Consider the following 71,566-nt stretch of genomic DNA (forward strand, 5'->3'; position numbering starts at 1 on the left):
TTTGCCACAGCTAAGGGCTTATTCCTCTTCGGACTTGTCCTCACAATATGAAACATATCAGGAAAGTAACCTGGTACAGCAGCAAGAATGGGACCAGGAGTCAGACAATGCTGGCTGTCTCCCCTAACATCCCACCCCTTGGGTTCCTGCCCTCATCTCTCTGGGTCTCTGCCTCCCTGTTGTTAAAATCCTCCCATTATTATGAATGAAAGGGTTAGATTAGGTCACCTCTAACATTCCCTTCAGCTTGTTTCTAGGAGAAGGAAACGACACAAAAAGATGTTTGGCAAAAGGCGTTTGGCCTCTTGACAGTTTTATCTCCATTTTTAATGGACTTGTTGTAATCAATATACTTTGATTCATCAAAGCCTGAGTTGTTTGGTATGATGTTGTCACAGCATAAAAGACAAAAGGACAGAGATGTGAGTAATTTGAATGTGTGTAGGCAAAGGGAGCCCTCTTTCCTTAGGGCCTAGAGAAGATGGGCTAACTTTATTACCCTAGATTTTAAAATAACAATAATTAGTACTTGAGACAGTTCTTTTATCTAAGGTGCTCAAAGGGCTTTGTGGTCGTTAACCCATTAATTCACCTGCCTCAAGCCATCAGGGGTCAGCAGGAATCTCCTTAGAAGACAAGTATGCCAGGAACTCTAACCTCACAATAGTGAGGGATGCCCATGACTAAAGCCAAAGGGGTTGACCTTCTCTGCGTCTCCTCCAAAGGTCACCAAAATGGGCATCTTGGAAGAATTCAAGGGGAAATCCTCTCCTGCTGGTCTAACAGCATCTTCACCATTCACACGTGTCTTTGGGTGAATCCTCCCAGATGTCATATTTCAGCATCTGGAAAATCCCTTTACCCTTAATGTAAACTTTATAGAAAAGCTTTTACAACTTCAAACAGACCGTGATTGTGCCCAAAGTGAGTAAAGGGGAGGACACTTCTCCTTAAAATAGTCTCTGTCAAAGGGGAAAAAGAAAAAAAAAAAACAAAACACGGCTTTTTAAAGTTAAAGCATGGGTTGGAAAAGCACACTACTGAAAAGTAACTTCATGTGGCCTGGAATTCTATCATTAGAATCCTTCCATTAATCAGTTCACCCATCACCTAGGAAGTGCTCCCTGCAGGGCCAGGTGCTATGAAGACACAAAATGTGGAGCCTAACCCCCAAGCAGCTATAAATCTAACCAAAGGGATGAATTACAAATAAAAGAAATTAATAAATGTATTGTTTTTATTGGAAAAGACCCTGACGTTGGGAAAGATTGAGGGCTGGAAAAGGGGATGATAGAGGATGAGATGGTTGGATGGCATCACCGACTCAACGGACATGAGTTTGAACAAACTCCAGGAGACGGTGAGGGACAGGGAAGCCTGGCAGGCTGCAGTCCATGGGATTGCAGAGTCACATGTGATTTAGTAACTGAACAACAACACCGACAATTGTTTTCATTATTATTTATTATTTTTTAACTTTTTATTTTGTATCAGGGTATAGCTGATTAACAATGTGATGATAGTTTCAGGTGGAATGCAAACGGACCCAAGCCCTACATGGCCCAGATCACAAGGAAACTTGAAACCACACTAGATATGTATCCATTCTCACTAAACTCCCCTTCCATCCAGGCTGCCACATAGCACTGAGCAGAGTTCCCTCTGCTATACAGTAGGACTTTGTTGGTTATCCATTTTAAATATAGCAGTGTGCACATGTCGATCCAAACTCCCTGATTATCCCTTCCCTTCATCCTTCTCCCCTGGTAACCACAAGTTCCTTCACTAAGTCTGTGAGTCTGTTTCTGTTTTATTATTATTTATTATTTAAATTCATTTTATTTCTTATAGTTATTCATAAATTGATTAATACAAATAAAATGGGCAGAAAATATTATTTCCATAACTTTGGACAGTACAGACTGTGAAGTTCCCTGAGGGAGTGGTCAGTGAGAGCCAGAGTGATGAGGGCAGGAAGAAACACTCACAGAGGAGACAAGATGAACTCGATCTCCGAGGCAGAGAAAGTACTTGGATAAGAAGCAGATCAGTGGGAATTGAGCACAGAGGATAAATGGGAATAGAATAAAAGGCAGTTCAGGACAGGGACAACCTCCAAGAAAAGGTGAGCAGGTGGGAGGGAGAAAACTGACCTGAATGAAAAGCAAGGCCTGGAGAGGAGAAAGAAATACAGTTGGATGGTGGAAGCAGGGGCCGGGTCACGGGGAGACTTGAAACCACCCTGAAAAGTACTGATTAGGGTCTTCAGAAGTCCTCTGTTGGAAGTCCCCTGGTGGTTCATCAGTTAATAAATACGTCATGCTTCCACTGCAACGGTGCAGATTCAATTCCTGGTCAAGGAACTAAGATACCACATGCCAAAAAATAAAGAAGTAAATAATATTTTAGAAGCAAATATCCATATATTCAATAACCCATAATAAACCATAATGGAAAAGAACATGAAAAATAATATATATATATATACACAGTCAAGTGGTTCACACATGAAATAACACAACGTTGTAAATCAACTATATTTTCAATTTTTTTTAATTAATTATAGATAAGTAGTAGGAACCTACTGTACAGTACAGGGAACTCTACTCAATATTCTATAATGGCCTACACAGGAATAGAATCCAAAGAAAGAGAAGATGTAGGTATATGTATAATTGATTCACTTTGCTATACACATAAAACCAACATTGTAAATCAACTATACCCCAATAAAAATTTTTTGATTGAATTAAATTAAAATTTTAAAAATGAAACTAAAACCTCCAAACACTTTTTAAAAATGCAAATATCCAGGAAAAGAATCAAAGAGTAAGTAAATTTGAAGGGGGGATTATGGGTGGCCTGTGGTCAGATAGCCTGGACCCTGTCCTGCACGCTGTATTATACATCACCACAAGAGAAAAAGAATATTGTTATACCAATATGAGCTAGAACTGTTAATCGCACATTCTTCTGTCTTGGGCCCTGGGAAAGCCTCAATGGGATAAGACCCAATAAGAGTGCATTCTGATAAGGGTGAGGGGAGCAAGGAGAGAGGGAAGTTATACCAAAGGCTTGGCAATCCTGGAAAAGCTGGTCCAGGTAGAGCCCCCACCTTATCGGCAGCCAAAGCTTGAGGAGGGACCTCCAAAGGAGAGGAAAGTGGCAGAGTAGAAAAGTCAAATTTCCCTGAAGTCACAGAGATGGCAACCAGTGGGCCTTTTAATGTGCATGATCCTTCTAATCGTTTATGGCTCAGCCAACCTTTGATTCCTTTGGAAAGGATGCTCCTTTGGATCTTAAGATCAAAATCAAGATGTGGGAAAGACTCTGGAGATGGCTTTGTAGGGAGTGGTGGTGGTTTAGTCACTAAGTCATGTCCAACTCTTGCAACCTCATGAACTGTATCCTGCCAGTCTCCTCTGTCCATGGAATTTTCCAGGCAAGAACACTGGAGTGGGTTGCCATTTCCTTTTCCAGGGGATCTTCCTGACCCAGGGATAGAACCTGAGTCTCCTGCACTGCAGGCAGATTCTTTACCACTGAGCCACTTGAGAAGCTCTTTGTAGGGAGTAGGTCAGAAGAAGAATGACATGTCCTCATGTGGCCAAGGGAAGGCCTTTTGCAGTCCCCCATCACATTGGCACCTGTGGGGAGGAGGCAGTCTTTCCTAAAGCCACACCCCCTTCAGGACCTCCCTAAGGTCAAGGTGCCTCTGGTTAGCAGTAAAAGGAAACAGTTGTTCTCACCAAAGAAATCTCTATAGACAGGCTGCTGGGAAACTTGAATAGGTGTGTCTTTCTGACCTTCCGGTTCTTTTTATAGGCGCTGTAGGAACCCCAGTGGGTGCCTCCATCCTTCCGCCCATTTAGGGAGAGATTAAAGACGCTGAGGTTGTCTCTTTCTTACTCATTGGCAGTTACAACCTCGCAGCCACTACAGCCTCAGCCTCCAGCGTGGACACAGAGGAGGTAAGTGGGAATGAAGGAACCATGCCCTCAGCTGTCAGCCTGGGTCACTCAAGCCAGCTGGCTTGGGAATAGCCAGAGGGGAGTCTAACTAGGGGTATTCAGCTGCTAGGTACTTGCTTCCAAGTGAATATGTATGATTTTTTTCCTAGACAACCCTACTCAAGACAGTTTGGTGCTACACTCTCCAAAAAATTAAATGAGGGCAGAGACCACTTTGTAAAATTCTTTGACAAATGAACAGTGGGTATTTAAGCATAATGTGTTGGATTGACTTTATTAAAAGAAAGAACAGTCATTAAAATGACTGGGAAGAGCCTGGCTCCTTTGAGCAGCACCTCATGTCTTGAATGATCAAATTGATCAAATTGACATTCATGTCTTGAATGATCAAATTGACATTAACATTGACAACCTTTTTCTGGAGCCTGCTATAACTGGAGTCCAGCAATCATGCACATATTGTCACACGGCCCATCTTTATGAAAAAAATTCTGCCTTAGGCTTCAAAAAGCCTTGGTGGAAATTATGACATGAAATTCATGAATGATCCAGAGTCCTGAAGTGAAGATGGTTCTCCTTTCCTAGAAGGATGGAGCTAGGATAGCTTTGAGGGGTGGATAGTTCTGAGCTATTTCATTCAATGTGTCCAGGCATCTTCATCTGGGAATCAGAGATATTATAGTGTCCTGTCCAGGACTATCCAACAGACGTTCTTGTGGGTGAAGGTAAAGCCGTGTTGGTTTCATCTTGGGTTTTTTTTTTTTTTGCAGGGGAACAGAAGATCGTTCTAGTGAGGTACCAACACGTCACCATGTATGAGGACTGCAAGGAGTCCACTGGGGACTACTACTTCCTCTGTGACACTGAGGGAGCATGGGGCATTGTTCTGGAGTCCCTGGCCGCAGTTGGCATAGTGGTTACAGTCATGATGCTCCTGGCGTTTCTCTTCCTCATGAGAAGGGTCCAAGACTGTGCTCACTGGAATGTCCTCCCCACCCAGTTCCTCTTCCTCCTGGGCGTGCTGGGGCTCTTTGGCCTTGCTTTTGCCTTCATCATCCAGCTCAATCAGCAGACTGCGCCCATCCGCTACTTTCTCTTTGGGGTCCTCTTTGCTCTCTGCTTCTCGTGCCTCTTGGCTCACGCCTCCAACCTGGTGAAGCTGGTCCGGGGTCGAGTCTCCTTCTCTTGGACGACAATTCTGTGCATTGCTATTGGGGTCAGTCTGTTGCAGACCATCATCGCCATTGAGTACGTGACTCTCATCATGACCAGGGGTGGCATGTTTGTGCACATGACGCCCTATCAGCTCAACGTGGACTTCGTGGTCCTCCTGGCCTACGTCCTCTTCCTGATGGCCCTCACATTCTTTGTCTCCAAGACCACCTTCTGTGGCCCTTGTGAGAACTGGAAGCAGCACGGCAGGTTCATCTTTGTCACCGTGCTTGTCTCCATCATCATCTGGGTGGTGTGGATCTCCATGCTCATGAGGGGCAACACACAGCTCCAGCGGCAGCCCCAGTGGGACGACCCCGTCATCTGCATCGCCCTGGTCACCAACGCTTGGGTTTTCCTGCTGCTGTACATTGTCCCAGAGCTGTGCATTCTCTACCGATCGTGTCAGCAGGACTGCACCCTGCCAGGCAATGCCTGCCCACTCCCGACTTACGAACGCAGCTTCAGAGCCGAGAACCAGGAGCTCTCAAGAGGTACTCTCTGGGGAACTCGGGGAGGCGCTCCTGTGAGCAAAGCATGAGGAAAAACAGGGCCAGAGGATAAAGCAGGAAGGAACAAAAAGGGAATGGTCAGGATCTAGTGTTAGTTGCTCAGCCCTGTCTGACTCTTTGCGACCCCATGGACTGTAGCCCACCGGGCTCCTCTGTCAATGGGATTCTCCAGGCAAGAATACTGGAGTGGGTTGCCATTTCCTCCTCCACAGGATCTTGCCAACCCAGGGACTGAACCCAGGTCTTCTGCATTGCAGGCAGACTCTTTATTGACTGGACCACCAGGGAAGACCTAGGGAGGTGACTAAATATCTCAAGCATAGAGAGGCAGACAGAGTCAAGGTTAAACTTTTCTGAAAAATCAGTTCATCCAGAATACAGAGATCCATGAGGAGAGGCCAAGACAGCAATGACTCAGAGGTCCTAAATAAAGAGGGTGTAGCTCTGAGTATTCTTACTGGATAAAGAAAGGCGCCCACTATAAAATGAGTTTACCAGCCCCAAATTAGGCTTTGGTTGTGCCCTTGCATGACATAGCTTGCTAAGTCCAGATGTTTTGGCCATCAAGTGCAAAAGTCACCCCTGGCAGCAGTGACTGACAGTTTTAAAATTTAAGTCACAAAACTAACTTCCCCAAACATCACAGTAGACTGATTCGTATGACTCATCATCTCATTAGAGTCACAAAGCCCGATAACTTCTGGATGTCTACTTTGCAAACCATTCACTTCTTGAGAGCCTTCAAGGTTTACAAAAAATGACACGAAGCGCCATTAAGTGAGAATTCTGAGCAGAGGCTAAGATGTGTAATCATTAATAAAAATAAAGAACTTACTTATGTGACATTTTCATAATAATTTCTGGGTCAGATTTGAATCCTTATGTAAGACCAAGTCACCTGACTACACATTGTTAAAGAATAAAATGTATTATCCGTGATAACAAGGTGACTTGGACTCAAATAACCTGGGGGAATAAATGGCTAATATCAGTGATCTGGAAATACATCAAAACTCATTAATTCCTTCCTGAAACATCTGGCCCATTATTCATAACCCAATATCACAGTTTTACATCCATTTCTGTGTCTTAATAGGCATCTGATTTCTCACAATGTATTTCTAATGTGCAAAGATTATGTTATTTTACATATTGCATAGCACACATTATGTTCACCAGGCCCAAAAAAATTAATAGAAGCTTTCCTGTTAAGTCATACACTTTTTGAGCTGTAATCTATGGCTAATTACACATTCAAATTAATTCATGTTCAGATAGCTGCATCCATTAATTCTGTTCAGTTCAGTTGACCATGAATCGGAAATTGAGACTACACATCCTTCCTATATGAGTTTCTCATTGCTTTTGATGATGTGAGGTTCATGGCAGAATTGCAGAGTCAATCTTTCTTGAAATGGCTTCTCATAGTTCTCACCAAAAAATAGGATAAAACTTCTGTGTCTGCTTTGTTTGCTGTCATATGTCTCTAGGAAACAAAATCAGAGAGAGAGTTCTTAGTGTTTCATAACACCCAAAACACACTGGGACTTGTAACAATCAATTTTCCATACCACCCCGCAAAGATTAAGCAGGTATTTAAAGTGTTCTAAGAAATGTCCTATGGAAAAACAAGAGCTTTCAAAAGCACAATGTTTCCTTATAACTATCTTTATTACTAGAGCATTGGTAGAAAATCCATTTCTGCCAGAGATAGTCATTGTCATTGTAATTTGATATTTTGTGGGAAGAAAAATCAGTGGTGTAGAAAAAACATGTAGATTGCTCTCCAAAACTGGGCAGAACAACCAGAAGCTTAAGCTTAGAGAAGGGAATCAGGATGGAGGTGACCTGGAAAAAAGTCCAGATGTCAAAAAGTAGAAGAATGATTCAAACTCAGGAAAATGTACAAAATGACACCTCGCTTTGAAAAAACATGCAAAGAGATGCAAAATAGATAAGAACCAGAGCAGTACAACGTAATAACAATAATGTAAAAAATTCCAAGTGCTGCTGTAGGTCAAGAGCTGCAGTGGGAAAGCAAGTCACAGCTGTGTTTGTTTTTGTCTGCTCAAGGAACAATCGCAGTGCTGTGTAGACAGATGTGTGGTCAGCAAAAACAGTCAGGCCTCTGTTCGCAGCATCGGTCAGTCCCTGACAAGAATACCCATTCCAGCTCAGGGATCCGCTGAGGATAAGTGTGGGGATCTGGAGAGGTTTGGTGAAAAACCTCAAAGATGATGAAGGGGTTATAACATTAGACCTACATGGGAAGGTTGAGAAGATGAAAGTGAGATGGAAGTTCTTAACCTTTAGATGCCTTTCTCACCGACATTCAGGTTCTCTCTAAATTCTGTACCAAAACACATTTTGTTCCAGTCTGTGAGGTATGCATTTGTCATGTGACTCTTCTGATTTATAGCTGTGATTGCAGTCACATAATTATTTGATTTACCACTGGATTCTGAGACCAGAGTTAATCAGTTAAAAGAAGAATAAGACAAGAGGGGATTAGAAAGGAATTTCACACATATATGATAACTTCTCCCCAAGAGGCTGTTGTCCTGTTTTCTGTCTCCAGCTAAAGACGAAGGGTAGGAATAGACTCAAATGGAAGCGTGAAGCATTCAGATTAAATGCAAAGAGTTGGTACACTGAAATAAATCAGCAAAGGGGATTAAGGATTTCATTTCCCTGAAGTCTTTCAAAAGATTAGTCTTTAAAGATTCTCTCTAAAGTGATGTATGGACTTAGTTCAAAGATATAAAAACATCTAGATGAAGAATAAAAATCCAATCAGGCATATTACTACAAAACACCAAGCAAATGGGTATAAATAGTCTGTGCCCTGTGATATTAACATGTTTCTGAAAAACTGCATATCAACTGAATTTTTAAAATCAATTGCTCTTTTAACTGAGAATTTTTAGTGTGATATCATTTGCAAAGATCCTAAACCTAGAATATCAGGGATTCCTGGTGGTCCAGTGGTTAAGACTCCACGCTTCCACTGCAGGGAGTCGGGGTTCAATCCCTGGTCAGGGAACTAAGATCCCACATGCCTCAGGATGTGGCAAAAAAAAAAAGCAATAAAAATGTAGAATATCAGCCATGAACCTTTTTTAATGAAAGGAAAGCTCCTGTTCTAGTAGTGCCTACTTTATCTGTGTTAGATTACTTAGAATATTGTTTATCAAGTTTGCTAAAACCAAGATCCATGTGCATTTTAAAGAATCACATTATTGTGGGCATTTTTTCTATCCCTTGTTTGAATATCTACAGACAAATCTAGTATGATTTTTTGGAAGGTATTAAGACAGAAATGAGGCTATGCAATGTAAAAAATGAGTCAATGAATAGCAAATGATGGAAAACAGGAGAAAAACATTCTTGCCAACACAAGCCCTTCAGATTGTTTTCCTTAGTGCAAATACCAACTTTTGCTCAGCATAGAAAGTGATGATGAGGCTTCAGACCCTTCAGTTACTAAGCACAGAGGTACTTCTCCTGCATACACAATTGTGATCTGTACGCAACCTTCCTCCGAAACTTTAACAACGCTCTTTTTTAAATCACAAATTTAAAAAAAAAAAAAAGTAGCCTCAGTGGAGAATTTATTTTTAAAGGAAGGAAGGAGTCTCTTTGCACGCCACTGAGCCCCACCCTCCTCAGGTGCTGTTTCCAGGTGAACCTCTGACACTAACCCAGACCTTCCCCCCTTTGGCTTTCAGCCCGAGACAGTGATGGCGCTGAGGAGGATGTAGCATTAACTGCGTATGGTAGCCCCCACTCAGCTGCAGGTAAATGTGCTCATCTGCATTCTCCAGGGAGGGACGGAGGAAGCCCACCTTCCTCAGGCGAGCTGTCAGGCTTCCTCTCCAATGGCTTTCCTGACCCAAGAGAGGATAGATAGGGCAGGGTCATTCCTCCAGACATGCGGAGCCTGAGCCATCCAGACTGAATCCATACCAGGGCAGTGCAATGAAGCTAAACCATGCCTTTTGCTTCTTCCCAAGCCATTCCCAACCCCCACTGCCACTGACAATAAATTCTGATGCAGGTGAATGTCCCTGAAAGAAAAGGCAACTTGAGCGTTCATGTTCAGAGTGAAGAGGAGCAAGCTCACCGCTTTTTGCCTTGGGGACAAGGGGGAGGGAGTTTAGAAAAATGCATGAGTGTAGGAACTGTTTTTAGCATCAGTTGTCTAAATGCATCTCCTGGACCATGCTGGCTGCCTCTCTGAGTCACTGTCTGGGCCGCCCCAAGAACTGGGCTGGGTCTGTCAGCATCATCTGGACGCCCAGATGGGTGCACCCATTTTATGCCTGCAAAAACAGGGACACTGCTGAGTAGAACCAGAGGTAACTTACATTGGTGCCATGATGGCTTGAAGACAAAGCCAAACAGCCAAAAATATCACTTTGGGACACATTTGTATTATAGGGTCAGAAATCACTAAGATCCAAGAGAGAAAGCCATGCCCAGACTGCTCGTTCAATGAACTGTACTAGGCAGCTGTAACTAGGTTAATCCCTTTGGTCTGTTATCTGACGTTGCCTTTTCCTGGAATGATACACAGGCCAGGACATGGCTATATCATTTGCTGTAATTAAGCTCCAGAGGGTATTTACACGATGAGAAAATCTTCACTATCCCCGCCAAGTAATTCTTGGGACACTTTCAACTTCCAGTAATTTTGCAAACAGATTCTTATTAATGGCTAAGAGCAAAAATGATGTGGGTAGACTCAACATTTTTTTTCCTTTCTGTTTAATTAACAAAGGATTAAATGATGGTGAAATGATAATATTTCGGGCATAGTTTTGCAGAGTATCATCCCCTGTGTTGGCTGAGAAAGCTATTAATGGCATTTCTTCCATTGCAGATTGTTGATGCCACACAGAAACATCTCATTCCACAAGCTAAAGGAAGCCCCCAGCAAGATGCAGAATTATAAAGTCCACAGAAAACATGAGTCATGAAAACCCAGAAGATCATCCTAGTGTCGCCCCGATGGGCAAGTGGGAAGCCTACCTGCCAACAAAGCATCCTTCCTTCCCTGCCTCCTGGTCCTCTCCATCCATCTGGGGCCCTTCATCAGGACACTGCCCTTCAAGCACAATTACAATCTTTCTGGCCACCCTACCGTGACTATGTGTCTCTTTCTTCATTCATGTAACTGAAAGATTCTCTTGCCCAGCAATGCTAGGACAAATTGGTGCTTCTTACTAATGAGACCAAAAGAGCTCAGTTTGATGAACTTCAGTTCAGTTCAGTCACTCAGTCGTGTCTGACTCTTTGCGACCCCATGAATCACAGCACGCCAGACCTCCCTGTCCATCACCAACTCCCGGAGTTCACTCAAACTCATGTCCATCGAGTAGGTGATGCCATCCAGCCATCTCATTCTCTGTCATCCCCATCTCCTCCCACCCCCAATCCTTCCTAGCATCAGACTCTTTTCCAGTGAGTCAGCTCTTCGCATGAGGTGGCCAAAGTATTGGAGTTTCAGCTTTAGCATCAGTCCTTCCAATGAACGCCCAGGATTGATCTCCTTTAGAATGGTCATGCTAATGTGACAAACTACAGATGGCAGTAGTAACTTACTATTGGATTACTCCTCTAGCCATTTTTTTAAAAGGGGCCCCTCAATATGATTGACCCAGAATTTGCAATAAATGTCATAGCAGAACCCTCAGGATCTCCACAATTGTACATTTCATGGGCTTGAAATCCGGCAGGTTTCTCCCACAGCATAAGAACTCCCATGACAGCAAGTATGGCATAGACATGACTGAGGTCAGTGACCTGCTTTGATGAACCAGTAACAGCCAGGTAAGAGCCACCCGAGTTGATGCTCATAAAGGATTTCAGCATTGTCACCCGTCCTCCTAGTTTTTATCCCAAAAATGATGACAACAGTATCTTCAACATAATTTTGTTCTGTTTAGTTTCAAAGGTGAGAGGTGTCTGAGTCAGCTGACAAATTTCAGTAAACCCATTAAAGACATATAGGATGGCTAATGCTGTTTCCCAAGATGTTGCCCCTAAAATTAGTAAAGGTAAAATTGAACCTCTTTGTACCAAATTGCCTCTGAGTCTTATCCTCATTTTATTTTATCAAAATTTGGACCAAGTGTTAGTTAGATGTGGGGGGTTGTAAGGCTGCAAAGTATCTCCTTCAGGCTGTCTGAGGAATGGAATTATAAGGTTACACCTTTCAGGAAAGAGAGAAAACCCTCTCTCAGAACCCTCCGCAGTCACTCAGCCAGCTTCATAGAGATGGAATACTGTCAGGTATTGAGAGAACCCTGTTTTCTCCTGCCCCAGTCCCACAACCTCTCCTCTCCTAACACTTTTCCTGTTTCCTTTTGTGGTATTTTTACTTATCTATCCACCTACTACCAGCTGATTCATTTTCTCCCTGTATGGCATAATTCAGATTCCCGAGAGAGACTCTGATTGGTCCAGCTGATCGCCAGTGTCTCTGATTGGGTGCTCTTTTGCATTGGCCCACCTGTTAATTTATAATCACCCTGTGGATTGGCTGCCCTTGGGCCCGGTACTCACCACTGGTCCCTTCAGCTGTGTTTGGCCTGGTCATGTGGTACAGACTTGGCTGCATATGTCTGCTCCCTCAGTGAGACACCATGGGCAGGGAATTATGCTCTGGGCAGCTAGGGAACAATAACGTGCACCATGAGTGGCCAACTCCAGAAAGATGAATCCAGGAAAATATAATTTTATGAAAATTATAGAATATCTTTATGAAAATATCAATTCTTTTGAGTTTATGTAGAAATTAACATAACGCTAAACACCCCAATCATCTTCTGAGCTGGGATCCATGAGGAACCACTTAAAAGAGCAGATAAAAGTATTTATGATCAGCCTGTGTTCTTAGTCGCTCAGCCGTGTCTGACTCTTTGTGGCCCCATGGACCGTAGCCCGCCAGGCTCCTCTGTCCATGGGATTTCCCAGGCAAGAATACTGGAGGGGGTTGCCATTTCCTCCTCCAGGGGAGCTTCCTGGATCGGGGATTGAACCCACATGTCTTGTGTCTCCTTCATTGGCAGGCGGATTCTTTACCACTAGCACCACCTGGGAAGCCCATGATTAGCATGTTGCAGTCAATCAATTCAACAAGTAGTATTTGAAGATCTAAACACACTTACTGAGACTTCCCTGGTGGCCAGTGATTAGGAATCCGCCTTGCAATGCAGGGGATGGGAGAAAGTTTCCATCCTTTGTCGGGGAACGAAGATCCCCACATGCCAAGGAGCAGCTAAGCCAGAGAGCTGCAGCTACTGAGCTACGCACTCCAGAGCCCAGGCATCACAACTAGACAGTCTGTGAGTCACAGTGAAAGGTCCTGCACGACACAGCAAGCATCCTATGTGCTGCAACTGAGACCTGTCGCGTCAAATAAATAAAATATGTGTGTGTGTGTGCTAAGTCGTGTCCGACTCTTTTCGACTCCATGGACTATGGTCCACCAGGCTTCTCTGTCCGCGGGATTTCCCAAGCAAGAATACTGGAGTGGGTTTTCATTTCCTCCTCCAGGGGCTATTCCTGACCCAGGAACCAAACCCACATCTCCTGCGTCTCCTGCATTACAGGGGGATTCTTTATCTGCTGAGCCATCGAGGAAGCCCATAAACAAAATAAATAAACTCACTTACTGAATGTGAAAGCTATCTATTCTCTTAAATATTTTAGATCATCTTCTGATTTTATTAACCAAAAGAAACTGTATCAATGAAAACAATCATTATAAAACCCCTTCCTGGTGGAGCGTGGCTGATATGCTCAGCGGAGCATGGAGCTAATGAAATACCTTCCCAGGTAAAATTGATATCTTTCATCTTGATGATTTTTTTTCCTCATCCAGAGCATCAGAAATTTGTTTCCCTCCACATTAAATTTCATGAACTCCTCATAAGCTTAAAAGGTCTTGTTGTTTAGTCACTCAATTGTGTCCAACTCTGCAACCCCATGGACTGGAGCATGGCAGGCCTCCCTGTCCCTCACCATCTCCCAGAGTTTTCCCAAATTCATCTTCATTGCATTGGTGATGTCGTTCAGCCATCTCATCCTCTGATGCCTTCTCCTTCTGCCCTCAATCTTTCCCAGCATCAGGACTTTTCCAATGAGTTGTCTGTTCGCATCAGATGACCAAAATCCTGGCACTTCATCTTCAACATCAGTCCTCCTAGTGAATATTCAAGGTTCATCTCCCTTAAGATTGACTGGCTTGATCTCCTTGCTGACCAAGGGACTTTCAGGAGTCTTCTCCAGCACCACAGTTCAAAGGCATCAATTCTTTGGTATTCTGCCTTCTTTATGGTCCAGCTCTCACAACTGTATGTGACCACTGGGAAGACTATAGTCCTGACTATACAGACTTTCGTTGGCAGAGTAGTGTCTCTGCACTTCAATACACTGTCTAGTTTCGTCATTGCTTTCCTGCCGAGAAGTAATCATCTTCTGATTTCAAGGCTGCAGTCACCATCTGCAGTGATTTTGGAGCCCAAGAAGAAGAAATCTGTCACTATTTCCACCTTTTCCCCTTCCATTTGCCAAGCAGTAATGGGGCCGGATGCCATGATCTTAGTGTTTTTTTTTTAATATTTAGTCTTAAGCTGGCTCTTTAAAAAGGTCTTATGCCTTATTTTAGCCTGTGGTCAGGTCTGGAATAAGATCCCACATGCTGCAGAGCGACTAAGCCTGCGAGCTGCAACTACTGAGCCCGCATACTCTGGAGCCCAAGCACCACAACATTGATGAAGTTTCCTCATTCGCTATAGCCATTATTCTTTCTTCTTTTAAACAAATGCTCCCTTTTCTTGGGATTATATCTACTTCATATTGGCCAGATTCATGACTTCCCAGCCTTCTTTTCCTCCTTCCACAATCAGTTTCAAAACTACCTTTTCCCAGAAACTCTCTGAAGACATGGGGACAACAGGACTGTCTCACATGAAGCCTGGCTTAACTTGTGGCAGAATGAAAGTCTCTTTTTTCCTTCAAACTCAGATGGTAAACAAGATCGTTCTGTAGCCTCTTATCAGAATAAGCCTAATCATCTATTTCAAAAGCGCACGATTCATGAGAAATAAACTAGAAAATCTTTTTCTGCTTCCTTGATACAAAAGCCTCTGTACTGTGCATATGAAGGAATGCTTCTCAATTAACATCGAATGGGAGTGAATATCCTTAACTTCTAAGAAGTCATGCCTGACATCTGAATAAAGAAAGACTTTCTCTTGGAGTTGTTTAAAATGTTCTAGTCAGACATGACCTAGTGACTGAACAGCAACAAACTGGCTCAGACCAGTTTCAAACTGCTGGCCTCCAGTGGGAGATCTTGTTTGCCTATCTATCTTCAAAGATAGATTAGTTATAATTAAGTTTGCATTTTATTATAGTATATGTGCTGCCGAAGCGAGCACTTGAGTTTGCATTTTAACATATATCAGAACTTACGTTTTCAAAGAACTTCCAAGGCATAAACACGCACCTTTACTTAAAACATTGTTAGGGCCTTTCAGGGACTGTCTTCAAGACTATCTCAGGAGGCTTCCCTGGTGGTTCAGAGTTAAAGAACCCATCTGCCAATGCAGGAGATACAGGTTTGATCCCTGATCCTGGAAGATCCCACAAGCCTCGGAGCAACTAAGCCCGTGAGACACACTATTGAGCCTGTGCTCTAGATCCTGGGAGCCACAACTCCTGAGCTCACCTGCTGCAACTGCTGAAGCCCTCACACTCCAGAGCCCGTGTTCCACAACAAGATAAGCTATTGCAGTGATAAACCTGTGCACCACAATCAGAGAGCAACCCCCACTAACCACAACTAGAGAAAGCCCTCCCAGCAACGAAGACTCAGCACAGCCAAAATTAAATAAATGAAATTAAACTTTTAAAAAGTAACCTACAAAAAAAGAATATCTCGGGAAAATCAGAAGGATTGGGTTGCTAGGATGGTCAAACCATCAGATCAGAGAGGTGAGTTCAGGGGTGAATTTTCTTTAATGAAATCCAGTCAATTTTATTCAAATTCTCCGGAATTGGAAGCTCCAATACTTTGACCACCTGATACGAAGAGCCAGCTCATTAGAAAAGACCTTGATGGAGGGGATCCGGAGAAGGCAATGGCAAGCCACTCCAGTACTCTTGCCTAGAAAATCCCATGGATGGAGGAGCCTGGTAGGCTGCAGCCCGTGGGGTTGCTAAGGGTCAGACACGACTGAGCGACTTCACTTTCACTTTTCACTTTCCACTTTTACACATTGGAGAAGGAAATGGCAACCCACTCCAGTGTTCCTGCCTGGAGAATCCCAGGGACAGGGGAGCCTGGTGGGCTTCCGTCTATGGGGTCACACAGAGTCGGACACAACTGAAGTGACTTAGCAGCAGCAGCAGCAGCAGCAGTAGCAGGAGGGGATCAATAATGTCATGGCACCCTTTGGGGTGATGGAAGAAAACAGAGACCAATGAATGAGACATGTTCGTGGCTGAAAAGACTGAAGTGGAGAACCCCTGAAATTATTATCTCTGGTCCCTTTGAGCCGCGTAAGGTCTTCCATGGATGCATCCCAATTCTGTGTTAAGATTTCAGAAGTCAGTGTTTCCTAGAGTGAACTCAAAGCATTTCTTTTTTTAAAACTTTTTATTTTCTATTGGAGTATAGCAGATTAACAGGCAATGTTGTGATAGTTTCAGATGAATAGGAAAGGCACTCAGTCGTACATATATATGTATCCATTCTCTCCCAAACTCCCTCCCATCCAGGCTGCTACATAGCATTGAGCAGAATTCCCTTGCTATACAGTCGGTCTTTGTTTGTTATCCATTTTAAATATAATTACTCTGCTGCTCCAGAGTAATTGTGCATTCATATTGGCATTTTGCATGCCTGTAAACCTTGCCTAGTGGCTCTGATGGTAAAGAATCTGCCTGCAATGCAGGAGGCCCGGGTTCAATCCCTGGGTCAAGAAGATCCCCTGGAGAAGGGCATGGCAGCCCACTCTAGTATTCTTGCCTGGAGAATCCCATGGACAGAGGAGCCTGGTGGGCTATTGTCCATAGGGTCACAAAGAGTCAGACACGACTGAAGTGATTTAGGACGCAAAATGTATCTAAATATTCTTGCCTAAAACCATGCTTGTCTGCCAAGTAGTCAAACAGCATCTGACCATCCCTGGCTGACTGCATTTGCCCTGTAGTTTCTAGATCTTCTAACATCCAGTTGGTTCAGTTTCTACCTGAAGCTGTTTCAGTTGTGAAACAATAGTGGTTCTTTTTTTCTCCCAATGTATGAGGAATACCCTCAGAATAAAGTATTTTTATACTTCCATAGCAAAGCCTACCACGTTGGTATCACTAAGAAGATCCTATTTACCTTGTGACAATTCTTTTTCATTATTTAATCTCCTTTACAGAGAGAAATTCAAGCAATAGAAAGACTAGATGCTGATCCAAAAAGTTCATGATGCTAGTAGTCAAGTCATCCCCGCCATCTTGCCAAGGGAAAGGATACACTTTTAATACTGATCTCATCCATCGCTCAAATAACTATAAGTACACTTTGGAAATACTATTGTCTATCTTTCTAGATTTTTCTAAAGCTAGTGGAGCTATTAGAATTTGAACCATGTTTGCTGCTGCTGCTGCTGCTAAGTCGCTTCAGTCATGTCCGACTCTGTGCAATCCCATAGACAGCAGCCCACCAGGCTCCTCTGTCCCTGGGATTCTCCAGGCAAGAACACTGGAGTGGGTTGCCACCATGTTTACGATGTGGTTAAATCAAGTCTGGTTTGGAAAAGAATCCTCTGGGCAGATTTTTTTTTAAGGTAAAAATTAAGAGTAGGATATTGACTTTTCTATGTTCTTGGAGAAAGTCTTTCACATCTATTTTTTTTTTATTTTATTGGAGGCAAATTACCTTACATTAATATATTGGTTGGTTTTGCCATACATTGACATGAATCCGCCCCGGGTGTACATGTGTTCCCTTTCTTGAACCCCCCTCCCACCTCCCTCTTCCCCATATCCTCCCTCCAGGTCATCCCCGTGCACCAGCCCCGAGCATCCTGTATCATGCGTCGAACCTGGACTGGTGATTCATTTCACATATGATAATATACATGCTACAATGCCATTCTCCCCAATCATCCCACCTTCACCCTCTCCCACAGAGTCCCAAAGACTGTTCTATATGCCTATGTCTCTTTTGCAGTCTCGTATACATCTAAATGTTTGACATTTGATCTGAGATTTATTCACACTTTCACACTTACGTTCTTTCATTGGAGATTAGACATAATTTTTCATTTCAACAGGATTTTAACATGATTATATTTACAAATTCTGGAGACACAAGTTCTGTGTCATCACAGAATTTAAGACAAATGAAACTGATAGGATCTATCAGTAGACAGATCTCTAATTGTCCACAAACTGTAAGATAAAGGAGTCTATGCTGTAAACACAGAGGAGGATATTCATTTAAAAAGGTTTAAAATACAGGCAAAGAAAAGAGACAAATGGTGGCATTGCGTATATATTTCAATTTATAGAACTGACATTTCTGAACTCTAACATGTTCTTTCTATGATATAAATGCACTAAGATATCCTTATTAAAATTAAAGGGAGAAATTAAAATTTATTTTTAATGTGAAATTTATCTCTTAATTATTGTTTTTTTTTTAAGAGTTAAAGATTTGGGGAAAAATGTTAAGGCTGTGTATATATCTTCCACCAGTGTATACAGAGGGGGCTGCTTTTTAAAATATATACTACAGAGGGAAAGTGGACTTTACATGTATTTAGGAGAAACTTGTATAGACTTCATCTGCAATTCATTTTTAAATTCCTTAACATCTAATTCAGTGGCATCATTCCCAGGGCAATTTGTTCCTGGAAAAATTGAGTTTTTCAAGTTTTGTTCTGAATATATAGCTGATTCATACGGAAGGAATGTTTTCTGTGGTTCTGTTCTTATTAAGGGTTTATTTTAAAAGCCCATGAAAATCAACAGAAAAGAAATGAAAAAAATACCTGTGGCAGGAGAAGATCTTATTAATAGAACATAAAGGTCTTTGGGATGGCTCGTCCATTGGGCTAACAACAATATGCTTTTAAATAGAATTTACATTTCAGCATTTTACAATCTACAGAAGGTTTTCACATCCACTGCTGCTGCTGCTGCTGCTGCATCACTTCAGTCGTGTCCGACTCTGTGTGACCCCATAGACGGAAGCCCACCAGGCTCCCCTGTCCCTGGGATTCTCCAGGCAAGAACACTGGAGTGGGCTGCCATTTCCTTCTCCAATGTGTGAAAGTGAAAAGTGAAAGTGAAGTCTCTCAGTCGTGTCTGACCCCTAGCGACCCCAGAGACTGCAGCCTACCAGGCTTCTCTATCCATGGGATTTTCTAGGCAAGAGTACTGGAGTGGCTTGCCATTGCCTTCTCCGTCACATCCACTACCTATCTCATTTGATCTACTGGATGGGTTAGGCAATTTATTTGTGTAACTAAGACACTAAGAATCTCATCTAAAACTGAACTTTTAGATGAGCCACTACATTCTGCTGTTTTTTACAATATAATCTGAACTAAAAATTAAATAGACACATACTCGCAAAGAATCCTTATTTATGAACAGAGATGTCACTGAAAATTTTTCAAAAAAACCTGTGTTTTGGGTTTTAGCTATAGTTGTTATTGCCAGGTCTTCCTGTTGATAATGCATTTTTCTGAATGCCAAAACAACTGGTAGAAAAGGCTATTTAAGAAATAAGAAAGTCAGTCAGTTTTATGGAAAGTGTCAACTCTGGGAGTCATCAGTGCTGTTTGCCAAATGTTTCCATGCTCTCCTGCCCTCCAGGAACATGGTAGGCTTACACTTTTTGTCCTTTTTGAGGTTGGGTGGGACCATGACACTAATTCTGGCCAGTAAGTTGGAAGAGAAATTATGTCACTTCCAAGGCTGATTCCAAGAAGAAACAATTCATTGTTGGTACCAGACTGTCAAGAGTTTTTTTCCTCCACCACAGTGGCAAGCAGAGCTGCAAACAGTGACTGCTCCATCCATCTGGGTTCCATAAGGAACATGCGGTGTGAATAAGAAATAGAACTTTCTTATTGTAAGCCCCCAATTTGTTATCTTAGCTAGCCATGCCCAGCCTGATTGATGCAGCCAATTGTTTGGTACCTTGAAGTAAAACAAAGGAGGTACTCGCCTGAATGTTTGACTTTACTACTTGTTATTCCAGTATTCTTCAAAGGCATCCTTAGATTAAAGAAGAACCAACCTGAACTTGACCGATACAGGCCAGACTTCTGTGGCAGGCGTGTGGTTTTACAGCTGTCCACATAATTACACTTCACTGGGACAGCTGCCATCATAAAAACATGCAGAAGATGAGGTGGTGACTTAGAGTCACTCTGTCTCAGAGACCGAGGGCAAGAAAGACTCCCCAGTGGAGGTCAAAGCTTGAGCTCTGTCTTACATGGAAGGGAGGAAGGGAGGAATTCATGGGGAAAAATGTGGGGAATGATACTCAGAGCCGCCACTAACAGGGAGTCTTTGTCCAAGCTAGAAAAACGTGCCCCTTCTGGGTAGGTGATGGGCTTCCCTGGTGGCTCAGACGGTAAAGAGTCTGCCTGCAATGCAGGAGACCCAGGTTCGATCCCTGGGTCAGGAAATGGATAAGGAAATGGCAACCCACTCCAGTATTCTTACCTGGAAATTTCCATGGACGGAGCGGCCTGGCGGGCTATAGTCCATGGGGCTGCAAATTCAGACGCAACTGAGTGCCTAACACTGGGTGGATGAATGGGAAAACATGACCACAGTCCCCAGGGATACAGCCTCATGCCACACACACTGTGGGGTGGAAGGGGGGCGGAGCGATGGGGTGTGGGGCTCCATAAGTGGAACAAGGTCGAATTCCAACCCCACTCGCCATCTCAGCCAGGTATCTCTGAGCAGTGCAGAAATCAGCAACTATGTGACTGGCTGCAAAGACCCAGATTTGCAGAGCAGAAAACACCCCGTTGTAATGGTGTTGCTGTTGTTGTTTAGTTGCTAAGTTCAACTCTGTTGCAACCCCATGGACTGTAGCCCACCAGGCTCCTCTGTCCATGGTATTTCCTAGGCAAGAATAATGGAGTGGGTTGCCATTTCCTTCTCCAGGGGATCTTCCCCACACAGGGATCAAACCTGCAGCTCCTTCATCACAGGCAGATCCTTTACCACTGAGACACCTGTAATAGCATACCTGCAAGGAAAGCCAAGGCATTCCTTATTGAATCACACAAAGCGGAAAGCAAGAGGAGTTGAGGATGGAGAGCAGAGCTTCCTGGGCTCACTCAGGACTTAGATCCCAAAAGCAGGAACCTGGACGTGGGCGTGAAGGGCATTGAACGGAGTGGCCGGCTGATCAGCAGCACTGTGCCAAGTCAAGCTGGAAGCTGGGGTGGAGGCACACTTGTGTACCCCTGGCACACGCTTATCAACAAATCCGCCCATGTTGTGAACCCAATGGAAAAAGTTAAAAGCTCTCCAGTCAAAAAAAAAAAAAGAAGAAACCTAGAGTCCTTTGTTGCCCAATCTGTTTCCACGCCTTTGTCAACCCTCATAAACCCCTGGGAGGGACTTGACAGCCACACTAGCCCAGGGACTACAGCCTGATGGGAAATAATTGTTGCTGTTGTGAAATAAAGCAGGGTCATGAAACAAACCATGACAGCCTGTTTTTATAAAATGTCTATGTGTTGTGGATCATGGACTTTCTGCACTCATTTTTATTTTTTTTTTTAATATTATAATCCATCCTGACAACTGATGGCGCTCCCTTGAATTTTGTGCTGGAGCTAAGAGCCTCGATCTCCCCACCTTAACCCCAGCCCTGTGAATGGATCAGATTTGCCTCATGGGGAAGGGTGGAACAGAGGCTAGAGTGGGAACCCTGGCTGCAAGTTAGAATCACTTGGGAAGTTCTAAAAGCTGTCCATGGCCTGACCTCACCACAGACCAATTAAATCAGAATTTCTGGGAGTGGAGCGCAGGCATGCGTGTGTTATAAAATCTTTCCAGATGATTCTGTTTGGCAGCCAGGCTTGCAAACCACAGCCTTAAACAGATATTCAGGTTTTGACGTAGGGAATGAGGCAGACAGGAGCCAGCATCCTGGCCTGGGTGACTCAGAGGACCACGCTTCCAGTTTGCAAAAGAGGGAACCCCAGGTAGAGGGTCCAGATGGAGAAGCAGAGCTGGAGGTGGAAAGGACACTAAATCAGTGGTTTTGAACCACCTGAGTTGGAAGTGGAAGCGCCTGAATGAATAAAAGCTGTGAAGTTGCAGTGGAGACAGAAAGGGAGGTTGGGGAATGAGATTAGAGGTGGAGGCCGGTGAGGAAGCAGGAGATGTGATCATTGCGGGGAGGGGGCAGGGCAGGAGGAAGGGGCCCCAGAATGCCTAGCAGTGAAGAAAGCTGCTCCATCCCTAAGGGGTATCTCTCCTGATGCCTTTGTCTCCGTGTCCAGTTTCACCTTTAACACTGGGAGGTCTCCACCAAGATCCCTCCAGGGAGGGACCTGGAGTCTTGTTTGCAGAACCACACTATGGCTCCCAGACAGGAGAACAGACTGAGAGGCTTCTTATGGATTGAGTTCAAAGGTAGGGAAGGCAAAAGCTAGGGTTTGCCTGGAAGATTGGTGAATTAGGAAATGCGGACAAAGATGGCTAACTCTCTGATGCCGTTCCCCAAAGGTGTGGTGCTGGAGAAGATTCTTGAGAGTCCTTTGGACTGCAAGGAGATTAAACCAGTCATTTCTAAAGGAAATCAACCCTGAATATTCATTGGAAGGATGGATGCTGAAGCTGAAGCTTTGATGCTTTGACCACCTGATGTGAAGAGCTGACTCACTGGAAAAGACCCTAATGCTCGGAAAGATTGAAGGCAAAAGGAGAAGAGGGTGACAGAGGATGAGATGGTTAGATAGCATCACTGACTCAATGGACATGAATTTGAGCAAACTCCCAGAGACAGTGAAAGATAGGAAAGCCTTGCATGCTGCAGTCCATGGAGTCATAAAGCATCAGACATGAAGTTAGTGACTGAACAACAGCAAACCTGTCCAGTCAGGAGAATCAGCTGGGATGCTTATTGCAAGTATAACTTTTCATACCTGGACCCCTATCTACTACTTCAGATGTTCCAGGAGAGGGCCCTGGGATCTGCATTTTTAACAAGCTTCCTTCCCTTGTGGCTCAGCTGGTAAAGAATCCACCTGCAATGTGGGAGACCTGGGTTTGATCCCTGGGTTGGGAAGATTCCCCTGGAGAAGGGAAAGGCTACCCACTCCAGTATTCTGGCCTGGAGAATTCCATGGACTGGATAGTCCATGGGGTCGCAAAGAGTCGGACACAACTGAGCGACTTTCACACTTCACATCACTTCATGTGACTCTTTAGACAGCGTGAGTTTGGGTGGTGCTGCTCTGTAGACAAAAGACGCCTTCCTCTGTGCTCTGGTTTGGAGCGAAGACTGTCCAGGTTTTTCCAATTTGGCTCAAAAAGGCAGAAAGTGATTGGTTTGATATGGCATCATCAATGAAAAGATTTTATGAGTCAGTCCTGTTCCTGGGAACATTCAGCTTCCCTTTGCATCTTCTTCCCTCCCCTTCTCCAGTGTAATGTTCAGCCCAGCCTGAGCCCATGCCTGCCACGTCCCCACTGACCCTCTTCTGCTATCACCCAGTCCCAATCCAGGACACATTCACCAGTTTTCCCAAGAGAAACTGTTGCTGGCAGCAACAGTTGCCTTGAAATGTAGGAAGATAAACGCTTTCAAGCCTCTTTGCTGGCACTCTCATCTGTTTCCCGTTTGGTTCATGCAGTCTGAAAGGTCCTTGTCCATCCATTTGGTTCAAGTCAGTTTAGAAAAGTAATGCACTTGAAAAATAAAAGATTGCCATTGATCTTCAGGGGGGACCAGTCTAAAATGCTTCTCTGATTTTTGCCTTGGGGGCTGCTTCTCGCTTTTCTCATATGTGAAGTTTGTTCTTATGTAGTTCTCCTAGGAAACGGCACTTCCCCAAGCTTGACAAAGAAAAGCCTCAGGGAAATAAAACTTAGATGTGATGAAATGAACTCAGCCTCCAAAGTCAAGAATTTCCTTTCTCTCCTCCAAGCCTCAGGTTTATGAATAGCTTTTACCACATTGGAGTTAAGTGTTGTTTTTGCACGGAAACAAACAAAAATCCGATGGTGGATCAACTGAAATTCATCATAATTATTTAAAGATAAATGACACCGAAAGACTCCAGAGCAGACTAGAGGGACTCTGACAGCAGTGCTCGCTAAGTGAGGTTGTGTGCATACTCAGTTGCTAAGTCATGTCCGACTCTGCGGCCCCATGGACTATAGCCCTCCAGGCTCCTCTGTCCATTGGGATTCTCCAGGCAAGAATACTGGAGTGGGTAGCCATTCCCTTCTTCAGAGGATCTTCCAGACCCAGGGATCGAACCTGAGTCTCTTATGTCTCCTACATTGGCTGGCAGGTTCTTTATCACTGAGCCACCTGGGAAGCCCCTGAGTGAGGAGCCAGAATCCTAATTAGCCTGTGATAAACAAAAAAAATTTATCTTTCTCCCCCAAAGTTTATTGGTTCATGCAACAAATTCTCCTGTGTGCAGGCAATGAAGTAGGCCCTAGGGCTATAAGAGGACACAAAAGAATTCTCTGCCTTCCTAAAACTTTCAGAATAGTGGGACCAAACAAGTCAAATGAGAAAGAAATGCAATTGCAAGTGGTAAGTGCTCTGAAGCAAACAGACTGGTGACTCTGAAGATCAGCTGCAATGGGACACTAGCGTTAAGTAGACTGGCAGCAAAGCAACATTGGAGCTGAGATGCAAATGTTGTGAAGGGGAAGAGCTGGGGGAAGACTCCAGGGAGAGGCCTGTACAGTTGGGCTCCCTCCAGGGTAGGACGAAGAGAGAAACTCATCTCAGAAGTGAATGATCGAAACATTAAAGACAGGGATTTCCCTGGTGGTCCAGTGGTTAAGACTCTGAGCTTCCAATGCAGCGGCCACAGGTTCTATCCTAGTCAGGGAACTAAGATGCCCATTCGTCGAGGCATGGCCACACACACGCACACACACGCTCCAAAACTACAACAACAAAAATTAAAAAACATTAAGAAGTCTAACTGGAAGGATCAGAACCAGAGATAGGAGAGAGGTACAAAGTGGGGTGATGCCAAGGATGGGCTACGCAACAGGCGGCAGGCAAGTCTGGGACCAGAGCCCAAACTGGCTCTCTCTGCAATGCCCAGCAGTATCCATGTACCCCATGTGTCTTCAATCATTTATATCAGCTCCCAAGTGTCCCAACAGGTGAACTGATGGAAGGCCCTACTTAAGGCTTTAGTGGCTTCCCCAACGGGTTAGTGGTAAAGAGTCTACCTGCAATGTGGGAAACACAGGAGACGCAGGTTCAATCCCTGGGTTGGGAAGATCCCCTGGAGGAGGAAATGGCAACCCACCCCAGTATTCTCGCCTAGAGTATTCCATGGACAGAGGAGCCTGAAGAGTTATAGTCCATGGGGTCGCAAAGAGTCAGCCAAGACTGAGCACCTGAGCGCACACAAAGCTTTAGGTCCAAACCAAACCAACTTGTGAAAACCTACCTGGGGTTAACCTCAGCTAGGTATCTAGATTTTATGCTCAAATCTCTTCACCAGCTTCCCATTTTTCAGACTGGAAAGCATTTCTGGCTGATGGAACACCTTGGGAAAAGCGGGGGTCTAGGAAGCTGAAGAAAATGAGGTAATGACATTGCATTGTGACACAGCCCTAAGGACGGGTGAGATCGTGGGAACCAAGGTCACACGGATGGGCGAGTCGGAGACAGTTGGTGGCAGGCATCCCTTGTCAGTCATTCAGTCAACAGCCTTCTGATTAGCTACTGATTTGAATGGAAATATTTCGGAGGGGGGGATCTGTTCACTCTATTCACAAGGCACCTTCCATTCTAAAGCAAGGCTAGGAAGAAGGGTTCTGCAAAATACAGCTACCTGCCAGGGGTGGATCATGACAGCCAATAATTATACTTACTACGAGGTAAGGGCACATCCAAGCCATGAAGACATCCTTATTTTCACCTGAGGGCAAAGGAAGTGCAGGTGTGGGGGAAGAAAACCGTGGAAAACTGGTAACCCCTCCTAGGGTTCTTAGAATCAAACCCTAAGAATGACAGCTCGGTAAAGGGGAGTCCAGAGTCCTGAGCCTCCTTGAGGTTACCTAGTCCAGCCTCACTCCTAACACAGAATTCACCCACATCATCCTCAGCAGAGCACCCTTGACCTTGAACACCTCCAGCAAGAGATGACCCACTACTTTGCACGGAGCTCTTCCAGGGTCTGTCTCCTTCAGATTTCTGACCCGGTGGTTCAGCAGTAAAGAACCCACCTGCCAATGCAGGAGACACAAGAGACACTGGTTCAATACCTGGATCAGGAAGATTCCCCTGGAGGAGGGCATGGCAACCCACTCCAGTGTTCTTGCCTAAAGAATCCCATGGACAGAGGAGCCTGGCGGGCTACAGAACATGGAGTTGCAAAAGAGTCAGACATGACTTGGTGACTAAACAACAATTTAAAGGATCTGCCTCCTTCAGACTTCTAACCCTGGAGCCACGCAGGCGCTGTGCTTTTATTACAGACAGTTGAGGCAGTCTGGGGCTGGCTTTGACTCCCAGCCCCGCACTTGGCAGCTGTGTCAACTTGGGCATTAGTTAACCTCTTAGTGCTTCCATTTCCACGGATATTAGATAAAGGAAGATCCAGCCAGTCCATCCTAAAGGAAATCAGTCCTGAATATTCATTGGAAGGACTGATGCTGAAGCTGAAACTCCAATACTTTGGCCACCTGATGCAAAGAACTGACTTGTTGGAAAAGACCCTGACGCTGGGAAAGATTGAGGGCTGCAGGAGAAGGGGATGACAGAGGATGAGATGGCTGGATGGCATCACCGACTCAACAGATATGAGTTTGAGTAAACTCTGGGAGTTGGTGATGGACAGGGACGCCTGGCGTGCTGCAGTCCATGGGGTCGCAAAGAGTCGGACACGACTGAGTGACTGAACTGAACTAGATAAAGGTGGGGGGCAATAATCATCATAACTCATATGGGTTTAGTACTATATGACACAAGTAAGGCACTTAAAGTGGAACCTGGTACCGAGGGACAGCACAGTAAACGTTAGCTGTGATGACGGTCATGCATACTGCAAAGTCTTCTTCTTTCCAGATGAAATGGCTCCAGTTCCATCAACCGTGCTGGAGATCATGTAGTTCTAAAAACAGCTCCTCCCTTAGGAGCTCCTCCATACGGTGAGACCTGCGGGAACGGATGTGATATTCTGACGTGGTAGAACCTGCCCCCAGTGCATCGGGAGTAGCACCTGCCTTGACACAGACTTCCCAATGGTATCATTGCTGCCTTTTACGGAGTTGGCTTCTTATCTGCTCAGTCACATCGCGAGTCCTTATCAGTCTTATCAACCCCTAAAACTACCAGGCTTTTTTTCCCATAAAAACTACTGTCAAACCAAGCCTTTCCAAACTATACGTAGGTAATTTCTTTTGGAGGAATGAATATATTTACATCTATTAAACTTAATTCTAGGTCTGGGATCTTTGTTCCAGTCTATTGCAATATGTTCGTATTCTGGTTTTATTATGTCAGCCTTTTCTAAGGTTGTATCTTGTGCAAAATTTGAGAAATATGCTTATTTTTATCTAAGTGGTCAACAAAAATGTTATCCAAACAGATCCAAAAACAGAGCCCTGTGGGAAACCACTAGAGACCTCCAGCTAATAAATGACCTTTACTTCAATATTTGTCTTATGACTCGACCAAAACCTATGATCATTATCCTTCCCTTTTTCATGAAGATCGCTTGTTCATAAAGATATGCTGAAACAATGTATGCTTTTTCTATTTCAGTTTCATGTGGGTAAAAGAACTGTTGATCTCGAATTATTCCTTGTTAGAAAGAAAAGTAGTAGCATTACATAATCACAGGATATGGTGCTAACCTCTACCACCACATCCCAGAGCTCAGGGCATAGCTACACGGGCTTCTCAGAGCTTTAATCGAGTTGATAAAAATCCAGCAGTTTTGATAGATTGTGTTACGCAAGGGAACCTGACTCAAAGCAGCTGAGACCAGACAGTTTGGTGTTAAGCTGTAGTAACGAAATTCCATTAAAGTTTCTTCTTTTCTGTTGAAGATCCTGGTTGGATCTGGTGCTTGGGACACACAGCTCAGGTCACTACACACACAACAGTTCCTTGCAACATTTTCCTAAGGACTGCCTCTGAAATATGCCATCTGAAACCACATAGGGCAGTGATGAAATTGTAATGTACAAAAGTATGGAATCACTATGTGGCACACCTGAAACTAATATAACATCGTAAGGCTAATTTTTTAAAACAAGAAAAAGAGGGCTTCCCTAGTGGCTTGAATGGTGAAGAATCTGCCTGCCAATGCAAGAGACACAGGTTCGATCCCTCGTCCAGGAGGATCCCAAATCCAGTGGAGCAACTAAGCCTGTGTGCCACAGCTACTGAGCCTGTGCTCTAGAGCCCAGGAGCCACGACTGCTGAAGCCCACGCACCCTAAAGCCCAGGCTCCCCAACAAGAGAAACCACTGCAATGAGAAGACTGTACAGGCAATGAAGATCCAACATGGCCAAATAAATAAATAATTTTAAAAAGAAAAAGAAATCCCATAGGAGTAAGAGATTGCTGGAGTGGGATGTAAATCCACAAGAAGGAGAAAGGTGCTGGATATGGGTTTGGGGAGTGGGGGTGGGGTATTTGTTATTGGGCTGCTGAGGGTCTTAGTTGCAGCACGCAGGATCTTCAAGCTTCGAGCTTCGGTGCAGTATATGGGACCCAGTTCCCTGACCAGGGATCAAACCCGGACTCCCTGCATCGAGAGCACAGAGTCTTAGCCACTGGATGGATCACCAGGGAAATCCCCATGCATGAGTTTTTGACTCAGGATGAGACTCAAGGAAGTGGAAGAAAACTCTGCCTCGCCCTGCAGCCCCTCCCCAGGAGGCAAAGACTTCTGGGGAGGGGCTAGGAGATTGTGGACGAGTGACCTGGGGTGACCCAGAAAATGTTGGTCCTCAGTCAGGCCCTCTCCCCACAGCTTCCATGCCCAGGGAGAAAACAGGAGCAGGAAAGGAAAATTTCTCAGGTAAGGAAGATGAGAGGAGAGCTTCAGATACTTACTGACTGTGGTCATTTTTCATGTGAGTCTTTCTTCAAACACCCTCTTTGGGGAAAAAAAAAAGGTGTCTAACACAGACCACACATGTGTGACGTTAGAAACAAGACAGAACCAGAAATCTGGGCCTGGGTCTACTTAAGTCCTTTAAATCTGTAAAATGAGGGCTGTGGAGACCCATTAGGGAAGCTCTGTGAGCTTTTCAAATGCTAACGTTTTAGGCGTTGGAGTGTCCCACTCTGAAGGGTCAAGGAAGTGGTGGCAAGCAGGAGGTGGCAGAAACCAGGGTCAGATGCCAATCCTCTGCCACACAAACTCCTCTGCATACCTGGAAACCCTGACACCAAGGGGACCAAGCATTATCTGCCCTAACAGAAGGGATGCGAGACTGTGACCAGAGGAGGACCAGCGAATTTCCAGAAGCAGCAGGCTACACACTGGAGGCTGAGCTCCCAGATTCAGGGTCTCATCAACACCTGAGAAAGAGCTGTCCGAAGCTGCCATCTCCAGTTCTGAAATAACCCCATGTTTCAGGCTGGGGCTGGGACAGTGGCAAACCTGCAACCCCGGTAGCAACAGGAGGAAAGTGGCCGAAGAGGGAGGTCAGAGGGGTGCGATTCAGTTCTCTGTGATGATGACAAGTCTAGAAATGAAGGTGGAATGCACCGGGTGGGGGTTTCACTGCTGCATTTTCAGGGCCAGACTGTACTCCTGGTTTTGTAAACATTTCCCGACAAAACCAAGTGTTCTCACCGCATAAATACTCTTCAACACTAACAACAGCCTGTGAGACCAATAAGGGCTTCCCTGATACCTCAGACAGTAAAGAATCTGCCAGAAATGCAGGAGACCCAGGTTCAATCCCTGGGTGGGAAAGATCCCCTGGTGGAGGAAATGCAAAACAATCCTTTATTCTTGCCTGGAGAATTCCATGGACAGACACGGGAGCCTGGTGGACTACAGTCCATAGGGTCACAAAGAGTCTAAGAGACTAACACGAGACCAATATCTGTAAAGATGCCAGGTTGCCTGCAAATGAGCTGGAAATACCTTGGAGAGTTTCACAAAAATGAGACAAGGAGCAGTGGAGCTCGGGTAAAGAAGATGGAGAGCGGATTCTTTAAAGACGGTGGGAGGGAGGATGCAAACAGCTCACACCGTCAAACCTTTTAAAATGGAATGCACGTTTGCCTCGAGTCTGCTGAATAGCTGCAGCCCTGCCCGGTGCCCTTCGTAGAGGAATAGCTGTGGACGTTTGCGGAGTCCCTGAGGGCTGATGTCTGAGGCTTTAGCGCCATCTAGTGGAAGCAGAGGGTATGGCGGCTGTCGACGGCTTCAGCCTGAAGTGAGGCGGAGATGAGATTCGGTCTGTTTTTCATCTGACAGTGATAGATGAGGGGAAGGTGGCTGAGCTTCATTCCATTATCACCCGTTTAGTTCCAAGGAGATGCCGTCTTGGTTCCCAGCCATCAATCAATTGGCTTCAGGCTGGGCTCAACTTGCCAGTTCTATTTCAGCCCAGGTGGCGATGGAGACCTGGAGGAAGAGCTCTGAAACCCTCTTCTCCAGTCACACACTGATTCTCAGATGTCCAAACCCCCAGTCCCTGGGGTGTCCCTATTGATAAAAGAGTTTAATTATGTGCAGAAGACAGAGACCTGAAGTCAGATTAGCCTCTGGAAGGGAGGGTGGGGGTGGCAACAATTGCTGCCTGAACGGGGAACATTCTTCCACCACCCGCAAGAAAAAGAACTGAGACATGATGATCTACTTGTCCAAACTATCCCTCGGAAGAGAAAGCAGTCTCTAGCGACAAGTGCCGTATTCATGCCCTCTTGTGTTTCTGAAGAGATTGACTTAAGGATGACCCCTGAGGGGTTACAAAGGCCTGGCACGTTTTTTCCTTAAAAAGAAAGCAAATCCAGAGTGTTTGGTGGCTTCGCCCTCACTCAGCTCCCTTTGCTTGATTGACAGGCCACAAACACAGGAGAAGAGAAAAGAGTGCAGAGAACTTCCCTGGTGGTCCAGTGGTTAAGACTCCGAGCTCCCACTGCAGGGGCCATGGGTTCCAACCCTGGTCGGGGAAGTTCCACATGCCTCAAAGTGCAGCCAAAAAGGAAAAAGCTAAATAAGTAAAAATGTTTGAAAAGAGGAAAGGGAATACATATATTTCTTGAGTACCTACACTGTGGCAGATAATATACATGAAATTATATTGTTTTCTCCTCACAACAAACCTCACTGGGTTATGGCCTCTTTGGGAAGACTAGAATAATCTAGAAGGGTCCAAATTATCATTTGTAATTCCCCTTTTCTTTTGTTTTCCTTTGGGTGGGGAGGTTGGCTATTGATTTCTAGTTTCATCCCATTATGATCAGAAAAAAATACCTGTTACGATTTCAATTTTCTAAAATTCGTTAATACTAGTTTTGTAGTGTAAGATGTGATCCATCCCAGAGAATGGTCTATGCATACTTAAGAAGAATGTGTATTCTTCTGTTTTGGGGTAGAGTGTTTTATAGATAGATAGATATTACATATATATATATGTGTATATTACATATATATATATATACATTAATTTATATTTGGCCACACTGTGAGGCAAGTGGGAGCAGTAGCCCACCAGGCTCCTCTGTCCATGGGCTTCTACAGGCAAGAATAGTGGAGTTGCAGCCATTCCCTTCTCCAGGGCATCTTTCCTATCCAGGGATTGAACCCAGGTCTCCGGCATTGCAGGCAGATAACAACTAAGCTGCCAGGGAAGCCCTATATGTGTGTGTGTATATATATATCATATATATATATAGAGAGAGAGAGACTTCCCAGGTAAAGAATCTGCCTGCCAATGCAGGAGACATAAGAGGCTCCGGTTCTATCCCTGGGTAAGGAAGATTCCCCTGGAGAAGGAAATGGCAACCTACTCCAGTATTTTTGCCTGGGTAATCCCATGGACAGAGGAGCCTGGTGGGCTATAGTCCATGGGGTCCCAAAGAGTCGGACAGACACAACTAAGCAACTAACACATGTATATATAATACATAGATACATTAGTATATATTTGGCCACATTGTGGGGCAAGTGTTAAGTGCGGAGTCTTAACCATTGGACTGCCAGAAAGAAGTGAAAGTCAGTCATGTCTGACTCTTTGAGACCCCATGGACTAAACAGTGCATGGAATTCTCCAGGTCAGAATACTGGCAAGGGTAGCTTTTCCCTTCTCCGGGGCATCTTCCCAATCCAGGGATCGAACCCAGGTCTTCCACATTGCAGGAGGATTCTTTATCAGCTGAGCCACAAGGAAACGCCAGAGAAGTCCCTGTAATTCCCCTTTCCAATACGAAACTAGGCTGACGTTAGTGCAAAGTCATGTGAGAAGCAATCAGCTAAATCTCTGTGAAATGTCCATTTCCCTATTCAGTGCGTCATTAATTCCCTCCAACCTCACCACACCTCTCCCCACGCTGCGCTTTCTTTGTGATGAGAAGCAGAGCATCACGCTCTTGGGCAGTAAATCCTTAGCTCAGCAATCAGTCTTGTAAATGGCATTTAGTTTTGCCTTCTTCTTCTTTACCCAAAACCAATTTTATAATGCCCTGCCCAACAAAGCTGTTTCTGGGATTAAGCAAATGATAATTGTTAGGTAGCCTTTTCCGAGAAAGATTATGAACTAATTCAGTTAAATTAGAGATCTGGACTTAACCCCTCCTACAATTAAACCTCAGATGAACGTGACACTGGCTTTGAGGTCTCCTCCTATCTGACCCTGGCTGCCAAACTCCATTCTGAAGTTGCCAGTCCTCTGTTTACTTGGAGCAAAACCTCAGATTCTTGACCCTTCCCAGCTCCCCCCTGCCTTTTGTCACTCACCCCTAAAACTGGGCAATGCACACTTGTTGTAGACACAAGGAGGAGGAGAGACGCATGGAAAAAGTTCAAGTCCACACCCAGTGGGACTGAGCCTTGAACTTCAGCTCTCACATAAAGACAAATGTCAGGTGCCCGCCACTCACATGGCTGCAGCCACACTTTTATTGCATCTGGAGGGAAGAATGGTGGATAACTTATTTTACAAGAAACAACCCCCTGCCCGTGTGTGGACAATACCCACTTCCAGAATTCAGAAGGTGAACACAGGGTACATCTATTTACAGAGGCTGAGGAGCCAGGAGATGGGAGATGATCAGTGCCAGGAACTCAGAGCAAAACAGCACACATTCTCCTGGCAAAGAGAATTCGGGCTTGTACACGCTGGTGCAGTCTGGAGGGATGGCCCCTGGTGAGGCACAGCAGGGAGGTAAGTCTGAGGACCAATAGCACGTCTAGGAGAGTTGGCCCTAGGGACCCTGGTTAGGAGGCATCACAGAGGTGTGAAAATTTCAGGTGACTTTTAACCCTGTCCCAGCCGGGCAAGAAGGGAGGTATCAGTAAGTTGGCTTCCAGTGTAGATGTGGGCAGAGTGGGCTGAGAGATAGTCCTTTGCTGGTTTTGCTCAGATGTGCAACTCTGCTCTGAACCAAGCGATCGGCACAAAGCCAGCCCAAAGTCAGAAGAGTTGGCTTCGGAGGCTGAACAGGTCGGCATTGGGGTCAGATGACCAGAGCCTCAGTCACGTGTAAAATGGCAGGGTTGGTGAGAGTTGCCCTGAGTTGCCCGAGACTCCCACTAGAGAGAAGTAGCCTTGGGATGGGACCAAGGAACAACTGCAGTGATGCTGAGAACTGTGGTCCCCGCAGCCCCATCAACCCCAGGACAGAGGAATGGCGGCCGAGGATGCGGGAGGAGAGGTCTTCCTGTGATGCTCCTGGGAAGACTCAGGACTCATCCTTCATCTCATGGACTCCCTGCTGGTTCTGCTGACGTGCTGCGTTCATCTCACCTGTTGGGTCATGTTAACTAACATCTTTCCTTCCTTCGTAGTCACTGTAAGGGCTAACCCGAGTCTGGACCCGAGGAATGGAGAAATCCTTCGGGGAATCCCGATTCTGAAAAGGAAGCATTTCGTCTTGTTCAACTCACGCCACTTCCCGGCCATTTCCACAGCACCTCTTACTCCAGCCCGGGCAGGATTCTAACATCCCTCCCCTTTCCTCTCAGCCCTCCCCTGCTCTGTGCTCGGGTCTCCTGTCCTAACCTCAAGAGGCAGATTACAGCAAAAGTAGACCCGTCATCCTTTCTAGGTGACATCTAGAGGCCATCGGAGTGGCAATACCATCTATTCCCGAAGGACAGACGCTCCTGGGGTGCTAACGCTGCCGACGAGAAAGGGGAAAGGGCTCCTTTACCTGTAGCTGGAAATGGGTGGAGTACGGCGCGTAGAGCGTGTTCCCTGTCTCTTCAGCACCTGAAACAGATGGAGAGGAGCAAGTAAACGTCGGGGTCCCTTCCTTTGTGTTCCTCTGTGCTGACCCCAGGTGAGTCATGTGTAAACCATGATGCATATCCGTTTAATTCTGTCTCCCTGGGAGACGATCAGGGTTTTTGTTTTGTTTTGCTGTCTGCCTGTTTTTAAAGAGCTCTCTTACTCTCTTTTTAATTCTTTTAATATTGCTTTATTCATTTGGCTCCACCAGGTCTTAGTTGCAGTACCTGGGATCTTAGTTCCCCGACGAGGGATTGAACCTGGGCCCCCTGCCTTGGGGCTGCAGAGTCTTAACCATCAAACCACCAAGGAAGTCCTTGATGGTCAGTTTGGTGCCAGAGGAAACTGTCCTCAAGCCTAGGACCAGGCACAAAGTCGGCCCAAAATTGGTTGAATAAATGAACTGGTCACGTATAATCACTAGGGAAATGCCTTCCAAAACACCCTCCAGGGGGACATATGCACACCCATGACTGATTCATGTTGATATTTGACCAAAAACAACAAAATTCTGTAAAGCAATTATCCTTCAATTAAAAAATTAATTAATTAAAAAAAAAAAAACCACCTTCCAGAGGCTCTTTGTACTAGGCCACTTCAAAAGCACATTTGAAGCTAGTGTTTTCAGACACAGATCTGACCAGAGGTGTATCTAGAGGGAATCTTACTGAGGATTTACCCACTTCTTTACCTGCCCAACAAGGAAGGGTGGAAATTCCATGATTTTCTTTGTGAAGGGATAGAATCTATGAGCAATCATTTTCCATTATTTGGGAAAAATCAGAGGGATTTTTTTTCCATGGACAAGTGGCATAGAGGATCCAACCAGGGATTGAACCTGTGCTGCCTACAGTGAAGGTCAAGCACGGGTCCACCAGGGAAGTCCGAAATCAGAGGGATTTAAACTCAGGAACAGACCAGTAAACACACACTCATCACAGAAACTATTTAAGGAATTCCCTTCCAGTCCAGTGGTTAGGGTTCCACACTTTCACTGCCGTGGCCCATGTTCGATCCATGGTTGGGGAACTAAGATCTCCCAAGCTGCCCATGTATGCTTGAGTGCATGCTTGGTCACGTCCAACTCTTCACAGGGCAGATAAATACATAAATACAATGCAATCGAAAGAAATCCATTTATTTCCCACCAAATTTACCTCTTCAGTTTACTCAACAAATACCTAAGCACCTATGTGAGATATTGTGAAAAATAGGATTAATCAGAATGATTCCTGCCCTAAGGCTGACGCTGGAGAGTCGGTGTTAGTGATTGGAGAGTCCGGAGTATCTGACAGCTATGCAAATAATTCCAATATGAGACAGACTCTGAAAACAGCATCTCAAAGGTCTAGAGCTAGATGGGTGGAGAAAGACTGAGCGAGACGGGGGACTAGGGACGCTGGAAAAGGGAGAGAATAGGAGGGACATGTCCTCTTTGAATAAAGAGAATTAGGAGGGACAGACACTCTGAGCCCAGACAGGCAACAGGAACGTGCACGGGACTTGGTTTGTTTGAACTGAGAGCACAGCTTTGGGGACTGTGGGGTCCAGCTGTGAAAAGCCTCACCAGCAGTGTGTGCTCAGTTGTTCAGTAGTGTCTGGCTCTGTGTGACCCCGGGGACTGCAACCCGCCAGGCTGTTCTGTCCCTGGGATTTCCCAGGCAAGAATACTGGAGTGGGTTTCCATCTCCTTCTCCAGGGGATCTTCCCGACCCAGGGATCAAACCCGCATCTCTTATGCCTCCTGCATTGGCAGGCAGATCCTTTACCACTCACTGAGCCTCCTGGGAAGTCCACCAAGGATTTGGTAAATGCAGTGGATACTGGGGAGCCAGTGAGGCACAGAGGCAGGAAAGGGGGTGGGCAGAAGAGTATTTTAGGGAGAGGGAGCTGACAGTGGTCCATGGAGTGAAGTGAAAGGATTAAAGGAAGGAAGGCCAGTTGAGGACCCATAACATGGATTCAGGCATGAGGTGACAGGCTGAAGCATCGGGAGTGGACAGGAAGAGATGGGTGGGAAAATATCCCCTCTGCCCCACCCCCGGCTCTCCCCCTCTCCTCAGACTTCCCGGGGCACAGAGATAATACCAGCAGGTTGTGTACCATCGGCTCCAAGGGCAGAGAAATTCGCTAGCTGGACCTATGAACCTGGCCTTGGAGGTCCCACCCTCCTATTCCCTTCCCCTTCCCCTTCCCTGATTAGGCCCAGAGACTGATATAAACCCAAGAGACCAATGCACAGAGGCATATAAGTAAAGGCAATTTCTGGCTATCAGTGTAGTCTGGCTGCCCACCATTCCAGACAAGAGCAAAATTCCCTCCTGCAGGCCAGAGACGGACAAGAAAATGTAGCTCTTCAGGCTACATCGAAATCCTCAGCAACTTTCTGGAGATTCCTGCTGGTTTATGATAAAACTATTTTCTCCCCACTTTGCGCTCTGTGGTCACTGCATGGCTGGGCTTTGTGCACTCAAAGCTACAAAAGCAGGGGCTTCCCTGGTGGCTCAGTGGTAAAGAATCTGCCTGCCAATGCAGGAGATGTGGGTTCCACCCCTGATCTGGGAAGATCCCATATGCCTGGGAGCAACTCGGCCCGTGTGCCACAGCTGTTGAGTCAACTCGCATGGGAGCCGGGAAGCCACAACTGCTGAGTCCCCGAGTTGCCACTACTGAAGCCCAAGTGCCCTAGAGCCCATGCTCTGCCACAAAAGAAGCCCCGGCAATGAGAAGGGTTTGCACTCAACCGGAGAGCAGCCCCCACTGGCCAAAACTAGAGAAAATGCCCTCGCAGCAACGAAGACCCAGCACAGCCAAAAGTTAAATAAATATCCGTTCCGTTCGTTCCGTCGCTCAGTCGTGTCCGACTCTTTGCGACCCCGTGGACTGTAGCCTACCAGGCTTCTCTGTCCATGGGATTCTCCAGGCAAGAATACTGGAGTGGGTTACCGTTTCCTTCTCCAGGGGATCTTCCCGACCCAGGGATCGAACCCGGGTCTCCCGCATTGGAGGCAGACGCTTTAACCTCTGAGCCACCAGGGAAGCCTAAATAAATATATATATTTTTAAATCCACAAAGTCTCCACATTTCTACAAAAGTTGCCCATTTGTCTTTTATAAAAGACACCATCATCTCACCCACTTTTCTCTGGGAATTTCTCTAAACACTCCTTTTCCATTCCTTTGCTCCATCTTGTTGCGATTCAGAGAAACCTACACAGTATTGGATAGAAAGTACTAGATAGGGACTTCCTAGCGGTCCAGTAGTTAAGACTTCACCTTCCAATGCAGGGGATGCACGGGTTCAATCCCTGGTTGGTGAGCTAAGATCCCACATGCCTTGTGGGCAAAAAAGCCAAAACATAAAGCAGAAGCAATATTGTAATAAATTCAATTAAGATTATAAAAATGGTCTGTGCCTGTGTGCTCAGTTCAGTTCAGTTCAGTTCAGTCGCTCAGTCATGTCCGACTCTTTGCGACCCCATGAATCACAGCACACCAGGCCTCCCCGTCCATCACCAACTCCCGGAGTTCACTCAAACTCATGTCCATTGAGTCGGTGATGCCATCCAGCCATCTCATTCTCTGTCGTCCCCGTCTCCTCCTACCCCCAATCCCTCCCAGCATCAGACTCTTTTTCAGTGAGTCAACTCGTCGCATGAGGTGGCCAAAGTATTGGGGTTTCAGCTTCAGCATCAGTCCTTCCAATGAACACCTAGGACTGATCTCCTTTAGAATGGACTGGTTGGATCTCCTTGCAGTGCAAGGAACTCTCAAGAGTCTTCTCCAGTACCACAGTTCAAAAGCATCAATTCTTCGGCAATCAGCTTTCTTCACAGTCCAACTCTCACATCCATACATGACCATGGGAAAAACAATAGCCTTGACTAGACGGACCTTGGTTGGCAAAGTAATGTCTCTGCTTTTTAATATGCTGTCTAGGTTGGTCATAACTTTCCTTCCAAGGAGTAAGCATCTTTTAATTTCCTGGCTGCAATCAGCATCTGCAGTGATTTTGTGCTCAGTTGTGCCTGAATCTTTGTGACCCCAGGGACTGTAGCCTGCCAGGCTCCTCTGTCCATGGGATTTCCCAGGCAAGAATACTGGAGTGGGTTGCCATTTCCTTCTCCAGGGGATCTTCCTGACCGAGGAGCTGAACCCACATCTCCTGCACTGCAGGCAGATTCTTTACCGCTGAGCCACCAGGGAAGCCTAAAAATGACCTACATCAAAAACAGTAAAAAATACTAATGACCCCTGAGGCCAGCTTCTAGTTCTATTTGTCTCTAACTAGCTGGATGATTTTAAGCAAGACCTGAGTTTTGGAGAACTTATGTTTTATCAAGAGCATGTCCTGCATGTTCCCTACAGTAATACTATCTTATGATTTTAATTTATCCATTTTTTCCACAAAGGATTCTGCACCCAACCAGGTTCTGTACCTTGAATGATCCCCTCTTGAGAGTAAGCTCTGTTCACCACGCCATAGCTCTGCTTCATGAACTGAGGCTGACAGAAAGCATCCTCCACAGGGTAATCCATGGGGTTCTGTTGCCTTGTGAGCAGCTGAAACTCGGGTACGATGTAAGCCAACAGGAAAACCCAGCCATTGGCCACCAAGGCTGAACTGAGGATGGTGTCATCCCACTGGGGGCTGAGGGTAGGGACCAAGAGCAGGGTGATCCATGCCACCCAGATGGCAATGGAGAGGATCGTGGCAAGGTAGATATGGGCCCCGTGTCTCTTCCAGGCAGTAAAGGATCCCTGGAAGCTGAAAGAGGACGTGAGGAAGGTCAGCGCCATGAGGAAGAGGACGTAGATGAGCAGCATGACGAAGTCCTCGTTGCGCCGTGGAGGAGAAAGCTCAGAGAAGATGTTGACATTGGTCCTGTTCATGGTGAGGACCACATATTCGATGGCAATGATGTCCTGCACCAGACTGAAGCCCAGGGCCAGGCCCAGCATCACCAGCATGGACAGTGGCTGCCTCCCTCGGACCAGTTTCATCAGGTTGAAGGCGTGAACCAGGAGGCAGGAGAAGCAGAGGGCAAAGAGGACTCCGAAGAGGAAGAATCGCGTGGGCCCTGTGCTGCCGTCGAGTGTGATGATGAAGGCAAAGGTGAGGCCGAAGATCCCCAGCACACCCAGGAGGAAGAGGAACTGGGTGGGGAGCAGTTTGCGCTTGTTGGAGTCCTGCACCTTGCAAATGAGGACCAGGAGGGCGATCATGAAGGCCACCGAGGTCACAGCCCCCACGCCAGCCAACGCCTCCAAGACGATGCCCCAGGCTGCCTCCTTATCACAGAGTCTATAGTACCTGGGGTCCAGGTCTGAGCGGCAACCAGCAGGGGCTGCTGTGGACATTCTGGTCCTACAAGAAAGCAGAGTGGGGCTGGGGGTGAATCTCTCCCATAAACTCAGGCACAGCAGACCAGAAACAATTCAGAAACAATTTTGTATATCTAGTCAGGGTTTTTTGGAGAAGGAAATGGCAGGTGAAGTGAAAATTGCTCAGTCATGTCCAACTCTTTGCGACCCCATGGACTATACAGTCCATGGAATTCTCTAGGCCAGAATACTGGAGAAGGTAGCCTTTCCCTTTGCCGACCCAGGGATCAAACCCAGGTGTCACGCAATGCAGGTAGATTCTTTACCAGCTGAACTACTAGGGAAGTCCAAGGAAATGGCAACCCACTCCCGTATTCTTGCCTGGAGAATCTCATGGACTGAGGAACCTGGTCAGCTACAGTCCATTGAATCGCAAAGAGTTGGACATGACTGAAGCAACTTACCACAGGCAGTCAGGGTTTTACCCCTGAATTTACAATGTTAGATCAAGCTACTAGCTGTTCTCCACCTCTTACGGCAAATTCTAAAGGCTGATGAAGGGAAGGGACTCCTCACACCTCCCTCCACACAAGTTAACTATATTAATATTTTCTCTGAAGCCAGGAAACCCAGAACTCTGAATGAGTATTTGAGCCACATCTCAAGAAATACGTCACAAAGAACTTGCCAGGGTTCCTAATATTTTTTACTAGTGCTTTCTTAGGAACTGGTGAACATGGAATTATCTAACCATACAGTTAATACTTTGTGAATTCCTTGGCGGTTCAGTGGTTAGGACTCCACACTCTCACTAGCAGGACCTGAGTTCGATCCCTGGTCAGAGAACTAAGATCCCACAAGCCTTGTGGAGCACCCCCAAAATAATAATAATAAAGCTAACACTTGAATCATATTAACAGTCTCCAGTTTTTTCTACCTCAGGCCCAGCCACAGATGTTATCTGTAAGCCTCCCAATCTCTCTCAGACAAGAGAAACATAGGTATTATCTGAGTTATCTGAACCACAGATTTCTCTGCAGAGGGTCAGCCTTCCCCTCTTAGCCACTGAGCCCTCATCTTGAGCTCTGCTGTCACATATTATTTTCCCTCCCTAATTAACGTTTGTAAGGACGGCACTACTGATCCCAAAAGAAATGGAACCAGTCTTCCCTGTCATAGGGTTGGCCATGCTGCATGGCCATGTGGAATCTTATTTCCCCAACCAGGGATCAAATCCATGCCCTCAGCAGTGAAAGTGTGGAGTCCTAACCACTGGACCACCAGGAAAGTCCCCATAGTGAGCTCTTAATTAGCTACTCGTAAAGGGGAACATCCTGGATGACACATCCTGGAATGATATCCTGGAAAACAGGAGGTGATCCAACAGAAAATATTACCAATAGCTAATGCTCCTTTTTTTTTTTTTTCAGGAGATCAATCCTGGGTGTTCATTGGAAGGACTGATGCTAAAGCTGAAACTCCAATACTTTGGCCACCTCATGCGACGAGCTGACTCACTGGAAAAGAGTCTGATGCTGGGAAGGATTGAGGGCAGGAGGAGAAGGGGACGACAGAGAATGAGATGGCTGGATGGCATCACCGACTTGATGGACATGAGTTTGAGTGAACTCCGGGAGTTGGTGATGGACAGGGAGGCCTGGCGTGCTGTGATTCATGGAGTCGCAAAGAGTCAGACACGACTGAGCGACTGAACTGAACTTTTTTTTTTTTGGAGAAGGCAATGGCACCCCACTCCAGTACTCTTGCCTGGAAAATCCCATGGATGGAGGAGCCTGGTAGGCTGCAGTCCATGGGGTCGCTAAGAGTCGGACACGACTGAGTGCCTTCACTTTTCACTTTCATGCATTGGAGAAGGAAATGGCAACCCACTCCAGTGTTCTTGCCTGGAGAATCCCAGGGACGGGAGAGCCTGGTGGGCTTCCGTCTATGGGGTCGCACAGAGTCGGACACGACTGAAGCGACTTAGCAGCAGCAGCAGCAATGCTCCTTTTTGGGCTTCCTTGGTGGCTCAGATGGTTAAAAAAAAAAAAACCGCCTGCAATGCAGGAGACCCAGGTTTAATCCCTGAGTCGGGAGAATTCCCCTGGAGAAGGGAATGGCAACTCACTTCAGTATTCTTGCCTGGAAAACCCCATGGACAGAGGAGCCTAATAGCTTCTCAACAGACCTATAATTTCTTTTTTTTCTGAATTATTTGACTGTTTTTAAGTTTCTGTGACACAATAGAAAGCTTTTGTTTGGTTATATACTTTTTTTTTTTTTTTTTTGCTATGCTGCAGGGGTGCTATGCAATATCTTAGTTCCCTGATTAGGGGTGGACCCCGTGTCCCCTGCATTAGAAGCATAGAGTCTTAACCACTGAGCCCCAGGGAAGCCCCTCCAAGCTTCACTTTGTAACCCAGCCATTCATTCAGCCATCATCACTATGTGTCCTTCATTCTTCCAGATGATCAACTAGTAAAGGGGAAACAGACATCAGACATGTTTCTTGCTATAGTAGAAGAAACAGATCTAACCTGCCACTGCTGCATAGCCTTCCCATGGACTCCCCTGGCCAGGGGCCTGTCACCTGGACTCCGACCCAGGGATATAACACCCTGGTCATCCCAACCGCATGCAGGGCACAGAGCAAAGAATAGGTTACGTTCCACCTCCGTAAGGCAGGGCAGAACGAGACGCAAGGGGACAAAGAAAGGCAGATGGGCTTCAGATACACGCAACCCCTGAAACACAAGGCCCCCCAAAGTCTGACACGGGCGGCACAGGACAGGAAGAGGGACAGGCCCCCCGTCCATGCTGACGATGCAGAAGAGGAAGGGCACGGTCTAGTTCAAGGGCAGCGTCCGCAGGGGAAGGGACCAGCCTCCACTTTCTCCTCCCTCACCGCCTCCCCGCCTCTCAGGTTAATCATAAGGGCGGCTTCCAGCTGGAAAGGCACTTCTCTCAGCCTCCGGTGCCCCTCCCTGGCACTGCTCCTTCCCCACCCCTCAGGGCAGTGCTGTTGGCTGACAAGTCATTGTTGTCATAATTATCTGATAATTATAAAGGACTCTGAACTCTCAGTCTTGAGAGACCGATGAGGTTTTTCACTGGAGGAACATTCTGGTGCTGCACAGAGGGGTGGTCAAGCAGAGACAGCCGGCCCCCAACTTGGACCTCTGAGCCCCTCACTTCTGTGCAGCTGTACAGGGAGGGTTTGTGTGCTGGGGCCCCTTGGCACCCCCAGACCAGGGTCCAACCCTGTAAGCACACAAGGTAGGGGGTTCCCGAAGAAAGAGAACCAGGCATGACTTTCTTAACATAAGAGAAACCATTTTCAGCCTAAACCATTTTGTGATCTATGCCTGGCCATAAGACTTACCCTTGAATAGGTCTCAGCAATTAACGATTTTTTTTTTTTGGCTACACCTCTCATCATCTGAGATCTTAACTCCCCAACCAAGGATCAAATTCATGCCCCCTGCATTGGAAGCAAGGAGTCTTAGCCACTGTACCACCAGGGAAGGTCCCATTAGATCATTTTTAGCCAGATCTCAAACATCATTCTCTACATAACTGCTTCAGCATACATTTGTAAAGGACAAAACTCCTTTTTAACTTCATCCCACTTTAGAAATTAACAATGACACTTTCATATCAAATAGCCAATTAAGGTTCATGGTTCTTAATGCCCTCAAATTGAGAAAATTTGAAACACTTTTCAAATGAAAACTTCTTAGTAATTTTTTTTATCCGAGTGACTAATTTTTCGAAACTATCCTTCCTCTCAATCCTCTCAGTCCTCCTCCACCCTTTCCCCAACATGACAGCGATTGCACAATGGGTCTGAAATGTCCCGAGCACTTTACATTTTGTCAGAGGGAAATAAAACTGAACAAACTCACTCACAGCAGATCTGCACTGAGAAGGCACTGGGTCACGCAGGGAATGGCCCAGATGAGCCGCCGGGATGGAGGCTGGGGAAAGGGACAGGGTTCTGAGGTGGTAAAGTCCTTTAGAAAGCAGGGTTGGAGGGAGAAAAGAGAAGTATCACCATTTGAGAATAGAAACTCAAATAAAAGAGAATAAAAAAACAACAGCCTTGGAGAAGAACCTGAGGGCTGGAGCAGAAAGACAAACGGAAATGAGAATAGAGGTCATTCGGTCATCATTCGTAACCAGAATGGGCAGAAAGGGCAGAGAGACCCAAGGGACTCCCCTGGAGGTCCAGTGGCTAGGACTCCATACTGTCACTGCCGCGGTGCAGGTTCAATCCCTGGTCAGGGGACTGAAATCTTGCAAGCTTCACAGCACAGCCACCACCACCCCCAAAAAAAGGAAGGGTGGGCAGAGAGACCTAGAGTCCAACCAAGAAAGCAGGTGCTCCTACAAAGGCCAATTGAGGACAAAAAGAAACAGTTTACTCTTGGACCTGCTCTGAAGAGAAGGGAAGGTCTCATAACTCATTCTCACAATGGGTCAAGCACGGTTGTAAGCAACTCACTTGGCTAAGTCTTGCAACCACCTTATGATATAGCCCATTTTTTAATATTTATTTTTATTTATTTGGCTATGCCAGGTCTTGGTTGGGGCACGTGGAGTCTTTTAGGTGTGGTATGTGGCATCTAGTTCCCTAACCAGGGATTGAACCCAGGCCCCCTGCTTTTCGAGCATGGAGTCTTAGCCACTGGCCCACCAGGGAAGTCCCAGGCTTAGGCTCTCAGAGTCACTCTCTTTGTGGCCAGGGGATGAGCTAGCACCTGTACATCCTCAGTCTCTGCCTACCTCTCCAGCCTCATGCCTTACCATGCCTTCCTCATCATCCCCATATGTGTGCTTCTCATTACCCTCCCAACACCCCCCACTGTCTCGCTTCAAATCTGCCGCCCCATCTGTATGGGACATTCTCCCTGACATCTCTCACCTTAGAGGTCCCCTCTTCCAGGATGTTTCCCTGGAGGCCCTAGTTCGATGAGAGATTGTTGTTGTTTACTAAGTCACGACCGACTCTTTGAGACCCCAGGGACTAAAGCCTGCCAGGCTCTGTCCATGAAATTCTCCCGGCAAGAATACTGGAGTGGGTTGCCATTTCCTACTCCAGGGGATCTTGCCAACCCAGGGATTGCGTCTCCTACATTAGCAGGCAGATTCTTTACAGCTGAGCCACCGGGGGAAGCCCCCTGATGAGAGCTCCATCCCCTGAATTCCCAGGGAGCCTCCACATTGCCTGCGTTTATCACAAAATCCTCTAGTGCCTCTTGGTGAGTCTTTGTCTTCTAAATTCAAAGCCTCCTTAAAGCAGGGGTTGAGCTGTTAAAATTCTCTCCCCAACCACTAGCCTCGCCCCTGACGCAGTGAAAGTGAAAGTCACTCGGTCATGTCTGACTCTTTTCGACCCCATGGACTATATGCTCCATGGAACTCTCCAGGCCAGAATACTGTAGTGGGTACCCTTTCGCTTCTCCAGGGCATCTTCCCAACCCAGGGATCAAACCACATTGCAGGTGGATTCTTTACCAGCTGAGCCACAAGGGAAGCCCAAGAATACTGGAGTGGGTAGCCATTTCCTTCTCCAGCGGATCTTCCTGACCCAGGAATAGAACAGGGGTCTCCGGCACTGCAGGTGGATTCTTTACCAGCTGAGCCACCAGAGAAGGGCAAGCACCTAACCAGGATGGATGAGTGTGTGTGGATAGAAGTAGAATCTGGTGGGGAGCAGGGCTACTCTTGAGACAGTGGGGTGGGGCGGGTTTCCTCATGATCCCCCGCTGCGTTCGAACCCAGTTCTAACTGCCTCTCACCCATCCTCCTCAGGTGGGTCTGAGGTAGGAGTCTGGCCGCAGCCGGGCTACTAAGTGATTCCAGGTGCCTCCTGGTAGCTTGGATCCTGAGTAAGCAGATCTAAGCAGAGGTTTTACTGGAATCCAGTCATTCGCTCCCACCCAATTCTCTGATGACTAAACGCTGCACTCTGGAGGGAGATGGTGAGGTTTCAGAATAGCCCCAGACACGAGCAAAGACCTTGAGTCATAAGGGTGAGACCCCCTTCACTTATTACAGCAGCTGAGCCAACCACGCCCATCCAGTAATCCACCAACAGCCACAGCCAAGACCCCAACAGCCCTTAGTGCTGGCTTAAACCCTTTTCAGATGAGTCAGAGCATGACAGAAAGGGTAAAAAAACAAAAAACGAAGGACGGAGGAAAAGAGAGAGGGAAAAGAAAAAGAACCAAAGCAGGGGTTGGGGGGAAAGACGAGAGGGAAGCAGGGAGGGAGGGAGTCACCGGGCTCTATTCCAAGGCCTCTGACTCCGACCTTTAGGACAGAGGGGTTTCAGCTGCCTCTCTGTGGACACCACCTCCGGAGCCTCCGTTCTCTCCTCTATGAAGGCAGCCAGGTGCTGAACTAGGCACTCTGAGCCCACGTCCAGCTCTGCTGTTCATCCCGTCTTTGTAGACAATTTCCAAGTCTCTTTCTCCCATCCCCTCATCCTGCTTCCTGCCCTGTCTCCTGTCATTAAAAGAATGTCTGCCCCAAACTCCTAACCAAACTCCAGACCAGGGCTGGAGATGAGGTTGAAGGGTCTGAGTACCGGCTCAGGACACCAGGGGAACACTCGCCTGCCAGACAGAGCCGCAGGGTCACTGGAGCAGTTCTGACCCTAGAGTGGCCCTGACCGACACAGGCGTTGAGGGGGATGCAAGGTCAAATGCCAGCACGTGAAGGGTCTCTCAGATGCTCTTTCCAACCTCTGAGACTCCTCTTTTCCCACAGAGGTGGGGAGGGTGTCTGGAGTTACTTAACATCCAGACTTAGCAGGTTGCCTAGCTGGCTGTCTGTGACCCTCCCCAGATTATCTGAGCAGGAATTACCCATGGCCCTGAATTTTGCCCAGAGCTGATCTTACGTTCCTCCTTATATGAGATTTATCTTGTTCTGTCATCTAAAAAGAAGACATCAGATGGTGAAGACTCCGCCTGCAATGAGGGAGACTCGGGTTTGATCCCTGCATTAGGAAGATCCCTTGGAGGAGGAAATGGCAACCCACTCCAGTATTCTTGCCTGGAGAATCCCATGGACAGAGGAGCCTGGTGGGCTACAGTCCATGGGGTAGCAACTGAAGTAACTTAGCACACATATGTATAACTGATTTCCTTTGCTGTACACCTCAAACACAACATTGTAAATCAACTATAGTCCAGTAAAAACAGCAAAAAAAAAGCTTTTAATAAAAAGAAGAGGATGATAATGACCTCTTAGGATAACTGCCTGGGGAATGATAAAAAAGAATGCAAGTGTTTGTTAAGTCAAGCCAAGTCTTCACACCATCCCAGCCAGGCAAATTGGCAATTTTCTAACATTTTAATTTTCTCTCTGTTCTGGAATTGCCACATTCCATCAGTAGTAATAACAATAGTCATAATATAAGTATGAATAATACAAATGACAACTACTGTCACATATGGAGTCCCCTTAAGAGCCAGACTTGATGCTGAGAGTTTATACGTTTCCATGTGTGTTCACTCATTAACATGGTTTTACATCTATTTTATCATTTAATATTCCTACAGCCCATTTTGTAGGTGATAAGACTGATTCTTGGAGAGATGAATTTACATATTCAGTGTAACAAAGGAAGATTATCCCTTTATGAATAGTCTTAATTAGAATTTAATCTTTTGTTTTATGTCTAAATCACTATTATGCTACCTGAAGCTTTTCTCCCCGACTCCAGCCTCTATTTATTTTCTTATTTTTATTTTTTTAATTCAAGTATAGTTGATTTACAATGTTGTGTTAGTTTCAGGTGTACAGCAAAGTGATTCAGTTTCGCATATTTATTTTCTTTTTCATATTCTTTTCCATTATGATTTATTACAGGATATTAAATACAGTACCTTACGCTACACAATAGGACTGTCTTGTTTATCCACTCTCTATATAATAGTTTGCATCTGCTAACCCCAAACTCCCAATTCATCCCTACCCCAGCCCCCCTTCCCTTTTGGCAACCACAAGTCTGTTTAAGACTCTCTCTATTTAAACAACATCTGAGACATCTCCAAAGTAAGCAATTCTGAAATTGGTCGGTCTTCCTGTCAATCAACATTTAAGTGTCTACTTTGTGTCAGGTGCTGGGTTAAGTATACAAATCACTCAGACCTTCAGACCCAAAGTGTGGCCGCTGCCCCAGGACGACCAACAGAGTCACACTGACACACATATAAGGGTTACAGAGTGTTTGGGGAATCTTGAGGGCACACGGAAGAGTGACCCACTCTCCCTAATGGGTTGTTTTTTTTTTTTAAGGTTTTAGAGAGGAAACCAGGGAGATGAGGCCTGAGAGATGGGCAAGGAACGGTGGGAGATTCTTAAGAAGGTAGAATCAGTGGAGCTTAGAAATACAGGCTTGTGGGAAGAGATGCCCAGTTTAGATCTGTTGAATCTAAGATGAATTGGAGGGATTTCCCTGGAGGTCCAGTGGTTAAGACTCAGCTCCCACTGCAGAAGGCATGGATTCCATTCCTCGATCCCTGGTCAGGGAGGCATCATTTAAGCCTCACAACAGCTCTGTTATTACGCCCCCATTTTTTATTTTATTGGAGTCTACTTGATGTACAGTGTTGCATTAGTTTCAGGGGTACAGCAAAGTGATTCAGTTACACACATACATATAGTCATTCTTTTTAGATTCTTTTCTCATATGGGTTAACACAGGGTATTGAGGAGAGCTCCCGTGTGCTATACAGTGGGTCCTTATTGGTTATCTTCTGACTCATATACAGTAGTGTGGGTGTGTTCATGCCACATTATGCCCCCTTTTTACAGGCAGAAAACAGAGGTACAGAGACATTATATAACTTGCCCAAGATCACCTGACCTTTAGAAACCAGGCTCCTAGAAGTTCCCTGGGGGCCTAGTGGTTAGTATTCTGGGTTTTCACTGCCATGGCCCGGGTTCAATCCCTGGTTAGGGAACTGAGATCCCACAAGCCATTCAGTGCAGCCAAAAAAATAATAAATAAAAGCCAGGCTCCAAGACACCGGGTTGTGCTGACCTCCCTGTGCTCAGACATGTGAGTCTGAGGCTCAGGAAATGTTTGGGCTGTGAGCACAGTGAGGGGTCACGGAGGGGTCACAGCAGGCACCGGAAGGCTGTGATTACCAGATCATACGGAGAGCATGTATGGCAGCGAGAGGACCGAGGACAGAACCCTGGAACACCGTCTCAACCAAGCAGGAATCAGCAGAGGCTGTTCAAAAGAGATTGCCAGCCTTAGTACAAGAAATAAGCCCAGCTGGTCTCCCAGGAGCCGAAGAGCATCTTCCCAGAGTGGCTGATGGGGTAAGATGCTCCAAGGACAGCAAAGAAAAGAAGACCTGAAAATGGACTTTTGGCTTTAGGAGTTAAAAAAAAAAAGGATCTGCCAGGGGACTTCCCTAGTGATACAGTGGTTAGGATTCCCCCTTCCAATGCAGGGGGTGCAGGTTCAATTCCTGGTCAGGAAGCTAAGATCCCACATGCCTCTCGGTCAAAAATACTGAAACAAAACCAAAGCAATATTTTAATAAAGTCAATAAAGACTTCAAAAATGGTCCACATCAAAAACAACTTAAAGAAAAAAAACGTATCAGCTCCTTTTTGTCTATTAAAACAGATTCAGCCTCAATTTGAGCTTCAAGGCTTTTCTCCAACTAGTCCTCCCACCTACTTTTTCCAGCCTTCCTAACTCCCGTCCCCACATCTATGAAAAACTTCCAAGAGCATTTTCTCTCTGGAAGGGAACTGGGGCTCATCTAAGACCTTCTCTGACAAAGTGGCTCTTTGCCTCACTGCATGCATAATTCTCCTTGCCAGAAAGACCCTTCTCCCCCTAATCACAATTCATGTACCATGTTTCTTAGAAATTTGACTCCAAACTTACCTCTACCTTGAGGGTTTTTTAGTTATCAGTCCCATGTCATTCTAAATCTGTGATCTCATTGTAGTTATTAATTATTAATTATTTTTCAGCACTCAAGTCTTTCCATAGATATGTCATATATTACAGTGGTCCCCAATCTTTTTGGCATCAGGGACTGGTTTCTTGGAAGACAATTTTTCCATGAACCAATGTGCGGTTGGGGGGTGGTTTCAGGATGATTCAAGTTCGTTACATTTATTATACACTTTATTTCTATTACTATTACATCAGTTCCACCTCAGATGATCAGGATTAGATGCCAGAGGTTGGGGCCCCCTGATACAGTATACACTGATATCAGTGCTAACTCACCTATAAGCAAACTTTTAAGGAAATAGAGCAAATCTTCTATTTGTTGGTATTGCCCTCACTATGTACTCTGCACAGTGGTTGTTGAGCAAGTGATTTGGACTGAGAGTGAATGAAACTCAAAGCAAGTTATTCATTAGTAAGTGTGAGTAATGGAAAGGAAAGATTTTGGGAGCTGTATATGTGGTGCTAATCCTTGTGTTTTAGTCTAGGCTGAGTTCTAAGATGAGGGTGGAGTCCCACAGAAATTTATCTGTACTAGGAGCAGGATTAGCTGTAAATAGAAGGTATCTACAACAAAATGTCCAGGATCCCCTCTTCCAGGCAAGCCATCTGGATTCTGATGACATAAAAGTGATGCATCGTCGCAACAGCATGTGAACAACATCCGAGTAACATCACTGAGCTGAGTTTCTGAGTAGTAACTGGGAGAAAATAAATCATCATTCCCACATAGGCAGAGTCAAACTGGCCAGAAAGTTCATTTGGGTTTTTCATAAGATCTTACAAAAAAGCCTGAATGAACCTTTTTGGCTAACCCAAAATAAGAACAGTGTTCATCCCAATTTCTTCACTTTTTTGAGGTATTGTCATATTCCTCTATTCTAAACAATGCATGTGAACTTTAGATAAATTACTGAAACATGAAATTCAGGAAATCACTTTTTTTTTGACTGAAGATTTTGAGTGAAACTACTAAATCTCTTATGCTCAGAATTTAGGGATGTGAAAAGCATCGAGAAAATAGGTGGATAAGATGAAGTCCTCTTCTGATATACCACCTCAAAGACACCTTCTTTCAAGTGTTTTATTTCCACATATAAAGGTGATATATTTATGGTCTAAAACTTATCTCTCCTTACAAACCTGTATTTCTAAACCCTGAGAATGGTACACCATACACTCAGTGTATCTAAAAATACAATACAGATTATCTAATGTGGGAGAAGATGGAGAGAGCAGACTATGTGGCCAAACTTAGATGACAATAGCAAGCAACTATTACTACAATAAATGTAAATGGAAAGTTTTTTATTTTGAAAACACTAAATCAAACCATAAATCAAACCTATAAGAACCCCACCTAAAACAACAGGATTCAGAAAAGTGGAAAGGAAAGGAAAAATAAGTGCAAAAAAAGCAACAACAACAGATAGGTTTGTTTAGCAAGTATTATGTATCAGGTACAAAGTTAAATAATAGCTTGTTCAAGATAAGAAAAATGAGCATTGAGTTATTATTATCACACAAAGTTTAGTTAAAGCAAAAAGCTATTATGCTGACCTAAAAAACTTTTTTATAATAATTAAGAATGCTCCACATTGAAGATATAACCATTATAAATTTTTATGCAGTGAATAATATACCACCAAAATACATAACACAAAAGCTACCGGGAATACAAAAAGAAATCAAAAGAAATACAAGAATTGATGCTTTTGAACTGTGGTGTTGGAGAAGACTCTTGAGAGTCCCTTGGACTGCAAGGAGATCCAACCAGTCCATTCTAAAGGAGCTCAATCCTGGGTGTTCATTGGAAGGACTGATGCTAAAGCTGAAACTCCAATACTTTGGTCACCTCATGCGACGAGTTGACTCACTGGAAAAGACTCTGATGCTGGGAGGGATTGCGGGCAGGAGAAGAAGGGGACAACAGAGAATGAGATGGCTGGATGGCATCACCGACTCGATGGACATGAGTTTGAGTGAACTCCGGGAGTTGGTGATGGACAGGGAGGCCTGGCGTGCTGTGATTCGTGGGGTCGCAAAGAGTCGGACACAACTGAGCGACTGAACTGAACTGAACTGAACAGTTACAGGAGACTTTAACACTTCTTTATCACTCCTCAGCAAATGAAATAAAAAATACAAATAGCAATAAGGTAATTTTTTAAAGTGTTCTACGGATACTTTAATCAAAATATGCTCTATCTTTATATTTTATAAGATCTCTATGATTAATAATATAAATCAGCTCCTCTATATCTGTGGTCAGCAAATATTTTCTGTAAAGGGCCAAACAGTAAGTAGTTTAGGCTTTGCAGTCCTTTTGTTTGTAGCCGAAAGCAGCCATAGATGATATATAGACAAAATGAGCATGGCTGAGTTCCAATAAAACTTTATTTACAAAAACAGGCTGTGGGATGTTTTTGGCCAGGAATCTGGTTTACCAACTTCTCTATATGATTTCTTCTATTGAAGAGGTCATGAAACATTTACAAGAGAGCATATTTTAGACCACAAAAAATAATAACAATAAAGTCTAAAACATGAAATGCACAGGCGATATATTTTGACCAACCACAAGGCAATCAAAATAGGAATATAAGCAGAAACACACCAAACTACTCAGAAAATTTGAAGACTCCTCAAGCAAAATTATTCTTCCATTCAGTTTTTAAGGGCGCCCTATTATACCAACACATCATTTCCTGCCCATTTCCTCAGCTCAGTCTGTAGATTTTTTAAAAACAATGAACCTGAAGAGAAACCCCCAGAATGAGAATGAGAATAAAACCAGAGTCAAAATTCTTCTTCACGCCCTGTTACCTTCAATTCTCACTAAGGAGTGGAATGCAAAAAAGCACACTCCAAAGAGGATGCTCAAAGAGACATATATAGATAGAGAGGGGCTCTCGGCCCCGGCCCTGGGAGGGAGCTGAGGACCCTTTCAAGACCCCTTAGGAGGAACTCACGGTCCAGCTCAGCCTTTTCACAGCTACCAGCCGAGCTGGGATGAGAAGTCGGGCTTCCTAGCTCAAGGCTAAGAGCACTTCCCAGAATGTTAGCTCGTTCTGAGTTCCACTCATTCCTACGTGCTCTTGAAGTATGTATCTACCTCTCTACACCTCGAGGAGCCTGTCTCCCAGATGACACCTCTGTTGACCTTCCCAGTACCAGCACACAGACCAGAGGACACAGCTCTGACCCCCATCCTCGCCCCTCCCAGGGGCCACAAGTATTCCCTTCAGGAATGAGTCCACAGCCCTGGCTGATTCAATCAACCCCTTCAGCAGCTGTGGCATGTACAAACATCGGCCTGGAAACAACTCAGGAATGGAAAGCCCTACAAATTCCTTGAACCTGAGCTGGCTTTCCCTTCCTTCCCCCGGGGGGAGGTTTAAGGGACCATATCCGACAGTTGGGGGTCATTCCTGAGTCCCATCTGGTTGGTGCCTGAAGGTGGGCTGTTACTGGATACTCAAATGGACATTCAGCCCAGGAGTCCAGAGTAACTCAAGGGACAGCAGACGGGAGAATGCTGCAGAGTTGATGGCCACGTTCATGTCACGAGAAGAGGTGGCTTCTAGAATCTACTTCCCAAAATTCAGAAGGGCACACTTGTGAAAGGACCAAATAAATGGACACTTCTCAGTATCTGGGTAAACTAGCAGGGGTCACCATCTCCTTCCTGCCCACCCAGCCAGTTCCCTGCCATTCCTCTAAGATCTTCCTCCCTCTTTTCTCTTTCCCTAGACTGAGCCCAGAACTTTTCACCTGCCGGGCCAGGATTCCACCTACTCAGTTTGTTCAGTGTATCTGAGCAGAAACTATCTGATTATCTTTTTTGCTCTCTGCCTGTTAGCCTGGGAAGTCCGGGGGGAGGGGGGGTTAAAATCTGAGTTGAGTTCAACTACAGGAATTCCTTTCCTGGGATTTTTTCTTCCCTCCGAGCCAGCTGCAGTTCATTACTGGGGTTTCTCTCCTCTTGCATCCCCAGCTTCTAACACTCCCTGCCCTCCCCGCTACTCCGCAACCCCCACCCCCCGAGGATTTCAATCCCCGAAGCCAGCGCGCTCTGGCTGCGTGCGCCTCACTTACCCTGATGCCTCGGCTTTGGCGCGTGAACTTGGCGCTGCTTCGCGCGCGCGGAGGGAGCACTGTAGCCCCTCTAGGTTCTGGGGAAGCCCGTGGGCAGGGATCGCGCCCTCGCGGCGCCGAGCAGTTATAAAGACGGCAGAGAGAGGAGGGAGCGAGGGGGTGAGCAGAGGGACAAGGGGCGGGAGAGGGTCAGGGGGAGAGGACACGCCTATTCCAGTTCCACGGCACTGCGCGCTGTTATGAAAATAAAGTCCCCGGGCCAGGGCATGAGCAAAAGCCGCCTGACGTCAGCGGCACAGTCACCCTTGGAATGGGTGGTGGTGGTGGTGGGAGGGGAGACCCAGCGCACCCACTCTGCTTCGCGTGCGGCGCATCAGCGGCTCGGGATGTCCCAGGGCATAGGGTAAAGAAAGGGGCCGGAGAGCAGATGCTTCCTACCCTTTGGCCAGCTGTCACCTCCAGGAGGGAGCCACCGCCGCCCTCCCGCCGGGCGCTCCAGTCCGCCCAGGACACTGGACAGTTCGCAACGTCCCATGTGATTCCTGGGTCCCCTGGGAAGCCAGGCCGGGGAAAGGAGGAACTGGCCAGCGCCTGGGTGCCCCGCAGTGGCAGTCAAGGCGGACGGAGGCCAAGAAAAATATCCAGCCCCGCATGACAACTCCCCTGGTCAGAACTGTCCCCAGGCCCGCCAGTGCTGCCCCATGGCGGAGAGAGGGAGAGGACAGGTCCTGACGTCTTCATTTCCTCGCTAACCCACTCTTAGAGCCTTGACAACGCAGGTGGAAGAGAATGGATGCCAGATAAAATTATGAAATAAAGGAATTTGCCTTTCTGTCTGGTTCCCCCTCCCTCCACTTCACCACTGAAACCTGCTTTTATTGACTTGTCAAACAATCCCTGAGTGGCTGCCTCCCAGGTGCCAGCCTCCGGCAAGGCTCTACCCCACTGCCATGCAGGAGCGGGGGCTGGGTGCATTTAAGGTACTGGTTACTCAGCACACCTGGTCAGCACACCTGGGGTACTATGCATGTAAGTGAACTGAACAGGGAAGGTCTAGGACTCCCCAGATTTTTCCTCACATCTCCTCACACCCCAACTTGCCAGAGGTATTTTTTTTTAGTTTTTATTGAATTTGTTACAACATTGCTTCTGCTTTGGTTTTTTTTTTTTTTTTTCGGGCCAGGAGGCATGTGGGATCTGAGCTCCTGGGCCAGGAATTGAACCCACACCTCCTGCCCTGGAAGGCAAAGTCTCAACCACTGGACCCCCAGGGAAGTCCCTCCAGAGGCTTTTTAAAGCTGGTATTTTGGAGACAGTGACTCCAGCTTTGTAAGCTTTTATTTCTCTCTCAAGAAACCACAGCCAACGTCTAGCATCTTGGAAGACTTCCCTTGAGGCCTGCAGCTCAAGGGTCGAAGTCCACGGGCTCCTCTCCCTGGCTCCTAGGCCTGCACACGCGCTTGTGTGTGTGTGTGTCTGTGTGATTGTCAGGGACCGGAAGTGACAGCGCTTTTTAGCATACGCTCTCTGCTAAACCAGGTCTTCTCTCTGGACCTCAGGTTTCTCATCTGTTAAAGGAGGAAGTTGAAGTGGTTCATCCTTGTCACATGTATGTGTCATTCAAGCCACAAAAGTCAGCCACAGGTATAATTTAAACTTTCTAGCAGCCAGCCACATTAAAGGAAATAAAAAGAGGGGAATTAATTTTAATTTTAATGATGCATTTTATTTAACCCAAGAGATCCCAGACATTGTCATTTCAACATGTAATCGACATTTTAAAAAAATATATTAATGAGCTGCTTTGCAGCCTTGTTTCAAACTATGTTCTCAAAAGTGCAGTATATTATACTTTCAGTCCTGGCCAAATTGAACCAGCCCCAGTTCCAGTACTCAAAAGCCCTGGGCTGGTGGTCTCTAAGGGCTCTTCGGGCACCAGCATTTTAGGGGTCTGGATCACCATGGTTAGGATGAGGTTCATGACAGCAAGAAACAGATATCAAGTTGACAGAGGGGTAAAAGCAGAGGAGGGGTCATGACTTTGGGAACACCCTACCCCCGACATCCCCCCAGTCCCCAGCTCCCACTAGAAATTCTGGGAAAACTTTTGCCCCGAGTCTCCCAGGAGGTTCCACCAAAGGGAGGTGAAGGCAGGAGAGCAGAGGGTGGGGACAGCGAGGGTGGCCGGGCTGACCTCGCACCTCCACTGAGGGCCCTGCCCCTGGAGAGAAGCTCCCCTGGGGTTCCAAGAGCCACCCCCACCCTCCCCTTACCGCCTCAGGCCTGGAGAGGCCCCTCTGTTGCCAGCCTCTGCAATTCACCAGTCCTCCTTGGTTTCCTTGAGCCCTGCACACTCCTTTATAAATAGCCGTTTATCATACGTCTCAACTACCCAAGACCTAGCCTGGCCTCCTTACTCCCATCCCCTCCAAGCCTGTGCTTTCACCTCCATCTTTGTTGTTGGGCCCTTGCAAGCACCATGTCTCCCAGCTTCACAGAAACCCTGCTTGACTCAGCTCCGCCAAGTGGACGCTCCCGTTGCGCTGGGGTTGAGCACCCCGATTCCAACAACCAAGGCCAGTTCCCCTCCCCTGCAGGGCAAGGAGGGTGAACCCGCTGAGTCCCAAAGTTCCTTCCAACCCACAGTCTCCTCTGCTCCCCGTCAAGCACCCCGTAGACAGGTGACAAAAAAAGAAAAAAAAAAAAAAGAAATTCTGGGAAAACTAATGAGAAAAGCGTGAGTGCATTTTATTTTTCCTGTTGCTCCCAGCTGGCTGGCTGGCTGACTGGCTGGCAGACCCAGGGCTGCATCCAGGGGAGCCTTGTGGACATGCCTGTTTGGAAGTGCTGCCTTTGGTCACTTGTGCCCATCAGTCTCCACATTTCTGTTTACTACAGATTTCCCACCTAATCCTCTAAGCACTCTCCTTTTTTTTTTTTTTTAATAGTATCTTGTGTTTATTTGGAATCTTCCCTGGTGGCCCAGACGGTAAAGAGTCTGTCTGCAACGTGGGATACCCGAGTTCAATCCCTGGGTTGGGAAGATCCTCTAGAGAAGGAAATGGCAACCCACTTCGGTATTCTTGCCTGGAAAAATCTCATGAACAGAGAAGCCTGGCGGGCTACAGTCCAAGGGGTCACAAAGAGCTGGACACGACTGAGCAACTAACATGCACAGCATCTTGTTTTTTCATATGTATTTATTTGGCTGCACTGGATCTTAGTTGCAGCATGTGGGATCTTGTCCCCTGAGCAGGAATCAAAGCCTGGCCCCCCTGCATTGGGAGCGCTGAGTCTTAGACTCTGGACCACCAGGGAAGCCACAACACTCTCTTCAAACCTCCTTTTCTCTTCCTATTTGTGCCCAGTCATTCAGTCTTGTCTCTTTGCAACCCCATGGACTGTAGCCCGCCAGGCTCCTCTGTCCATGGGATTTCCCAGGCAAGAATGCTGGAGTGGGTTCCATTTCCTCCTCCAGGGGATCTTCCCAACCCAGGGATCAAACCCACATGCATCTCACCCAGGGATCAAACCCACATGCATCTCTTGAGTGTACTGCATTGGCAGGCAGAATCTCTACCACTGTGCCACCTGGGAAGCTCTTGTCAATAGCCAGCCCAGCGCCCATCCAGGACTGCGGTGAGGCACTCAGGGCACAAAATTTAAGTTGGTACTAACTCAGCCCTGAGAGTGGGTGCCTCCTTAAATGCTGAGCCCTGAGCACCTGGCCCGCCCCCAGAATCCTTGCAAGTCCAGCTCTCTGGGAAGTGGGGGAGCCTGAGGAGAGGGCACTAGCTGAGTAATTTTGTGATGCCCCCAAGGAAGACAGGTAGGGACCCAGTAGCTGAAATAATTTACTTGCTGATGATCAGGAGAGCAAGGCTGAGACCCTTAGAAATCAGTGAGAGAAAAAGCCTAAAGGGAGTCTAAATGGAGTTCTGCTCCACTGAGTGTTATCAGTGGCATTGTTGAGGGACAAGAAGGGAAGCCCACGTGACTGGAAATGAGAGGAGACACTCACAATAAGGGCGCTTGTTCCCAAGGCTGGAGAGAAACTGCATTCAGCCCCAAGGCCGGCAGGGATCACTTTCCATGAGGACAGCCTGGGTTTGCCCAAGGACGCAGTCCCTGCTGACCCCTCCCTCACCACCACCCCCCCCAAGGCCAAACATCCCTGCCAGGACCTCACCCTTGACTGCAGGACAGAACCAGTCACACAGGCAGCTCTCCCTAGTGTCCTGGTGCTCGGACCCTCTCACCAAGGCCCCCTCGGCATTCAGGGCTTAGAACCTCAGACCAGAGGCTGCCCTTTCCTCTGCCCGCACTTCCTCACCAGCAAGATGGAAGGTGCCACCTGCCAACCCGCCCCCCGCCGCCCCTGACCTCCATTAAATCCCATTTAAGAAGCATGTGATGAATTCCTTGGAGGTCCAGTGATTAAGACTCCTCACTTCCACTGCAGGGGGCATAGGTCTGATCCCTGGTCAGGGACTAAGATCCCCCCATGCCACTCAGCAAGGCCAAAAGAAGAAGGAGGAGGAGAAGCATCTGAGTTGGGGCGGGGCGGGGTGGGGGGAACCCAGGGGAATTCTGTGTCCTCGGGTCAATTACACTCATGGAATAGCTCGGATCACTGAACCTCAGCTCCCGCCAGCTTCCTGCTAACCATGGCTTTTCCATCCAATTGCTAAACCATACAAGGAGCATCTGAGAGCCAACTACACAAGCATTGCAGGAAATGTAATAAACCTATGAGAAAGATGCTACTCAGTCTCTACCCCTGGAGGGAATCTCCACTTTTTTTTTTTTTAAGCCATTTAGCCACCGGGGATGATCTTCTGTGTAACATGCTGGGGATTCATAAGAAAACTGCCTTGAGTGAGCTCCACCGGGAGGGGAGATGAATATAACAAAACAGAAGTATGCGTTGTAGAGAGTAGCATAGAAACATATATACTAACATACGTAAAATAGATAGCCCAGGGGGAATTTGCTGTATGACTCAGGGAACTCAAACCAAGGCTTTGTGACAACCTAGAGGGGTGGGATGGGGAGGGAGGTGGGTGGGAGGCTCAAGAGGAAGTGGACTTACATAGGTATACCTATGACTGATCCATGTTGATGTGTGGCAGAAACCAACACAATATTGTAATTATCCTTCAATTAAAAATAAATAAATTGAGAAAAAAGTACAGCTTTGGAACACAAAGTATGCATTGTGTTACATTCTATACTGAAGAAACACACAGGGCCACGGCTGGGCACAAAAGGCCACAGCGTGCAGAGTAGCCCTCCCAAGAGGTAGGGGAGGGGAGAGGCTTAAAGGATGAGTAAGCTTTTCAGGTAGAGAGGGAGGAGGATGAGTGAGGGGGAGGCCATTTCAGGCCAAGGGGACAGAACTTGCAAAGGCACAAAGGTTGTGACAGCCCTGCCCAGCAATGCAGCATGGACACCAAGTGTAGGCAGCAGGCGATGAAGCCAGACAGGCAGTGGCCAGATAGCGAGTGGAGGGCCAGACTCATCCCGGAAGCAGACAGGCGCTGCAGCAGGAAGCAGGCGGCTCACCTCAGGGGGCGAGGATGGGCAGCCTCTGCTGGTCCTCAACGCAGTGACCAGGGTCCTTATAAGAAGAGGACAAGGGGACTTTCCTGGCAGCCCAGGGGTTGAGAATCCATGCTTCCACTGCAGAGGACATAGGTTCAAACCTATGTCCTATGATCGGGGAACAAAACGGGCTCCCCAGGTGATTCTAGTGGTAAAGAATTGGCCTGCCAATGCAGAAGACATAGAGACATGGGTTCGATCCCTGGGTTGGGAAGATCCCCTGGAGGAGGGCATGGCAACCCACTCCAGTATTCTTGCCTGGAGAATCCCCATGGACAGAGAAGCCTGGCGGGCTGCAGTCCATGGGGTCGCAAAGAGTCGGACACGACTGAAGAGACTTAGCCCACATGCACAGGGAGCAAAGATCCCACTTGTGCCCTGGAGCAAAAAAAAAAGGAAGAGGACATGGAGATACACAGGTGCAGACGAGGCAGAGTCACGGAGGAGGCCACGGGAAGGCAGAGGCTGGGGTTACTCTGCCACCAGCCAAGGAGCATCAAGGATGGACGACAGCCTCCAGAAGATTCTCCTTCAGTGCTCCAGGAGGAACCAGCCCCGCCCACACCTGGGCTTCAGACATCCAGCCTCCCGAACAAACTTCTTCTGTTGCTCTGGTCTGGCATACTTTGTTACGCAGCCCTGGGAAACTAAAACACTCTGGAATGAAGGCAACTGTGTATCATCCAGCAGGTTCTGTGAAATGCTGAGAGGAGCCCACCTGGCGCAGCAGGAGACTCAGGCCTTTGTCTTGATGTGGCCTTGGTTCCGTCCTCCCACCTCCAGGAGGTCAAAGCGGAGAAGTGGTGAGTGCAGAGGGTAAACACATGTGACTCAGGAGACACGACACTCGAGGTCCCAGGAGGCAGCCTACTGGGGAACCCGAGCTTGCGGTCAGTGTGCTGGCCAACCTCCAGCCCTGCCTCTTGTGATCAAACCATTAAAAATGCAGGGGTTATAGCTCACACTTGCCCACCTTCTCTGGAACTGGCTTTAATATTGGGCTCATATTCAGGGTCTTGATTCCAGGGAAAGTTATGAGCTGAAGCTGCCACATAAAACAGGTGTCACCAGTGACCCCAGAGCTGGAGTGGAGAACCCTCTTAAGTGCCCAAACTGGTTCAGTGGCAAGAAACCTAATACAGCTTCCAGTCTCCTCCTCCAGCTCCCTCGCACCTGCCCCGTGGATCTGCCCTGACCTCCCTCTCTCCTTTCTCTGTCTCTGTCTCTCTCTGGCTGTGCTCAACCCAGGGCAGGGAGTCAGTGACGAGAGGGACTCACATTAGAATGAATTTCCATGACTTGACCCTTGGGGTTGGGAAGATCTGCTCTGAATCTTATAAACAGCTCCAGATCTGTTTCCTCATCTGAACAAAGGAAGCTGATTTCATGGAATTCATGGTGTTGTCAGGAGCATCGCATGGAGTTAGTGTGATGCATTGGCCATTCAGTAATGTGCACGCACTCACTCATGGATTTCCAGCCCTGAAGACAGAAAGGCAGCTTCCTGAGTCTGTGCACGAAAGACAAGCAAAATCATGAAGCTAGCCAAATTGTCCTTCGGTATCTGGCCCTTGTCAGGTCTCTCCCTCATGTCCAGTTACCCAAACACTCATATTTCCCATATGCTGCTCAATCAGTGGCTAATTCCAAAGAAAACACAGACTTAAACCAGAGCGAAACTCCTGTGGAAAGACTCTGGGCTGGCACTGGGCAACACCCCAGGGGACCCCGCCAGCGGGGACACACACCCGTGGCACCTCTAAACCGCCCTGGCCCGAGGCAAGTGCAGAGCAAAACAAGACTGCTGTTAGACCGACCACTGCCTGCCATCCACTTCCTGATTCCCTGGTACTATCCCAAACCACCGCTGCTTCAAACATCTTTTCAAGAAAACAACAGGTGTGGCCTTGGGAGGGAACAGTGTAAACAGGCACCAACAAAGGTGAGCGTTGAGAAAAGAAGACGAAGTGAGTAGAAAGTGGGAGAAGACCAAGCCGCCCCATTTTGGTGAAGATGAAGGCCCCAGGTATTTCCGGGGTGACTAGTCAGTTTCCCACAACCAAGGCTTCTCTTGGGTTCCTTGAGGAAGATTTCTGTATTGAAATTTAAGGAAATTTTACTTTCTCATTGTAAAGATATATGGCTCTCGTCCATATTAATACTGTATGCATGTGATATTGTTGTTCAGTCGCTAAGTCAGGTCCAACTCTTTGCAACCCCACAAAATAGCACACCAGCCTCCCCTATCCTTCACAATCTCCCAGAGTTTGCTCAGATTCATGTCCACTGAGTCAGCAATGCCATCCATCTATCTCATCCTCTGCTGCCCTTTTCTCTTTTTGCCTTCAATCTTTCCCAGCACCAGGGTCTTTTCTAATGAGTTGGCTCTTCACAGCAGGTGGCCAAAGTATTGGAGCTTCAGCTTTGGCATCAGTCTTTCCAGTGAATATTCAGCCTTGATTTCCTTTAAGATTGACTGGTTTGATCTCTTTGCAGTCCAAGGGATTCTCAAGAGTCTTCTCCAGCACCACAGTTCAAAAGCTTCAATTCTTTGGCACTCAGCCCTCTTTATGGTCCAACTCTCATATCCATACATGACTACCGGAAAAACCAAAACTTTGACTCTATGGACCTTTGTAAGCAAAATGATGTCTCTGCTTTTTAATATGCTGTCTAGGTATATATGCACACTTTGCAATGTTGAACCATTAGTTAATAATTGGGGGTGAGGAAAACAGCATAGAATGTCTGGCCCATGGTGCATACAGTATCAATGATCAGCAGCTCCAGGTGGGAATAAGCTTGACCAATAAGACGACTGAAGTTCAGAAAGGCCGAGGGGCTCCCAATGCAGGGGGCCCAAGTTTGACCCCTGGTCAGAGAACCAGATTCCACACACCATAAGTTAGAGTTTGCACACCACGACTAAAGATCCCACATGCCACAGGGAAGGTCGAAGATCCCATGTGCTTCAACTAAGACCCAACACAGTGAAATAAATAAAAATTTAAATTTAAAAAGAGGTCATGTGAGCACACAGTGAGATGGTGGATCGACCTCAGAATGAAACGACCTTGCCGACACTTTGATCTGGACTTCCAGCCTCAAGAAGCATGAGAAAATAAACCTCTGTTGTTTAAGCTTCCCCATCAGTTGTGTTTTGTTAGGGCAACCCAAGCAGACTCGGACGACCAGTTCACTTTCTTTTCCACAATTGTGACACCTGGCATCCAGAGTCTAGTTTCCGCCGCACTTGTGTCTTCTGTCTCATGTTTTATGTTTCCAGAAACTCTCCAGTGCAGATGTTATTATCCTCAATTTATGGATGAGGAAACTGAAGAGATCAAACCAGTCAATCCTAAGGGAAATCAACCCTGAATATTCATTGAAAGGAATGATGCTGAAGCTGAAGCTCCAATAGTTTGCCCACCTGATGCAAAAAGCTGACTCATTAGAAAAGACCCTGTGCTGGGAAAAATAGAGGGCAGGAGGAGAAGTGGGTGAGAGGTTGGATGGCTTCACTGACTCAATGGACGTGAGTTTGAGAAAACTCCAGGAAATAGTGAAGGACAGAGAAGCCTGTAGTCTATAGGGTTGCAGAGAGTCAAAGACACGACTTAGGAACAGAACAACAGCAGACTGAGGTTTGGAGAGGCAAGTGGCCTGCACATTGGTCAGCCTTCAGAATGTGGAGCCGTGTCCACACACCCAGCCCTCCTCACTTCACAGTCAGGTGGTTTGCAGGGAATCGCCTGCCTTGGTGCCCTCAGCCCATGTATGGCTGACTCTCCAGGGACCTCAGGGCCGGGTCACTGCCATGTTTTCCCTGAGAGCCCTGGCGGCCTCGCCCTGCTGAGTTCGTTTGCAACTGGTCCTGCCCTGAGGCCTTAAACAGCTTGCTTTTTTTAGCTTTGGCAGGAGCTGTGGCTCCTCCCTGCCTCTCTCTTTCCCGGTTGAAAAGAACTGACAAATTGACTTCACTGCGGCCAGGATGGCATCTCTTAGCAAATGCGTCCATTCACCGCTTGTTTTCGTGATTAGGATTTGGTGCCATTGCTGTATTTCTATACATTCTGAGAAGCATAACTGAGTATTCATCAGGGACCTCATTTCCTAGCTGCAGCTCACCCGTAACTTTAAGGTCTTCTGGAACACACAGAGAAGGGGATGCTCCTGGTCTTGGGTCTCCTGTTCCCTCCCCTCTCCACTGATTCCACATCCTTCCCCATTTTCCCTCAGTATTCTGAACTCTTTGTTCTGTTTGTTTTCTGGATTTTTTTGTGGTTTTTTTCCTTCTAATATTTATTTGACTGTGATGGGATCTTTGATCTTCATTGCAGGGTCTTTAATTGTGGTATGCAAACTCTTAGTTGCAGCATGTGGGTTCTAGTTCCCCAACAAGGGATCGAACTCAGGCCCCCTGCATTGGGAGCGTGGAAACCCAGCTACTGGACCACCAGGGTAGTGTCTGTTCTCTGTTTTAAGCTGACATCTGTTGAGAACCTTGTGATGCCAGGCCCAGCATTAGTTGCTTTGCTTTCGACCTTTTTCCCTCCCAGGAAGAAGCTGATAAACACATTCTTGGCAAGGGATACCAGACAGATACAGTTTAATGGGTCATTTAGCCCTGGGACACTTTAGTGGAAACAGCACTTCCGCCAAAGCTGAGTCTGCCATTGTAAATACAAAAGTATTCGTCAGCCAGTTAAGGAAGGCAGTGCGTGGTTTGGTTTAGTTTGATAGATGGGAGGTACCTTCCTTTGAGACGTTGAATCATGTTATGAGGTGCAGGGTCACCTGTTCCTCTTTTGCAAGGTTGTTACCTTGGCAAACATTGTTACAGGGAAGAATCTGTTTCTTTTACTTTAACCTTTATTTCCCATTGCTTTCATTCATTAAAAGGGTACTATCTATGCATAATGACCCACCTCAAGAAACCTGCTCTGAGATATTTGCAAGATTAATGGCCTTTTTACTTTAATTCCTCACCTCCTCCTCAATTCTGTTCTATAAAAGAACCTAGTATCCAGACCCCGACAAGATGGTGATTTTGAGACATTAGTCTGCCATCTTCTCTGTCTGCCAGTTTTCCAAATAAAGTCGTTATTCCTCGCCTCAGCACTTTGATAGGGACAGAATGAAGGACAAAGTAGGTGATTAAATAGTTAATCCCACTAGGGGATTGTAAGTAGAAAAACATGGGAGACCCCTGTAAGTTAATGATTACTCAAGAGAGCAGGTTTGCTTAACCACAAAACCAAGCCGGCATGCTTAGCAACAAAACCAGGCAACAGAAGCATGAGACATGCCCCCCAAACAATAAAACAATGGGTGCATGAGACCCACATCCTGCCCAGTGAGCTCAGTAAGTTAATGATCCCTAGGATACGCTCTCTGAACACATAAAAAGCAATAATTTGTGGACCTAGATTGACCACAGGGACAAGGAAACTCCTCTGCCCAACCTGTAGGAGGAGCTGATGATGGAAGCATGATGTCTACTCAAGAAAGACAAAGAAGTTCTTTTCCCCCTCCCCACTTTTCCTTTGACTATAAAACTGTAACACGGTAAATTCTCAGGGCAGGGCACTCCCCTCATCCATCAGCTTATAAGCCTCACAAGCATCCTATTTTAATACAGTTCATTTCAGTTCAGTCGCTCAATCGTGTCTGACTCTTTGTGACCCTGTGGACTGCAGCACACCAGGCTTCCCTGTCCATCACCAACTCCCGGAGCTTACTCAAACTCATGTCCATCGAGTCAGTGATGCCATCCAACTATCTTATCCTCTGTCATCCCCTTCTCCTCCTGGCTTCAATCTTTCCCAGCATCAGGGTCTTTTCTAATGAGTCAGTTCTTTGCATCAGGTGGCCAACGTATTGGAGTTTTAGCTTCAGCATCAGTCCTTCCAATGAATATTCAGGACCTATTTCCTTTAGGATGGACAGGTTGGGTCTCCTTGTAGTCCAAGGGACTCTCAAGAGTCTTCTCCAGCACCACAATTTGAAAGCATCAATTCTTTGGCACTCAGCTTTCTTTATAGTCCAACTCTTACATCTGTACATGACTACTGGAAAAACCATAGCTTTGACTAGACAGACCTTTGTTGGCAAAGTAATGTCTCTGCTTTTTAATATGCTGTCTAGGTTGGTCATAGCTTTTCTTCCAAGGAGCAAGTATCTTTTAATTCCATAGCTGCAGTCACCATCTGCAGTGATTTTGGAGCCCAAGAAAATAAAGTATCTCACTGTTTCCATTGTTTCCCCATAAAGTGATGGGACCAGATGCCATTATCTTAGTTTTCTGAATGCTGACTTTTAAGGCAACTTTTTCACTTGCCTCTTTCACTTTCATCAGGAGGCTCTTTAGTTCTTCTTCGCTTTCTGCCATAAGGGTGGTGTCATCTGCATATCTAAGGTTATTAGTATTTCTCCTAGAAATCTTGATTCCAGCTTGTGCTTCATCCAGCCTGGCATTTGTATGATGTACCTGCATATAAGTTAAATAAGCAGGGTGACAATATACAGCCTTGACAAACTCCTTTCCTGATTTGGAACCAGTCTGTTGTTCCATGTACAGTTCTAACTGTTGCTTCTGACCTGCATACAGATTTCTCAGGAGGCAGGTCAGGTGGTGTGGTATTCCCCTCTCTTTAAGAGTTTTCCACAGTTTGTTGTGATCCATGCAGTCAAAGGCTTTGGCATAGTCAATAAAGCAGTAGATGTTTTTCTGGAACTCTCTTGTTTTTTTGATGATGCCAATGGATGTTGGCAATTTGATCTCTGGTTCCTCTGCCTTTTCTAAATCCCGCTTGAACATCTGGAATTTCACAGTTCACGTACTGTTGAAGCCTGGCTTGGAAAATTTTGAGCATTACTTTACTAGCATGTGAGATGAGTGTAATTGTGCAATTTGAGCATTCTTTGGCATTGCCTTTCTTTGGGATTGGAATGAAAACTGAACTTTTCCAATTCTGTGGCCACTGCTGAGTTTTCCAAATTTGTTGGCATATAGAGTGCAGCACTTTCACAGCATCATCTTTTAGGATTTGAAATAGCTCAACTTGAATTCCATCACCTCCACTTGTTTTGTTTGTAGTGATGCTTCCTAAGGCCCACTTGACTTCATATTCCAGGATGTCTGGCTCTAGGTGAGTGGTTATTTGGGTCATGAAGATCTTTTTTGTATAGTTCTGTGTATTCTTGCCACCTCTTCTTAATATCTCTGCTTCTGTTAGGTCCATACCATTTCTGTCCTTTATTGTGCCCATCTTTGCATGAAATGTTCCCTTGGTATCTCTAATTTTCTTGAAGAGATCTCTAATCTTTTGCATTCTATTGTTTTCTTCTATTTCTTTGCACTGATTGCTGAGGAAGGCTTTCTTATCTCTCCTTGTTATTCTTTGGAACTCTGCATTTCAAATGGGCATTTCTTTCCTTTTCTCCTTTGCTTTTAGCTTCTCTTCTTTTTTCAGCTATTTGTAAGGCCTCCTCAGACAACCATTTTGCCTTTTTGCATTTCTTTTTCTTGGGGATGGTCTTGATCATTGCATCTTGTACAATGTCATGAACCTCTGTCCAAAGTTCTTCAGGCACTCTGTCTATCAGATCTAATCCCTTGAATCTATTTGTCACTTCCACTGTATAATCATAAGGGATTTGATTTAGATCGTACCCAAATGAACTTAGCCTCTTGCTGAATTATTTTCTGTACTGAGACATAAAGGACTGTAGTACCAGAGTTCTTTGGAGTCCCACTAAACAACATCTAATGGTTTCAGTATCATTACTCAGTTGACTGGAGAAGGCAATGGCACCCCACTCCAGTACTCTTGCCTGGAAAATCCCATGGATGGAGGAGCCTGGTAGGATGCGGTCCATGGGGTCGCTAAGAGTTGGACACGACTGAGTGACTTCACTTTCACTTTTTACTTTCATGCATTGGAGAAGGAAATGGCAACCCACTCCAGTGTTCTTGCCTGGAGAATCCCAGGGACGGGGGAGCCTGGTGGGCTGCCGTCTATGGGGTCGCACAGAATCGGACACGACTGAAGCAACTTAGCAGCAGCAGCAGCAACTCAGTTGACAACACAATGGTACTTATTAAGCACCTTCTGTGTGAAGGGATTATACTACTCTTACAACACAAAGATTTCTACACAAAGGAGGTTGCTGAACTTGAAACTGCAAAAAGTTCATGAATGTTTCTTGGCATCTTTCAGGGGAGATGTTTCATGCCTTTCTGTGATTTTCAAGGACCTCATGATTCAGAATGACTGCTTTACAGATTTGTTATAAGCCTCCAGATGGTAAGATACTTTGTACAAAGAACAAACATATGTAACTAATATGTTCTAATATTAGTAACATATGAACTAATATGTAAACACATAGAAAAATGAAGTCCCTGTTCTCTGTTGCCATCCGTCATGGAGGCATGCAGACAGATGTACCTTTCTCCCACTTTCGTTCTCCCCTCTGCTCGAGGAGCATCAATCTCTTCCCGAACAAAAGGACTGGTTTTCCAAGCTCCTCCATCGAAGGCACTTGACTGGGTTGGAAGCCCAGAAACTGACTGATCTCCTTCAACCTCACTCCTTTGGTGCTGTTGCATGTGTGTGGTGCTAAGTCACTCCAGTCGTGTCCAACTCTGTGCGGCCCTATGGACTGCAGCCCATCAGGCTCCTCTGTCCATGGGATTTCCCAGGCAAGAATACTGGAGTGGGTGGCCACACCCTTCTCCAGGGGAGCTTCCCAACCCAGGGATCGAACCCACATCTCTTAGGTCTCCTGCATTGGCAGGCAGATTCTTTACCACTAGTGCCAAGTACTGTTACTCCTCAGAAATCACTGTTTAGTTTGTGTCCTTTAGACTGCCTTGAGTGAAAGGAGTCATCAAGCTAAGCGATTTTAAATACATACACACAAATACACGCACAGACACACTCGCGTACATATTTATATTGTAACTTAAGTCAACAGACACCCTGCTTAGCCATTCGGTTCATTCACGCATGCATTTAATCAACATTTATCGTCTTATCTGGAACCAGGCTCTGGAGTTAAGAAGTCAAGCAGGTCCTGTCCTTAAGGCCTTCACAGTCTGATGAGAGATAGACACCTAAGCCTATGATTTATGAGACAGTGGGTTAAATGCAAAGAAGTAAATAATTGGGAATTCAAAAGAAAGAGGGTGATTTTTCCTGGAGGGCTGAAGGCAGGAAAGGCTTCACAGAAGTGACTTATGAGCTGAAATGTAAAGGAATGAGAATGGGTCATTTGTAGAGACATGGATGGCCCTAGAGTCCGTCATACAGAGTGAAGTAAGTCAGAAAGAGAAAAACCAACATTATATACTAACACACACATGTGGAATCTAGAAAAATGGTACAGATGCGCCTATTCACAGAGCAGGATCAGAGAGGCAGACACAGAGAATGGACACGTGGGCTTGGAGAGGAAGAAGGGGAGGGGTGGGTGGGATTGAGACAGTAGCACTGACACAGACACACCGCCACGCGTGACAGGAATAGCAGTGGGAAGCTGCTGGGCAGCACGGGGAGCTCGGCTCGGTGCTCTGCGATGACCTAGAGGGGTGGGATGGGGTGGGGTGGAAGGGAGGTTCAACAGGGAGGGGACATAAGTATGCGTATAGCTGATTCACGTTGCTATACAGCAGAAACCAACACAACATTGTAAAGCATTTATACTCCAATTAAAAAAACAGAAGTGACTTATGAGCTGAAGAATAAGCTAAGACCAGACGTAACAAAGAAGACAGTGCATGCTGCCCCTCCAGAGGGGTGTCTCCTCCTTGGAAACACTCACTCAACACTAGCTAATCTAACACCCGTGGGTGCTGAGCACTAAACGCCCAGTCTTTCACTCTGCAGTGGCAGTAAAACATAGTCAAAGCATCCATGGGCCCTGCCCCTTTCCCCTGAGTGAGAAGAACAATTTGCATTGCAAACATCTTGGCTGGGGTGGAGGGCACTTTACAGCAGGTGTTCCCCGAGCCTAAGCATTTTATAATCCAATTCAAGTCTACTCCCATCTCTGGCTAAGTGAAAGCCAGCCTTTGACATGAGCTGTGTCAGGAAGGCCCATCTAACCCCCAAATCTCCTGCCAGAAAGAACCCTGTCATCTGCCTGGAGGTGGACCATGAGCATCAGTCAGAGTCTTACTTTGAAATGCTAGTTTGCTGTGAAATGCCCCCTGCATTGGAATCACAGAGTCTTAACCACAGGACCCCAGGGAAGTTCCCTCCTCTCCTAATAGTTGCTAAATATTGTCCCCATTTGGAGTCTGCTCTGCCTACACCTAAGAAATGCCAGCCATATCAGGGCACATATGTCCCCAAACTCAGAACCCAGGCCTAGCTGCCCAGGGCTCTGGAAAGATGAAGCAACATGTGGAAGGGAGCTGTTTACCTGAGGATCCTTCTGCTCAGCCCCTGAACCCAGGCCAGCCTTTGCATCTTTGAGGAGGTGGCTTAACCCTTTCCTCCTCAGCTTCCCAGTCTGTAGGTTGGGGCTAATACCTCCTCCAGACTTCTAGATCTGTCCATCCACAGTGGTTGCCTGGAAACTCTGAGAGGTGCTATGGGGACGAGGGACGAAAACCATCAGCCCTCAGGGGGCTTCCAGTAAAGCTGGGAAATGCTTAGAGTAGTGCCCTGTTGGATGAAGAACTTACACAGGGTGTGAGAAAGTGCTGGTATATGGTGCCCATTCTTCCTCTGAGGTTCTTTAAAGGTTGGGGGGATGGAGGTCTGGGGGAGTGACCCACAGTGGCTAAAAGAGTGAGGAGAGGCTCTCACAGATCTGAGACGTGAGCTGTGGACTCTGTCATTCAAGGCCCCATGTGGAATTGGGAGCAGGCATGGGGTGTTCCTGGACAAGAGGTTAGTGTGGGTCCTGTCAGAGGTCAGTCATTTAAAATGTAATCTTGGGGCTTCCCTGGTGGTCCAGTGGTTAAGAATCCACTTGCCCAAGCAGGGGACATGGGTTCAACCCCTGGTCAGGAAACTGAGATCCCACATACCACGGGGCAACTAAGCCCATGTACTAAAACTACTAATCTTATGAGCTCTGGAGCCCATGCACCATAACCAAAGATATCTCATGACGCAACAAAGATCCTGTGTGCTGCTGCAAATAAGACCCGACACAGCCAAACAAATATCAACAAATAAAAATAAAATAAAGCATAATCTTAGAACTTCAGGGTCCCCTAATTCAGTGGATGAGACACCACCAGGCTCGTTCTCTGCCCAAGGTCCCCTTTGCAGTCACCAGAGTCCCCTGTTGCCAGCTGTTCCCAGAACTTCTAAGAACTGTGGGCTACATGGCCAATACGTGTCCCCAAAGAATATTTGAGAAACACAGCACCTGGAAGGCCAAGGATGCCCCAGCAGAGTAGCTAATCAGATCTTCCTAGTGTTTTACACACCAAATAAACCAGAAAAAGCAAATGAACACTCCCAGTCTGACCCATAGAACAGATGAGGCAGTTGTGAAAGATGGGGTGTGACTCTTCCAGTAGAGCTGGGAAAAAACTCTCTTTCAGAGAGAATCAATACTTAGCTTGCTTGGTTTCCCTGGGGGCTCAGGGAGGTGGGGGGACACATCAATTAATGATTCGTAATTGCAGGCATAAGCAGTGGAAATGGGACCCATACCTCCTAGCTAAACTATCTCTACCCAGCTACTTGTAGCTACTCATCTTTCTCCATCAAATTGTACGCTTTTAACTGGTGCCTAAATAAGCAAGTAAAAAAAGTTAATTTCCTGGCAGGAAATTCCTGTGTAATTAGTCAGCAGCTTCAGCCCCTGCCCTGTCACTAACCAGCACCGTCACCTTTATCGGGGCCACCTCTCTCCATCCCTGAAACTGTCACCTTAAACCAGGCCACTGTGTCCCTCTCCCTCAGCTTCCTACTGATCTCTGTCTCTAGTTCTCTTCCCTCAAGTCTCTGCCACTCTAGAGATCTTCAGTATAGAGACCTTCCTAAATCCCAAATCTGGTCCACCCTCCCGTGTTTGAAATCTGCAACATCTCTTCATTTACTCTAGGATAAAATTCAAACACCTTGCATAACTTACAAAGCCATGCTCTGGCCCCTGCTTACCATTCCAGACTCCTGTCCCCCCTTCCCCATCT

At 46.3% G+C, this 71,566-nt stretch overlaps 2 protein-coding genes and 1 pseudogene across 3 annotated transcripts; 1 reads left to right on the forward strand and 2 right to left on the reverse strand.

The window, feature by feature from the left end:
- Positions 1–4,363: 4,363 nt before the first annotated feature.
- GPRC5D (G protein-coupled receptor class C group 5 member D) lies at positions 4,364–10,814 on the forward strand. The gene is given in 4 exon segments (XM_055395123.2): positions 4,364–5,677; positions 9,424–9,476; positions 9,478–9,492; positions 10,578–10,814. Coding segments are annotated over 4 exon segments (1,035 nt in total). The 5' UTR covers positions 4,364–4,782; the 3' UTR covers positions 10,650–10,814.
- A 3,956-nt stretch (positions 10,815–14,770) lies between these two features.
- On the reverse strand, positions 14,771–17,572 carry LOC129536124 (eukaryotic translation initiation factor 3 subunit E-like; annotated as a pseudogene).
- Positions 17,573–33,011: 15,439 nt separating this feature from the next.
- On the reverse strand, positions 33,012–54,037 carry GPRC5A (G protein-coupled receptor class C group 5 member A). 2 transcript variants are annotated; one of them, XM_055395122.2, is made up of 4 exons: positions 53,800–54,037; positions 38,819–39,747; positions 34,303–34,361; positions 33,012–34,002 (listed from the first exon to the last, which is right to left on the reverse strand). In XM_055395122.2, exons 2-4 carry the CDS (start codon positions 39,738–39,740, stop codon positions 33,910–33,912), a joined length of 1,074 nt encoding a protein of 357 aa, XP_055251097.1. In that variant the 5' UTR covers positions 39,741–39,747; positions 53,800–54,037; the 3' UTR covers positions 33,012–33,909. The 2 variants fall into 2 exon arrangements, with proteins under 2 accessions (XP_055251097.1, XP_088693433.1); XM_088837307.1 differs by lacking the exon at positions 53,800–54,037 and adding an exon at positions 42,242–42,345.
- Positions 54,038–71,566: the final 17,529 nt, after the last annotated feature.

Source organism: Moschus berezovskii, chromosome 6 (assembly GCF_049115385.1).
Source record: "Moschus berezovskii isolate FMDL1 chromosome 6, NW_MosBer_1.0, whole genome shotgun sequence".
In the NCBI taxonomy this organism is placed as follows: Eukaryota; Metazoa; Chordata; class Mammalia; order Artiodactyla; family Moschidae; genus Moschus; species Moschus berezovskii.

Coding starts and splice junctions, on each gene's coding strand:
- GPRC5A (XM_088837307.1), bottom strand. CDS start 42,330: ATGACCAGGGTGTTATATCCCTGGGTCGGAGTCCAGGTGACAGGCCCC. Junction 39,748..42,241: donor AGGCTATGCAGCAGTGGCAG/GTTAGATCTGTT, acceptor GCTTTCTTGTAG/GACCAGAATGTCCACAGCAG. Junction 34,003..34,302: donor CCACCCATTTCCAGCTACAG/GTAAAGGAGCCC, acceptor CTTCCTTTTCAG/AATCGGGATTCCCCGAAGGA.